Here is a 57,825-nt window from a genome sequence, read left to right as displayed (position 1 = left end):
TTCCCGATCCACACATACCTCCTCCAGCTGTTCTGGGGGACCCCGAGGCGACACCAGGCCAGCTCGGAGACATAGTACCACCAGCGTGCCCTGGGTCTTCCACGAGGCCTTGTCCCACGAGGACATGCCTGGAACACCTCCCGCGGGAGGCGACCAATATACCAAATAGACCAAATAGACAAATCAGTTACAAATAGCATTACTAGTTAGCTATATGTCAAACTTACTAATTTAATCCATTCGTGTCACGACGTTCTGGATCTTTTCTTTCAGTAGGAAATGTGATGAGTTTGTACGGCGGCTCGCCCATACAATGCTGTGAGGTTCCTTTATTGCCCTCGTCAATAGGATAAAACTCTTCCATAGACTGATTAAGCCCACGTGGACAGTTGCACTGCAATGGAGAATGAAAACGAACCTGCATATCGCCGTAAAACCACTTTAAGCGACGTAATAGTCACTAAATAGCCGGTTGTTCTACTATGATTGTATCGTTTTAATGGGCTTTGTTGACACCGTGGGTAGGTGTGAACTGCGTACTGACAATGCTGATTTGGCTTATTGTTAAATACTACACTGACAGAAAAGACAAAGTGAGAGAGGGGTATTGTACATTGTGCCACAACCCAATTACACAATAGAGATTTTATTTTCACTCAAACGTGGCTGTAAACACTGCTAAAGTGGCGCTAGCCCACAGTGAGCTTTGCCCATTAGCCTGTGATTCTTCGTGATTCTATTAGTGTGTATTGCGCCTCCGACCCAGTGCAAGGAAAGTTGCAAGGGTGTTTTTTTCTGGTCAGAGACACCAGGGGGAGAAGAGAGACCCCCCCCATGATCCCATCAACACTTGTAGTGCACTCAGAGGGACTACGAAAAGCAAAGCAAGTTACTTAGTTCTTTAAAACATGGTGGACGAGTCAAGGCAAAGAATTGGAAAGTTCAAGAATAAACTCTCATAATGATTAAAAATCCAGCCGCCCTGTTTCTTTTAGGCTTCACAAACAAACCGTATGCATTACAAAATGTACCATCCTTAAAGTTGATTCCATCTCGGGACTGGCACAAGGATCACACCCTGGAGAACATCTCATTCTTCAGCTAAATTATCATCCAGCTAATTTGGTCTCATTCAGTCTTGAGTGCAGCGCTGTGAAAACCTGCGATACAATTACAGCCTCAGTGATGGCGCTCTATTTGCAGGTTCAGTTTGGAATAATGAAGCCGAGATTTGAGAGAGCTGTCCGGTCCTTTATGAGACCAGCAAAGGCCAATCATTTCAATTTGCTGCTGGGAGAAATAAAAAATAAAATAAAAACACCTGTTCTTCAGAAGCCCAAGAACGGCCTTCAAACATCACACGTTTTGCCAATGACCATTATCTTTGCACTATGAATCTCATCAGTCTTAAATCCTATGCCAACTTCTACTTATATCGTGTGTGTCATTTCATTTATGGATTATTCTATTTTATATCAATCTATTTTATTATGTCTAATTTAGTAGATTTGAGAAAAAATGTTGTAGAATGTCAGACACCTGTCCACACTCCATTCATTACAGTGGATTGTTGACAGTTTGATTGATAAACTTGAAGACTGCACTGGGAATACTATTAAAACTCATTTTATGTGTTTTTATATATAAATGTCCTCAGTGGGAATTTCCTGGAAAGCCTATAAAAGAAATGTGCTTTTTCCTTTGGACACAACACAGCGGAAGAGACTGTTTAAATGGTTTGTCCAGATGACTTTTAACTTCTTAATAGATAACTGTTTGCACTCCTAAAACACCACATCACACATAGTTGGCTACGGTTTCATCACTCAGCTTGTTGACATGTACATTGCGGAAAACCAAATTACTGCCCTACACATGGGACTCCTATTTGGATCATTTTTAAGATGTTTCCAATCATAGCAGAGGTTCACATTTTAGTGTACCGCTAGATCAGACTATAGAGGCATCCATGGAAATATCAGAGAGCTAATTGGAGATGACTCAAACCTTTTAGATACAGTTTAGACCAGCCCAGACACAAATATAGTCCCTGAACCAGCACGGACTAGCCTGAGTTTGATTGTTTTGGTTTCATGTGTCCAAAAGTCAAAGCTTTTTCTAACTCTGCAAAATATTTATTGAAGTGAAGCTGTTTTTGTTTATGTGTCTGTATATGGTGTAATGTTATCCATCACATTTGGCCCTGATGCTTCCTGCTTTCAACAGTTGGACTTCACAGGCGAGACATTCACTTGAAGCTCACATAACACAATATATCCTGCCAGTGCCCACACATCGCTATGATGGCAAGAAATTATGGCATTTACTTCCCCTGTCGGCACGCTCCATCCAATTGTGTAAATCTTTAGTGTTTACATTTTGAGTCCGTCTGCGCACTAGAAACGGCTCAGAAAATCTTTTATTCTTTCAGAGCTCAACCCACTGACGCATTTAGAGATTTATATTATGGGCTTTAAAACTGGCGGAGCATGAAGAGTTTGCACTCAGAGGTTTATACAAAGGTTTTGGCACAATTCTTCAGCGTTGGATATGAGGCTAAGCCAAAGGCGGCGGCGATTTGGAGTTAGAGCTCCAGGCCTTAGACAACAAGAGGCCAAGGCTGAAGCAGTTATAATAGTGTTGTATGTACACTATATGTACACTGTAAATGTGTATAAATCAATGGAAACAATATGTAAAAGTGTGGTATTGTGATAGAAATGAACACTCCAAGATCATTTTAACTTTTGAACATTAACATTCATTTTCACACTTGTTCATACCGTCAGTCGTACAGGCGTTCTCCATCATACTGTTGTTTTCTATGATGAAGGTTCTCGAGCCGTCGTCGGGCGTTTTGCCTCTCATCCAAGAAGCTTCATCAGCAACACTAATGATCTTGCTCTTGGCAGCAGGCTTTAAGGGTTTAACTTGAACCACCATCTTTGGTCTTTGGTTGCTCTCCTCCCGCCTTAACAGAGTGCATATTCCCCTGTTCGGCTTTACCCAAATCTAAAAGCTTCTCGACTGGAGAGCAACAGTGTAACACCTCATTTGAACCCACGTTCTGCCACATTTTTGAAGCGTTTTTGATGTTTTTTTGTCGTCTTTTAGTTTTTGTGCTTGTTTTTCTGGTTTCGCCACGCTTTCGCCCTTTAGTCTCTTATTTGTTGTATTATTGTTGCTTTTCTAGCATGTTTTTGTCGCTCTTTTGTCGCATTTTTTTCTGACTCTCTTTCATCGTTGGTTTCGACTCTATGTTGACGCTTTTCTCAAGAAGCTTTTAGATTTGGGTAAAGTCAAACTGGAGAAAATGTGCCCGGTTCAGGTGTGGGTAAAGAGATTAACCCTGTTTACTCTGATCATCACTCGCTGCCTGTCTACAGTATAAGCAATGTACCTCTTTTTAAACTAAATGCAGCTGATGCACTTGTCCTCTGACCAGGCTTCAGTGGAAACTATGATGAAACTATTGTGCACTTTAAGATTTTGGTGAGCAATGTGTTATGCCATCAAATACAACAGCTGTCCAGGAGACGCCAACGCTAGACTTAAAAAATCCAGACTGTGTTACTGACCAGCTCTTGACACTTAAATAAACGGTTTATAGGGGAAAGAAGAAAAAAGTTAAACAGAGGAACACTTTGCAATGCGCTGTGAGGAGATGTGCGCAGTGTCACTTTGGAGTGAGATCCTTGCTTTAAAATAACAAATGATAAGAAACTGGAAAAGGAAACTGTAGCTCCGGTCACATTTTCCTTCCTTCTGTTTTTACTAAATTCAGACACCAGCAGTGGCTACAATAGAAACTTACCAGCACCGAGTTGTGAATTAATAGAAAGTTTTTTTTTTTTTTGAGAAGTTTGTCTCTGCCCTATAAAGCACATTAACATGGCTTACCGATCTGTTGACGCAGATCGCCAAAGCAATCTCACACTCATGAATGTGAAGGTATACAAATAACTAAGTATTTCTGGTTTATTTATGAAGAGACAAAGGGATATTATTTGAAATATGTGAAAAATGCAAGGCCAGAGGTTTTGTATTGACATAACCCATACTTAAGAGCAATTGGTATGGGATAACAAGCAGCTGAGATCCCAGCTTTCAACCATAACCTTTCGAGGAAGCTTTTAAAATAATTGCACGTGCAGCCAGTGGTTTGTGATCTTTTCAAAAGTAGCAAAATATGTTGGATTAAAACTTTTTGTCAACTGTCCTTAAAAAATTATGTATTTTTTAACTTATTGTTGACCTTTAGTTGAGCATCAATAACAACAAAACACATCTAAAAACTTAAAATACATCATTGCGAGGAAAAGGAACAGCGTCCTGGCAGAGGTCAACCATATTCAATTCTCCAAATCTCCCAGTGTCTTTTTTTTCTAGATTTCTTCACCGCTTGCACTGCTGTATTTGTCAAACATTTCTATTCGTTTTAGTCATTTGGGTCACATTGTTCAGGCTCGCACCATTATCCCATTTCCCACGTATCGCGTTACAAGCCTGAATCACCTGAAAAACATTGTTCTTGTGGTTGAAATTAAACAGTCTTCCAGGATGATAACGCCATTAAGTCCCTTTTAAGCCCAGAACACACCAGAGGCTCAACTCCTGCTCCTTATTACTCCATGAGACTTTGAACTCTGTGAGAGGCCAGACTCAAACAGATAAGTCACTTGAGACGGGACGGTGTGATCAGTGAGTGCCAGATGTCATAAGCTGAATGGAAAATCATAGACAAACCTATTAGCCTTGCATCCAGGACATTGGATCAAAATTATAGTTATGAATGGGCTTTAATCACTGGTCTCATCTATTTTATGGCCTAGTTGCTCATGCCAGTGTAACCTTTATGAGTATATTTGAAATGTGGACTGCTTGTGCAAAAAAAGTGGGTCCATTCCAGTGAAGCACTGGAATGGTTACATTCATACCTTATTGACCGAACGCAGTGTGTGAGAACAAATAATGCAATGTCCTCCTTTAAGCCTTGCACAACCGGGGTCCCACAAGGATCAATCCTGGAGCCCTTGCTGTTCAGCATTTATATAAATGGCCTCCCTGATGTGTGCAAAGACCTGGAAATAATTATGTATGCAGATGATGCCGTCATATTCACACATGGAAAGGATATGCAGACAGTGGCCTCAAAGTTGTCTTCAGCATTGGAAGAAATCCAAAATTGGCTCCAATCCTCATGTCTGACATTAAACACTCGTAAAACAGTTGGCATGTATTTTCACAAAACAAATAATACAAAAGAGTTGCCTAACATCTATGTGAATGGAGAGGCACTAAAAAATGTAACAGAAACAAAATACTTAGGGCTCTATTTAGACCAAACACTGACATTCAAAAAGCATATTAAAAAGATAACCAACACAATTAAATATAATATTTCCTCTCTAAAACATATGAGGAACAGCCTGACAGTCGCGGCGGCTTTCACTTATTTCAACGCCATGATAATTCCTCACTTTACGTACTGTTTATCCAGCTGGTCATAGGCAAAGGAGACCACACTCAAACCACTAAGATCCGTGTATAATCAGGCTTTAAAGGCACTCGATAAAAAAACACTTCATCATCATCATTGCAATATCCTGAGTAAGTACAAACTGCTCAGTTTTGACAATCTAATTTTATACAATAATCTAAGAACTATATTCAAAATCACCAATAACGCAGCTCCACCACCACCACCACTGAAGAGCTTTGTCAGACTTTGTTCTGAGCAAAATACAAGAACTACTCGTGTCATGCCAAAAAGATCGTCGGCCTTTGCACAATGTGCCTTCTCGTTTCGCTCCATTAAACAGTGGAACGAACTTCCAGACCGTCTGAAACTGTCCGTGGATTTTAATAGTTTTACTCGAAATTTGAAAATGTACATTTTAGATCATCAGTCGTGTCAGCATTAATGAATGTACTGTAAACTATAGCAATTGTTTAGTTCAGTTTTTTTGTGTGTACACTTTTAGGAAAAGCAAAGAACGTATTTTATACAGTGATTTTATTGTAGATTGGATTTATAGATAGTAATTGTAATGTTTTATGTTCACACCTGTCCAGGGACTGCGGATGGAAAATAGCTGCTGAGCTAAATCTGGTACAAACCATCTCCTCTTGTAAAGACTAATGGTTCTGTACATTGTCCCTGTTTCAATAAATAATGATAATAATAAAGGGCAAGTCAGTCAGATAAGCGAAAGCACTTGGGATGTGCCTTATAACACTAAGCATACTGCCAAACACAACAAAAGCTGAGAGAACGGGGTCCAGTGATCTTCCCAGAGTAGGTTATTGGAGCATCAACAAATCATCAAGTTTTCTCTGAGGCACAGGAGGAAGGAGCAGACCTATATTATGGACTGACTCCACATGCATACAAGCATATGACAGCTTAGAGAGAGAGGGAGAGAGAGAGAGACAGAGAGAGACAGAGACATTGTTCTTTTATTTTAATAAACCTCTTTTTGAAGCACATCACATGGCGTGGCCTCTGTTTTCGGTTCTTTTTTTTTACTGTTAAAACTTACCCCACTACTGGGGTAGGTAGACCAAAGGACCACCATGTATTTGACATCAACTCACGGGGTCTGTGATAATCTTGCAGAGGTTTTAATTGGTGCCATCTGTAACAAATGTGAGTACTATGTATAAAAGTTTGAGAACTCTGTGAGTTACAGGTGCTGAAGCAAAAGGTGCTACAACCACACCCGATCTCCCCCACTGTACTGCACATGAGTAGGCCTACACTAACTCATGTGCAATAACTTCTCTGCAAAACCACGTGCAATAATCGCTGCATCAGAACCTCTTTATCGACCACCCAGAAGTTTGATGCTTCTGCGTAGTATCTTATCTGGACTCTTAATAATGAAATTATTTACTACCTCCCTACCACAAAAAACAACAACATTTAAACTCATGTCCATGTCCGTTTACGTCAATGTGGCGCTTGAGAAGGAGGACAGGTGACGACACGTGGAGAGAGAGAGAGAGAGAGAGAGAGAGAGAGAGAGAGAGAGAGAGAGAGAGAGAGAGAGAGAGAGAGAGAGAGAGAGAGAGAGAGAGAGAGAGAGAGAGAGAGAGAGAGAGAGAGAGAGAGAGAGAGAGAGAGAGAGAGAGAGAGAGAGAGAGAAGCCTGGCGCTGTCACTTCAGCGGAGTCTTCAGTGAACGGAATGCAGAGACGAGCTGCGTAAAAGCGGTCAGGATGTTCCCAGATTTCTCGGTGCGACACACGCAGAAGATTGTGCTTCACCTCAGCTATCGAACAACTTCATTTCACTCCTGTCCACCTAGGATTTTTTGACTTGTTTTGTTCGTAAATTCGCATGGATGGACAAAATGCGTGCAGGGAAAGTTTCCACTTTTGGGATGGACCTACGCGTCTTGGTTCTCCTCCTCGTGCACTTGACGCACACTGGCACCAAAGGTAAGCGCCCTGAATACGAGGACTAACCGAAATTTGTGGATGAGTTTTTAGATATTTGTAGATGAAGCCTGTTTTAGCTTCATAATGCTGCTGATTACTTTTTTCCTGAAATTACTTTCCTAATATTGTCCGTGCAGATTGAGGACCCTGTGTCCTCATGTGACATAAAACTATAGTTTTTAAATCCCGTAAAGTGCGTCTTGTTGTGATGTTTTGTTTTGTATCTTTACTGTATTCCTTAGGCGACTGTCAGAGTGTCAACTTCATTGATTGCACCATAAAAAGTACAGTTGTCATCTGACTTGCAGCTACTAGCCTGATTCAATATTAGATAAGGGTTACGCATCTGGCAAGGCACGTTTATTGTAGAGTTTATACTCATTCACTTATTCAAAGTGTCTAACGCATCAAAAGTAAGGCAACATACAATTACAATCCATAAAAAAACAATGACTATCATTCATTTTAGTATGAAATTAGTGCAAGCAAGTAGACTAGTTTATTTCTGCTTTTAAGTGTAGCAGTGGTGGAGAGTAACAGGTTGATTAGTGCCTGCTCTGCATAGATTGTAGAGTAAATATATACATATACACACACACACATATATATATATATATGTATATGTGTGTGTGTGTGTGTGTGTGTGTGTGTGTGTGGCAGGGTAACAATAACAGACCAGACCCACCAAGGCTGGAAACTGAACAGTACTGGAAAGGCATATGGGAGAAGGAGGCAGCACACAACAGTGATGCACAGTGGCTGGTGGCTCTGAGAGAGGACCACAGCAACCTCCCTGAACAGAATCCAGTTACCATCACAGTGGCAGACGTCCAAGAAAGAGCCTCAGGTATGAAAAATTGGACAGCACCAGGCCCTGACATGATACACGCCTACTGGCTTAAGAAACTCACGGCTCTCCATGAGCGCTTGGCAGCACAAATGAACCAGCTGCTGAGGGATGGGAATCACCCTGAATGGTTAACCGAAGGGCGCACAATCCTGATCCTGAAGGATCCCTCAAAGGGTACAGTCCCATCCAACTATCGCCCAATAACCTGCCTCTCCACAACGTGGAAGCTCATGTCCGGCACCATAGCGGCTAAGATAAGTAAGCACATGGATCAATACATGAGCACAGCTCAGAAGGGAATCGGTAAAGATACCAGAGGTGCCAAACACCAGCTCCTGGTAGACAGAACAGTCGCTCGAGACTGCAGAACCCGCCACACCAACCTGAGCCTACGACTCAATGCCACATACTTGGATCATTGAATGCCTGGAGCTATACAACATCAACAGGACTCTAAGAGCCTTCATTGCAAACTCGATGAGGTTGTGGAAAACCACACTTGAAGCCAATGGCAAGCCACTTGCACAAGTCTCCATCAAATATGGCATATTCCAAGGAGACGCCCTGTGCCCACTGCTGTTCTGCATAGGTCTGAACCCCCTCAGCCAAATAATCAACAAGACTGGCTATGGATACCGACTCAGGAACGGGGCCACCATCAGTCACGTCCTGTACATGGATGACATCAAGCTGTACGCTAAGAATGAGCGAGACATCGACTCACTGATCCATACCACCCGGATATACAGTGCAGACATTGGGGGTTGTCATTCGGACTAGAGAAGTGTGGTAGGATGGTGACTAAGAGAGGGAAGGTAGTCCACACAGAAGGGGTCTCACTCCCAGAAGGAACAATAGCAGACATTGAGGACAGTTACAAGTACCTCGGAATCCCACAAGCAAATGGCAACCTCGAAGAGGTGACAAGGAAAGCGGCTACAGCCAAATACCTCCAACGAGTAAGGCAGGTCCTAAGAAGCAGCTCAATGGCAAGAACAAGTCCCGGGCAATAAACAGCTACACCCTACCAGTAATCAGATACCCTGCAGGAATAAAAAGCTGCCAAAGGATGAGATACAGACCACAGATGTTAAGACGCAAAAGCTCCTAACCATGCACGGAGGGTTCCACCCCAAATCCAGCACCCTGAGACTGTACGCTGGCCGTAAGGAAGGAGGCCGAGGACTAGTGAGCATGAGAGCCACTATCCAGGATGAAACATCCAAGATCCATAAGTCCATCAAGGACAAGGCTCCGACAGATGACGTGCTCAGTGAATGTCTCAGACAATGGGGAACAGAAGATGAGGTGCTGGAGGTCCCGTCATGGGAGGACAAGCCCCTACACGGCATGTACCACCGAAACATAACTGAAGTGGCTGATATACAGAAATCCTACCAATGGCTAGACAGAGCCGGACTAAAGGACAGTACAGAGGCTCATCATGGCTGAGCACCAGAGCAATAGAGGCCCAGATCTACCACACCAGACAAGACCCCAGGTGTAGACTGTGCAAAGAGGCCAATGAGACAATCCAGCTTTACATAACTGCAGGGTGTAAGATGCTGGCAGGGAAAGCTTACATGGAACGCCATAACCAAGTGGCTGGTATAGTGTACAGGAACATCTGTGCAGAGTATGGGCTGGAAACCCCAAGGTCAAAGTGGGAAACACCTCCAAAGGTGGTCGAGAATGACCGAGCCAAGATCCTGTGGGACTTTCAGATACAGACGGACAGAATGGTAATGGCGAACCAACCGGACATTGAGGTGGTAGAGAAACTAGAGAAATACCAGGGGCTCAGAGAAGAGCTGGAGAAAACCTGGAGGGTGAAGGCATCAGTGGTGCCCGTGGTCGTTGGGGCACTCGGGGCAGTGACCCCCAAACTGGAGGAGTGGCTCCAGCAGATCCCAGGAAATACATCAGACATCTCGGTCCAGAAAAGTGCAGTTCTAGGAACAGCAAAGATACTGCGCAGAACCCTCAAGCTCCCAGGAGGACCCGAGCTTGGAGGAAAAAGAGACCGCCTGCGGAGGGTGAGGAAGGGAAGTTTTTTACACTTTTTTTGTCCACTTGATGTGTAAATACGAGCCATCGCGATGTCGTCACATCCGGGGGACGTGGTCGGCATTTTGTGTTTCAAACAAACAATAAGAATCCTATGAACGGCAACAACAATGTTCATAAACAGGGCATTGCTTTTCTTGTGCTGTAGCATATCGATCATTTTATACAACCGTGTTAGAGGCCTGGATGCATCAGCTGTTGCCTAGCATTCACCAAGACATCCGGAGAAAATTGCGTAAGTAAACAATAACAGCGATCGCTCGTATTACTTGAGGTGTGAAAGCCCTGTTGTCTCACGTTATTAAATAATTTACACTGAAATAACAGAATCACTCGTCTTTGTGGTCACACTCCTGAACATGTTGTCCAAGTTGCACAGTTGATTTTAACAATCAGTGCATTGTTGTTTAGCCTTCGGGCATCAACCTCTCTAGGCACTTTGTGAACTGTGGACAATTGGGGACAACTGGCAGATAGTGGGTGGCACAGCTGTAAATCTATTATAGCTGATGTTCTATTCATTTATATCATGTCACTGCCTGAGTCATCCAAACGAGCCCCTTTACCACCTCCAAAGCCGTGGTCTCCGGTAGAGAGGGGGGTGTTAGGAGCTGAGAGAGATGAGAGAGAGAAAGGAAGAGAACAACCCCAACATTACATCACTATTACAGATGTTCTGCCATATCACACATTTAAAAAAATGTAGCTTTTATCTTTACTCAAGTAATGTTTTGTTTCAGAAATTCATGCTCCTAAAGGTTGCAATGTGCAGCATTTGTAGTTGCAGTGGTAATGTAGTTATACAACAGTAGTTGCTTCGTCTTTTCCCTTTTGTAACTACAGTGATTTGCATTTGTCAGAATTTGAACATGGCATAGGACTGGTACAATTTTGATTTTGATGATTGAACATTAAGATGGGTAGTTCAACTCACACACAAGGGAAACTATTCAAATGCAATGCTATTATTCAACATGCTATAAGATGCTTGTTGATTTCTCTTGGTGATGAGGTGCAGATCATATGCACAAATTTCACAAAGTGATCCGACTTGTCTATCCATGGACAACTCATGTATGGGGAACCCAGAGTCCTGCAAACTCCACAGGCAACACCCAACATAGGGATCAAACTCAGGACTTCCTTGCTGTTGGACAGGAATGCTAACCACTGTGCCACCATAATATTGCACCATGATGTTTATGGTCTAAGTTTGGTAGATCTTTTCTCTTCTGTCATCTTTGCATTATCAGTGAAATCAAACCTGTCCTCACTCGCCCCAATCTGGTAAACTTGATCAAAGCACTCATTTCCCCCTTCAATTATTGCAACTTTCCTTTCCGGTCTTGACGGAAAATCACTCTCACCTCCAACTTGTTCAAAACACAGCAGCTCGGCTTCTCACTGGTTTCATCAACCCAACCCATTGGCTCTCTGTGCGTGTGCTGTCATTTTACTTTTCACTTTTAAAGCTCATTTACAGCATTAAAAGTTTATATTTTAGAACTTTTTGATCCCTAACAAGCCCTTGAAGCCTCAGGCCCCTCAGGTCCCTGTTAGTTAGTTAAGTTAAATAATACTTTGTTGATCCCCGTAGAGAAATTCATTTTCTGAATTTGACCCATCATTCATTGCCACTGGGGCAGACTCTCGGAGCAGAGGGCACCTACAGTAGATGGGGACCCATCTCCAGATGTGGAGCCAGGCTAATAGTCAGAATCCCCTGGCTGGAGGATTGACCTATTGTACAATCACGCCTTTAGGTTTGTCAACTTTGGAACGACCTGCCTGAGAAGAAAAGAATGTAAGAGTGAGGTAATTGTACAACGAAATTGCATAGATCAGATGTTTGGGTTAGTCCTGAGCCTCTGCGACTCTGCGCGCCGCCATTGTGGGCCAACCTGAGCATGTTTTTGGGGGTCGAGGAAACCGGAGCACCCGGAGGAAACCTGGCTGGCTGCCTTCAGTGCTCCTCTGAAACGGTTCACCGCCTCCTGGGTTTGTCCCTGTTTCAGAGCGTGGTGTCCTGCACTGGTCAGCTCCTCCTTCCTCTTCCGCCCTCCGCTCCTGCGCTGCCTCCTCTTGCTCCTTCTCTCCTTCTCGCCTCTTGTGACGTCTTCTCTGTGCTGTAGGTGTGGGGGGCTTTGGTGGTGGATTTGTGGCTAGCTAGCTGTTTGCTGACTTTTCTAAAAAGCTTTTTCATTCATGGCGAGACTCTCCACAGCAAAAACATCATGCAAAACAATGTGGAACACAGAAACTATGCAGCTCACAGCAAAAGGCAAAAAAGCCGCTGCACCAGGGGAGAGGGAAGCTGCCACGCGTTTATGCGCCGACATGAAGACACCAAATAAGGCTGGCGGAATCAGTTTCTTCTTTTAAGTCACCTCTCAAAGCTCACTTTTATGGATGATTTATAATTGTTTTCATCTAAACTTTACCATTGCGAGACTTAATTTTGCTCATGTTTTTATTTTTGGAGACAGATTGGCTGAAACATGAGTTGCCTGTATGTAACTGAGTCACAAGAGCACAGACAGAATACGTTGGTTAAGTGATGTCATCACTCCACTCCCGGGTCCAACAGAGCTTTAGTCGTATTCACTATAATGGAATTTAGCTGATTATAACCTGCTGAAATATTACTTTTACTCCAGATGTATGTCTTTTCTGACATTAGTTATATATATGGTGAGATATATTATTCTCATTAGGTGTAAAAGCAGTTTTTCTGCTGTTAGTCCAGCAAGAGATTCAGATAAAGTTGCTTTTTCTCAACAGAAGTAGCTTGATTATTGTGTGTGATGTCACACTTAACAAACGTATGTGCTGCAGCCATTGTGAATACATGTTACATAAACCTCTAAATGCTGTTCGGAGTATACAATGAAAATCAACACATTATGTCTTCCCTATTGAAAGAGGAGAGAGAAATACAGTCATAAATAGTAGTTGTAAAACCGGTGGACTGAGACTTGTGAAAACAGGCACCAAATGATACGCAATCTGATATCAAGCAAGAGCAGAAAAAAAGATCCACATTAGTTTGAGCTACATTTTAAGGAGACTATATACAGACATAAACCAGTGAACAGAAATAAACCAATGAGTAAAAGTGTACACACCAAGGAACACACAGAGCTGTCCACTGTGTTGCAGTTAGCATACTATGAATAAACAATTATCATTTGGCCTCATTCTGCACTCCAGTTATGGTGGAAGTCGGAAAATCTGACCAGGATCAAACGTTTTCTCCAAGTTGTTGCGTTGTCCAGGTCGGAAACATCGGATATTGACGTGTCCGCAAAAGTTGCAACTTTGTTGCAATCAGTTTACAGTGATACTTCATGGTATAAAATATAGTAATATATATTCAGCAATAAGTCTGCATTTTCATATTTCAAGACTAGGTTGTTTGCCTCAACGCCCATTATAGGGATTTTGCTCTGAATCAGTTCACAGGTGCTTTTGCAGGGTTTGAAGTTTTTACAGCTTTATAGAAAGTACAGTATGATTAATTAGTTTTGGCAGTGAGTCTTTGGTATGTCATACTGTATCAAAGCTTTGTTTATTAATTCTAGGAAGATCAAAGCAGACTTTTTACGATAACTTTGCACAATACAGTGAATCAATGAATAACACGATTGTACAGTAATAGGGTTTGTTTAAGAGTGTTTTGAAATAGCGGTTGTTGCTATAACAAAATCATAAATCCATATGTGTTTTGATATAACCATGTGTGCTGCACTTAAAATGTGAAAGGCAGCCCCACCTTACAATAAGCTTAATTGTTACCAAACAGAACACCAGAGAGGGAATTGTAAATGTAAGACAATCCAGCTCATACATAGTGGATTTTTAAAGATCACATCAGAAAAGTATTAGTCTAAATATGCACCTTATTTTCAAAATCAAAGCTTCACTTCGCCTTTGTGCAGCAGGCATAGTGAGAGTTTAAAATGAGTTGGGTCTGCAGAGATTTGAATCCAGCTACTCAGGAAATATGTTTTTTTTTTTTTTTCTGTGCAACCATGTAGTAAATTAGATTGGTGTTGGATAATATTTGTAAGTATTTCACGCAGAGCTTCATAACATTTGGACAAGAATCAGCTTTTGATAATTTGCCTCCACTCAGAGCCAAGACTGAGTCCACAGCTAATAAAATTGACTCTTCGGGTCACTCTGACCTGACAAACAGGGAGGATATATTTATCTAAAGGTCCCATGAGGATCTGGACGCAGTAGTGGAACCTAACAAGGTAAACCAAATAAACATTTAGCAATAAGCATCATCCCTTGTGCAGATAAATAAAATCATATTATGCCCAGTTTGTTACTGGTGATAATGACACAACATAGCTTTATGCATACGCATGCATAATACATTGCAAGCTGCAGTTGTTACACGAGAATTAAAAAAAAAAACATAATTTAAAGTGTTGATTCCTGTGAACAAATGATTTGTTTGTGCATTTCAATGAAGCAAGCCATTTGGTCCCATCAATAATTAATGTGTTAGTGAGCTTTGACGCGTTTGCAAATGACCCTGAAACCAGACAAATGCCCTTTTAAACCAACAAGCATCACATCTGACATTAGAGACTGGCAGATTGAGCTAATAAACTACATATTTACAATATGAAATGCATGAGCAATTTTAATGTGGCCTGCCCTGAATCAATGTTCTTGTTAAATGTGAGACAGGAACATTTTTTTATGTTTTCAATTCAATTGAAAGTAATAAACGCTTACAAGCCATGATAAAATGGTTCAAATCCGGCCCATCAGTGTACACTGCGTTCCAAATTATTTTGCAAATTGTATTTCAGTGTCATAAAGGTTAAAAAAAAGTCATGGATGATATTGTGTCTCAGGGCTCTTTGAATCACTCACATCAATCTCAGACGTTTGTGATAATTAGTTTGTCAGGTAAGCCCAGTGAAGGGAAAACTACTGAAAAAGGACGTTCTACATTATTAAGCAGACCACCATTTTCAAGCTATAAGGGAAAGAAAAAGGATCTCTCTGCTGATGAAAAGCATGAAATAGTTGAATGCCTTGGACTAGGTATGAAAATCTTCGATATTTCATGAAAGATTAAGCGCAATCATCGTACTGACAAGAGATTTGTGGCTGATTCAGAGCACACATGGATTTGTGCAGATTAAGGCACAATGAGGCTTCTGCCAATTCATCAGATTAAGAGAACAGCTGCTACAACAGGTATTTGAAGCTGCTGGTGCCTCTGGAGGGTCCTGCACCTTGATGTTCGGGAGACTCCAGAGGCACCAGCAGCTTGCAGTTGTGCATAAACCATCTATCCAGCCTCCCCTAAACTGTTAATTGAAGCTCATGAACAGAAACAGCTGCAGTGGCCCAGAAATACATGAAGATTCCTTTTCAAACAGTCTTGGTCACTGATGAGGCCGTGTAACCCTGGGTGGTCAGATCAATGGAGTAGTGAATGGTTGGTGAATGGCCACCATGTCCCAACAAGGCTGTGACATCAGCAAGGAGGGGGCAGAGTCATGTTTTGGTCTGGAATCATGGGGAGAAAGTTTCTAACTGACCACTTTTTTCTATGGTACAAAAAGAAGAGCCGTGCTTTCCCAAACAAGATCATCTTTATGCATGACAACTCACCATGTCCTGCTGTAAAGAAAACCTCTGCATCACTGGCTGTTACGAAAGGAGAGAATCTCATGATGTGGACCTCATCCTCCCCTGACCTCAACCCTATAGAGAACCTTTGGAGCCTCAATCAAAACATTTATGAGGGTGGAGGGCAGTTTTCATCCAAACAGCAGCTCTGGGAGGTTATTCTGACATCCTGCAAAGAAATCCAAGGCAAAACTCTCGAAAAATTAACGGATGCAAGAATTTTGAAGCTGCTATCAAATAAGAGGTCCTCTGTTAAAATATAACTTGACCTGTTAATATTTGTTTGATTGAAATAGCTTTTGATTTCAGTAAATATGACCTCCTAATGCTACAAATTCAACAAATGACTATTTTCAGTTAATTACAAGCTTTAAAATGTATTGAAACGATGAGTTGCATAATAATTTGGAACAGTAGATTTTTAGTTGTTTACTATATTTATTTTTGAGTAAAATACTATTATCACCGGGAGTTTTTTTCAATCACATTCATATTATCCTCAGTTAAAGGCTTGAAAATTATACTGATTGTCCTTTGACTTGATGATTTAGAAAATCTTCATTTATTATTAAAATATCATTTGCATAATGATTTGGGGGATTTTGGGACTCATGATTACAGCAGTCAAATACATATTAACAGACTTCGAAATGAAATGAAGATACATATATATTTTATTTCTCTATAATATGATGCTAGAGTTTGGGGCCTGTGGGGAGTATCGGCCCTCCCTTCTTTTATCTGTGAAATGAACCACCAGGCAAAGCAGGGATCTGTCCCTGCTTTTTCGTCTCCTACTTTTCGTTCAGTTTCGCATTGCGATTACCTGTCCGGAGCGATGAGCGACCACACAGAGCCAGACCCATGTAGTAGCTTCTTGGTCTGTGGTACCTACGTGGAGGGAGCGATGGAATCCGATGCTTACGAATCCAGTCTCTTATTCAATCTAAATGTGAGCTCTTGCCCATCTGTCTGGCCCTGCTTTGCTGACTAATGCAGGGTTACTGATAAGAGTGGGATGCTTCAGCTTCTGTATTTTGTTTCATAGCTTTGAGAAAAGGACATTACTGTGTGAGACAGACAAACCAGAGAATGTCATATTGACCATTCGCTGCAACAGGACAAGTCATGCATGAATAATTCTCAGAATGCAAAAACATAATTTGGTCCAAGTCGGTAGCACTTGAGCAACAGGAGGGGGGTTCATGATTTGTACTTTGATTTTCTGCACAGTCGTTTTTTTGTTGCTGTAAATGACGACATTGTTTTCATGACAAAAAAAATAGTGGCTCTTTGGAAATCAGTGCTTTTTCCCCCCTTTTGAACAGTCTTTGTAATGTCAATCTGAACCATTGCTAGACTATTTCTATGTCTTTTGATAACTTGACATTTCTGTGATAGTTTTCCTTCGTATTATGTGAAAATCTACTATTTAGCTCTTTTAAGCATGTTACAATTGCTCCCTTATAACAAAACCGTTCATCGAGTTTTTGTTTGTGCACTCTTGGGAAATGTTCGAATTTCATGGTGCCTAATCTTAGCACCGTGATGGCAGCTTCCTCCGAGCTCCCCCTGTTTCCTCAATGCTCCTCCTGAGGCCATACGTGTCCAGGAAATGCTTTTCTTACCTCTCCATCTCTTGCAAAACTTGTCATTTCATTTTAGCGTTCCAGCGGGCATAAACATTATAGCTTTACTACAGCACAGTCTTTTTTCCCGTCTTTCTTGACAATCACTGTGCAGCAAAGGGGAGCGTGTGGAGGGGGTGAGGTTTGAGAATCAGAAAGAGAGAGTGCTGGAGATTTTGTGTGAGCAGTTTTAGATCAGTATTGCATTTTCTAACCAACAATTATCATGATGGGTTTGAGATTATTACCAAATACCCCTGCCCTTCCTCCTTTCCTTTTTTTGTTTTCCTAAACCTATTGGACTGTGCACATACAGTGACTACAGCTCATCTATCTCAGCAACTGGGCTTGAATACGGAATATCTTTGATTATGAGACTATCTCCGTCGTCTTTGAACTCTGTACAGACAGATGGCTACAGAGCTGGTGTCGTCCAAGATCTCAGTTTATAAAAAGAGCTAATATTTAGGCATTCGAGTGGAAAAGTGTTTTATTTGGATTATTCTCATAGTAGCTCATGTGTGTCTTGGCATTTGAAAAGTTTATTGTTTTTGGTAAAGTAAGAAAAAAAATCTAGAGACTGAATGCTTTATTGTCTCATTATTAATCAAACTAGATAAAGATATGAATCTTTTCTTTGATGTGTTGGCAGTACCAAGAATGTGAGGCTAATTGCTCAGAGCATTAATTTGATTTATGTTCAACCAAAGTGGAAACCCTTATTTATTGCACGACCGCATTGCACAAGTCTTTCTGCACCATTTTGCACTAATTGTTGTTTTTTTCCGTTTCTGTCTTATGTGCCGCTGCCCCTGCACTTTCTGAGCAGAACAAGTTTCCCCAAGCGGGACAATAAAGTTTTATTAATTAATTAATTCAGTCAATTCACTTGGCCGCAGCAGTCATGTTCAACAGATGTTCTACAGCCTGGAGCAGAGAACAGATAATATGATTCATTTTGTGCTATTTCACCGGCAGATACAGGTTACTGTCTCGAAGGTTTCATGTTCAATCAACATTTGAGATGTCCCTGGGCAAAGCACTGGGTCCTCCTGACTTATGCCACTGTTTATGATGAGGATGAAGATTGTTTTAAATGTAAGGCCTTACAATTTATTGAAGAAAATTAGATATTCGTTATTTCAAACATGAATATTTCAAATCACTTACTCTTCTGCTCCCTGTTCAACCGTTCCCTGGCGGAGCAGTCCATCCCCTCCACCTGGAAGTCCTGTATCATCTGTCAAGTGGCGAAGAAGAGTAACCCCATCGGCCTGTGGCTTTGACATCACTGGTCATGAAGAGCTTCGAAAGACTCGTCATGACCCAGCTGCAGGCTGATGTGGGTATGCCCTCTGACCCACTGCAATTCGCCTACCAGCCACGGAGAGGGGTGGATGATGATGTGCTCACTCTGGTACATGGTGACATCACCCACCTGGAAAAGCCCAAGTCCCATGTCAAACTGGTCTTTGTGGATTTCTCAAGTGTAGTTTAACACCGTAAGCTGCTCCAGATGAACGCCAACCCTCACCTCATCCTCTGGGTCCTTTCCTTCCTCACGGAGAGGGATCAGAGGGTCAGAGTGAACGACCACCTCCGTGCTGTCAGGACAATATCCACTGGTTCTCCTCAAGGTTCAGTCATCTCTCCACTTCTCTTCAGTCTGTACACAAGCGACTGCAGGAGCACCACCCCAGGTATAACCTACATCAAGTATTCAGACGACACAGTAATCATGGACACTACAAACACACACGGATTACTTCTAATTGAACTGGACTCATTCTCACGGTGGTGTAGGGAGAACTGTCTGGATTTAAATGTATCCAAGACCAAAGAGATGACCATCAACTTCCAACATGGCCACTCCAGCTCTCCCTCACTCAGTGTCAACAACGAAATATTTGAAAAGGTTCATTCATACAAATACCTGGGTTCCATAATCGACCATAAACTCACATTCAAACTCAATAAATAAATGTCAACAACGCCTCTTTTTTCTCTGTGAACTCCGCAAACTCCAAGTCCACCCATCCGTTCTCGCCTCTTTCTACAAATGTTTCATTGAATCCATCCTTACATTCAACATCACTGTCTGGTTTGGTTAACTCACTCTATAGCTCCAAACGAGGTGAAGATAGAAGCTACCAAGCTCTTCCACGTTTTCCCTATTTAAATACGGTTACGTGAAATGTTGCCCGATCCAAATATAGTTACACAAAATTACACAATGTGGATTTTCTAAGCGGATAATAAGAGGAACTATACGGAATTTCTCATGTATGGCTGGGTTTCCTACTGCAAGTACAGCAGAAGTAGACGGATCTGACACAGTAATCTCTGTATAAAGTTAGTCAAGCACTCAATTAATGCATTAGCGCCTTGGCTCACACAGGAATAATTTTTTCAGGAGCTGCAAGGCTTTTTATCTTCCAGCAGTGATATGTTCCTGTTATTCCATTGTGTGTGACATGAGCTTGTTATTGAGTCCTTGAGCATGTCTGCACTCTTGTCTGTCCTCCACCTGTCGAGTGAGTGTCAGTAGTGAGCGATTAACAGGTTCTGTTGGATTCACTGTTTTGAGCTTGAGTTCAAAATAAAACACACCTCTCAATAAATGTGTGAGGTGAGCAAAAAAGACAAGCCCTAACATGTCTCTCATGTTGTTGTTGTTCTTTGACACAACTTGCAAACAAACTTTGGGCTGTGCAGCTTGAAATTGTTGGACTACTATACACTGCATGCAGAATTATTAGGCGACTTTGTGTGATTATTTTTCATCACATTCTCCAACTCCAAACTGTGTCAAATTGAAAGCATCATTCTTGATCATCTATTGTATAATGCAGTGTTTATCAGCTTTGCAACCCCCCAAAGGAAACCATTTTCACTCAAACCACATAGAAAATAGGCCTTGCATATATCTGAAGACCACCTGAAATTATCTTATGACCCCCCTGTGAACTTGGACCCCAGGTAACAGTTTAAGAACCTGTAACTATGTCAGGTGTGCTGAACTATTCTGCAGCTTCTTTATTTTTTTCATCCAAAGTGAGCAAGAAAAGAGATCCTTAACGTATTACATGTAAAGACCTGCAACACTTTCAGGATAGTGCAAGGGGTTCAGTGCTCTTAACCTTTGCCAAGAAACAAAACGCTGGAACCTGTCCACCGATAAGTACTCTACACGTAAATGTCAAAAATATCTCAAGATTGACTCAATGACATGTGGGCTGATGACATCACAGTATCTGGTGAACCCGGAGGAGAGGCAGCATTGTGGAGGAGAAGTACTGGTGTGGGTATAAAATAATAATAATAATAATGCATTGGTTTTATATAGCGCTTGTCTGGACACTCAAAGACGCTTTACATTGCACTATTCGTTCACACCATGCTCGGTGGTGGTAAGCTACTATTGTAGCCACAGTTGCCCTGGGATAGACTGATGGAAGCGAGGCAACCAGTCTGCGCCATCGACCCCTCCGACCACCACCAACTACTCACCCACTCATGCACTACATTCGCTAGGCTTCCTGGTGTTCCCAAACGGTCTCCCATCCAAGTCCTGCCAGGCCCTTCCCTGCTTTGCTTCCAAGGTCTGACGGGATTGGGCAGAGCAAAGGCGGTATGGCCTGGTTTTAGTAGACTCACTTATCATCTAATGTTGCAATATTTCCTCTGATGGACAGGTCATTAATTCAAGATACCTTATGGTGAGTTAAAAGTGTGGGGTTGTATTTATTGGAGGCTTGTCGAACCAGTGTGTGTGTGTGTGTCTCTCGATTTAGCCCTGGTACATGTTCAGACCTAGACCAAGAATTCCTGAATTTTTAGACCAAACTTATTCTTACTGCAGAATGGTCCTCCAGCGGTGATGTGTTGAATGGTAAGCTTGTGCGAATGCTAGGCTGAATATATATGAGCCGAGTTGGACCAGAAACCAGCACATTTTAGCCATCACACGTGACGGGAGCGTAACTCTTTGGCATCCTCTTTCAAATGTGAACCTCGCCGAGTTGGCACTGCTAATAAGGGATTTTCATTTGGCCTGAGCCACTGTAATTTGAGTCTGTCAGTGTGGGGCTGTAAGGCTGAGAAACTCTCTGCTCATTCTGCACCTGGACTGTGCTTCGAACACAAACAAAGTCTTCGCTCGTAAACGCTTTGTGTCAAATGTTTGTGACAGGGCAGAACAAATTGCACTCAGTCTAATTTATGCACACCACCCTCAGTCTGTGCAAATATTTGGACTGAAATAGAAACAGCAGATTCTTGGGATGAATGATTTAAGTGCCACTGTCAGTTTGATCTAATTCACCCTCTCAAGTCTCATTTTGTAGTGTGAATCTTATAATCATTTGTAACTAGGCTAAATCTACTATCTACACTGGAAACTGCATAATGTTTATAGGTTTATAGCATGCGAATACTAGATTTTTTAGGATTTTGCAAAACTGAGGAATATCTATTAGTGAAACTCAGCTCAATGCATAACAATAATACAAAAAAAAGATGCAGCAGATAATGAGCATTTCATATATTTTTCCAAATAGTTGACTGCTCTTTGACTTTGTTCGCCAGTCTCAGGATTTGGTTGTCCCTCTGTCTGCATTCACAATTGTTTTTGATATGTTTGTTTGTAGATAAGCCTTTTAGAGGACCAAAAACAGAGAGAGATAATGGATTTTTCCAGTGTGCGAAAGTGTGCCAGGCATAATGATTATCATTTCTGTCCATCTCCTCACTTGTAAGTGCTGCACTATTATACATTATACCAGTATCATTTAAATCATCATATAAATCTGTGGTTATTTGTCCATCTCGCAGGTAAAACGTCATCCTACATCCAGATTTATTATTTACTGAAGTCTTGCTAATTCTCCTCACTCTTTTTCTTGTTTTCAGCTGCAGCGTTCGCGTTGGGGGAGCTGGAGGTCGAGTGTCCACTGGGTCAGTTCCCCTGCGGGAACACGAGCGAGTGTCTACCCCAGGCCCTCCAGTGCAACGGATACGCGGACTGTCCCAACGGCGCGGACGAAGACCAGTGTGGTAAGTCTGAGCACTGCAGCCCTGCTCTAACACAGGTTTGCTTTAATGGTCTTACTTCACATGCAACAAAAGGATCAGGTGTTCACAGGTCTATCAGTGTTTTACTATTAGCCCCTCAACACTTTGTACTAGTTTATAATGCAAGCTTTGTTAAATATATGTTTTTATCATTATGTTTTCCACCGTAAACAACATTGTACAGATATCACATCCAGCACTCTCTTGGAAACAAAGGTCTTTATATTAATGACATTGCAGTGCTCATATACCTTATTTATTATTATTTTTATTTGGTTTAATCTCAACATTAATGAATCTTTTCTACTTGTGGAATCAAACGTGTTAGTATATTGTAAACTTTGAGAGAGAGCAGCTGTTGTGGCGCTCCCCACACACTGCAGGCGCTCCCTGACTCTGTCCACCGGGCCATGATTCTAAAACCTGACATAAGCTGCAGATAGGAGGTAACGTGTCGCCCCAGGCCAGAATAACATGTGTGAATGTTTCACGATGAACGTCCCTGGTCATTTAGTGCATTTAAGAGCATATGCTACGAAGCAGAAAACTAAATCTTAATTGCAACAAACATGACATGTTCTCATCAGGAATATGTCCTTGATACTGATAAGTTGTTGACTTCGCTGCGGTCTGCTGCACAGCTGCCGTGTCAACACTCAGACACTGTTACTCTTTTTTCTGTCAAAAAGATGTGTGTTACTTTGAGAGTTTACGTCATACTTCGATCTTAGGCAGCTGTTGTTAGAGTTTAATGTCACTTGTCCTGATTATGTTTTGGAAAAAGTTTTGTACAATTTACTTAAGACCAGACATTGTTTGTTTTTATGTTACTTAAGGGCTGTTCCCATTGTGGACGCTTTCAATTTGCTCATAAAACCGGACTATGCTTCCCTTTTCTTCTGATGAATTGGTCTCTGTTGACGTGTATGTCCCTAAGTAAACATACGTAGACAATAATAAATCAGCAACCGAATGTAACTCACGAACGTAACACAAATATGGCTACAAAACTGCTTTTGTGAAAAGTAAACACGCTCGAGCGTTAATGTACAACATAAAGTCTGTCCTTTTCAAACAAACTTCATCTGGTTAGGGAGGGCATAGTTCTAAGAAGCTTTTGTGTTAAGAAAGAAGTTGAAGAGAGGGGATTGTGCATGGTGAGGTGTCATTAAAGCCGAACTAAGTAACTCATGCCCCCAGAGGCCATAAGCGCTTCTGCAGGTGTCGTAGCATGTTGCGGTTTTTTACTCATTAATTGTCCGTGAGAGTAAATACGACACTGACAGAAAAGACAACGAGAGAGAGGAATATTGTTCATCCAATTACACAATGCAGATCATTTTTATCACTTTTTTTTTGCCTGTTAGCTTCTTCTTCATGATTTTATTAGTGTGTATTGCGCCTCCGACCCAGTACAGGAACAACATTTAACACTTGTATTACCATCACATATTTCATAACTCAGTGTTAACTCTCAACTGGCTTCAATGCTGTGACATGATCTGCAAACCCTCTGTTGAGTGAGGGAACAATCAAATGTCTACTGTGTGTTTACTACTAAATAAATTAGACACCAAACAGAGTTGTCATAGGTTGTAACAACATGAAACTCATCTCTTCTTGCACAAGGAAGGACAAAACATGATCAGAAAATATAAAACATGAACTTTAGAGTGACTTGTCCAAACTAAACTTGAGCACTTTAGTTTCTAGTTTGTATTCAGCCATTGGAGAACATTGATAATTGGCTGGGAACGGCATAGATCTCTCACATCAAAGCATGTTTTCTGAGAGAGACTAGAGGCTCGAGGGGAAAGTAACACGTACGTCACACACAGGACTATAAAAGATGAAAGGTGGATGGATTAGTACTTCCTTTACAAGTTTGTTCCACACGAGCAAAACTTGTGGCAGCCATTGTCTCTGACTTAGCGATACTTGACCCTTAGAGGTGGATTCTACTCAGTTACATTTTGGCCGACACCATTTTTACTTGAGTAATCCTCTTTTGCTGTAATATTATTAAATTAAAAAACAAATGCTCACTGTGGGCCATGTCTATAAAAATCAAAAGCTTTGTGGTTCTTCAAATATCAACATTGTTTTCTGATTCCTTTTCCAACACTTGGACACACTTAGACTATGGCAGTACACATGTATTAATGAGATCTGTATCATGTGTTATTTTTGTGTTTATTCAAAATGCGCTCGCTTCACCTCTCCATTTTGATGATCGGATACTGAAGATGTTTAATCTTTTTAATCTCATATTTAAGGATGACAAAAGCTTCTCTGTAATCTAATATTTGTTGTGACAGGAGACAACGCAGGGTGGGGCACCTTATTGAATCAAGCTGCATCAGACACCAGTGTAATAGATCCCGTCTCCCGCGATGAATGCTGTGAGTGAAATTTACTGCTGCTCATTATTTACATTATGTGTGCGTAACATTACGACCAAACGCTCATTACGAAGTGATGACCCTTTTAATTTGTAATTGAATATTGACTAATGGTTCTTAATGATTACAGCTTATTGCACTGTATTAATTACCTGTTCTATACATAGAAAATAAGAGTTGCTCAGAGTTAGAGTTTTTTTTTTAGATTTTTATTACTGTGCTGTATAAGGGACACCAGTCAAAAAGCATCAGAAAGTGTCAAGCTTTTTAAGTCATAATTATAAGTAATATTGGATGGTTTGTATGTGTTTTGCGCACCTGGTCTAACGTTCACGTTAATGTGTGTGTCCCAGTGTTGCAGGAGTACCCAGAGAGCTGCAAGTGCTTTCTGAAGACTGAAGTCGCATGTGTGACGGCCAACTTACAGGATGTCCCGAAACTGTCTCCAAATGTCACCTGGCTGTAAGTGCCCTCTGTCTCCTCTCATACCCTGGCAGATTTACAAGATAATACACACACACACACACACAAAAATCACTCATAGTTAGTGGATGTGTGAAGCCATTTATGGTGAAACAACTGAGTTTGCCATTTTCAAATCATAATGAAAAAAAAAAAGTACCTAAAATCACCCTTATCAAAAGTTTCCATAACCCAGTTTTTAATACAGTGTATTGCCCCCTTCAACATCAATGACAGCTTGGAGTCTGTTGTGGTAGTTGTGGATGAGGTTCTTTATTTTTTCTGATGGTATAGCGGCCCATTCATCTTGGCAAAAAGCCTCCAATTCCTGGAAGTTCCTGGGCTGTCTTGCATGAATTATATTCCATGGGCAGTATACGCACAGTGCCCTGACGTGATTTCCGCCTGGACAGTAACATCGGTGCTGTCCTTCCTCTCCCCTATCTTTTACATTCACAATTAGCCGGGTCTCAGACAAATGAAGCGATAGCTCAAGATTTCGTAAAGATGATGTGACTGGAGCTGACATAGCCATTCATAATCCCGAGCTCAAAGTGATTATATATACACGCCTGTAGCAAATACTGTGCAGGGTGCAGGAATCTGCTTATAACCCGGCCATTACAAAACCATTCATTTGCTTCGGGCCATAAACTTCCACAAACACGAGAAATGAGGCAAACTAGCTTTTTTCTTCATTCATTGCTATTTTGATATAACAATTTATTTACATTTTGCAAGATTAATCACACTACATGGTTCATTTCATTTATATTTTGTTAATGATCACAGTTTTTGCATTCAATTGGACAAGCCAAAACCTCATTGCACAGTTTGCCAAATACAAATCTACCTTCTGCCCAAAACATGCTCAATGACTGCTCATCCAGCTACAGGTGCTCCTAACCATGAATCTGAAGATCATCCAATCACGGACCCCGCTCAAGCCGCGCCTTCACAACAGCCAATCACCGCAGCTGCTCATCCCCTCACCAGCCGTTCATCGCTCAGGATCCCCTTTTTAAGCTCCCTGGTCAATCACTCAGCCGTCTGCCAGCCGTGCTACGACCCTCCTCCACCCCTTTCTCCGCCCGGCTCCTCCTCGGCTCCGCTCATCAAGTGACCAACCCAGGTCTCTTCCACCACCACCAGGGTCCAGGCTCCAGGGAAGGTCATGGCTATCATCCGTCAAAGCCATGCATTCCATATCGTTCGTTCAGTCGTCCGACGGGGTCTGAGCCCCAATAATAATTCATGACACACCCCACTCATACCGTCATTCCGTTTCTGTGAGTCTTTTCAGGTTGAATTCTTTATGGAGATAATTAAGTCTCTTATAAACTGACTTTATTGTGTTAGAAAGATATTGGTTTTCAGACACTGGCACTTTTTATTCATAGTTTGTTGAAGTTTTGTGCTTACTCCTGCATTTATGGTTGAGCACCTTTTAACAGTATGCTCAATTTACTTTTGCTTCTTAGTGCTAACATCAACAAAAGTGTAAGAAACTCTATGTCTATGCAGAGTTGCAGACGACTGATGAACACTAACAGTATAAAGGCAGTTCGGCACCTTGGTAAGAGTTAGTTTAGTTCGTTGTCAGAATTGCTTTAAGATTAAACTCATGTATAAAAACTATTTTACTTACTTCTGTTAAAGTGCATTTGAAACCTGAATATAAATCGATCTAATTTGAGAGTAAATGCTTCATAGAGCCAGTTCAAGAGTTATCCATGTACCAAATCTGCACAGAATCTGCATTTCCCTCCTGCCTGTTAGACCAGTTAGATAATATTGGGTTGGTACTTTACTTTAAAGAAAGAGCCATCTGTGTCTGGATGGATTTCCTTCGGTGTCCCCCAGTTTTTAGATTATCAAACAAGTCGCTTGGAGTTTAAGTCGCACCAACCAAAAAATGCGCAATGAAGAAGAAAAAGACATATATAAGTCGCTCCGGAGTATAAGTCGGACCATTTGCAAACTCGTTCCTCTCGCTGTGGCCATCTAGCTTTTAGCCTGTGAGAGTTTTCTTCATTGCAGTAAGAGTAACCTCCGCTTTTCGCCAGTTCCTCACAAGTTTCTCGCTCACTCCAAACTTTCCTTCTGCTGCTCGATTACCGTTTTTTAAATTTTCAGTGGTACAAGATCATCAGATACTGATACACAAGCCTAGAGCGCCCTCTAGCAGCTGTCAGTGTGAAAATAGCAAACATTTGAAATTATATATTTTGATATATAAGTCGCACCTGAGTACAAGTCGCATCCCCAGCCAAACTATGAAAAAAATGTGCAACTTATAGTCCAGCAAAAATGGTAAACACGTTCCCTGGTAGTCTTCACACTGGGTTAGGGTTGAGGGTGGGATAAGAAAAATCATAGTAATAATAATAATCATATTACAGCTATGCTTTTTAATTCATATTACCGTAGTAACCATAGTATTGTGCTCTAAAATATTCAGTGCTCTTAGTATGGGTGTATTTTTTTCATATTTGGAAGTTAAAGCAAATGAAGAGGGAACTATTATGCAGTGAATCACAGAGATACATAAAACTGTGAGGTTTTGGGACGTCTAGGGGTCACACATGAGAGAGCTGCTCTAATTCTACTGCAACATTAGACCAATTTATAATGGGTCTAATATGATATTGAGTTTACTTTGGACTTTTAAAATATTCATCTTATGACCTTTGATGTCGTGACCTTTTAGCTTTTTGGCTTGGGACATGAACCAAAGAAATATGATGTAATGTAAATGGTAATCAATGATGTGGTCATAGTTTTGTGAGGGAGGGAAGGGAATTGTGTTTCTCAGACATTCCCAAAAGAAAACACTTTAATTCCACTCCCTGGAATAACATCAAAGCGCTTAAATAAAACCACAAGTCCCCAATGATCAGTAGCTGCGGAAAAGCAGAATATACAGGAAGAAGACCAAACAAAGCAATCAGTACAGCTTATGTTGTGTACGAGAACATGAAGGTAGAGAATTAGAAACAACATAATACAAAACTTTAAAAAAAAAAAAAAACTTTTTTTAACTTGAAAGTTAAAAAGAAAACTAAAACACAAAGGTTTTATGTCCCTGCTTGCTCACTTGGTTATTGTTTTTGAGATCTTTCTGACTATGGCCTCTTTGATGACATTTCACTATATAATAGAGTGTAATACAAAAAGCGCAAATCTGTCTTCACATAACACAAATGCTCTGTCACTATTGTCTCTCTGTTTGTTCGCGATGTACTGCCAAATAAATGAGCCCTTTTTAAAATACCAGCTATATTTGTTCTGCAATTAGATAGTAGCCCCAACCTCTAATATGTTTATCTAGGCATGATCGTATTATATCTAGCTGTACTGTATGCGCTTTTGCAGCTGACCATTCTGGGTATAATGCACTTTGCTTTATTAATAAACCTTTTGTTTGATTTCAGGTCTCTAAGAAGCAATAACATCAGGAGGTTGTCAGATTACACCTTCGCTGAGAATTCTGTGCTTGGGAGATTGTAAGTAGCAGATAGTTGCATTTAGTTTTTGGCTTTTGGACTATTTTTCAAAGAATATGAAAGATAACACAAAATGTTTTCTTTTTCACTCATAGTTAGTGGTTGTGTGAAGCCATTTATGGTGTAGTAGCTAAAATGTGCCGCCTGGCCTGTAGGCGTCGCTGCTGTGTTATGGGCGTGACCTCTGCCTATTTAAGGGGGGTTATCAGGGTGTGACGCTTGCACCTGTGAGGAGGTCTTTTGACCGTGTTACATGGCAAAATAAAGGACATTTTGAACCATACATTCTGAGTATTAGGCTCATTCAACAAGGAAACACGTGTCTGTAGTGGCTTACTGGCACAGGGCCACAGGCTTCTACATAAGACTTCTCTGATGGAAAGAAGTTGAGTCTGCCGTGTATCACCCTGTTGCTAAAGGAAAAGTGGCAGGCGGCTGCGGGGTAACTCTGGACAGCGAAAGAAGAGCGGAGCGGCCAGGCTTGTCTTACGGACAGCGCTTACAACTTCGGACTCCAATGGACACGCTCATCTCATTAAGACATGTATGATTTGTCAACTATTTTGAAAAAGGACTCTACAGAATATACTTTTTTGTGAAGTGGATGAGATGAGTTAGTGCTAAAAACAAGAGCACCATACCTACTGCGACATATGGAGGTGGTTCGCTGATGCCACTGGCTTCAGTGAAGTGAAGGTCCTGTTAGTGGCCACAGTCTCCTGACCTTTGAACCCCACAGTGGTTCGATATCATTGAGCCACTGTGGGGAGAGCTCAAACATGCAGTTCATGCAAGACAGCGCAGAAACTTACAGGAACTGGAGGCTTTTTGCCAAGAACAATGGGCCGCTTTACCATTAGAAAAAATAAAGAACCTCATTCACAACTAACACAAATGACTCCAAGCTGTCATTGATGTTAAAGGGGCCAATACACTGTATTAAAAACTGGGGTATATAAACTTTTGATCAGGGTCATTTTGGTACTTTGTTTTTTCATTATGATTTAAAGATATAAAACCATAAATGGCTTCACACAACCACTAACTGTGATCGGAAAACCTTTTGTGTTTCATAGTCTTTGAATAATAGCCCCAAAAAAATTCAAAATGTCTGCCAGGATATGTAAAATTTTGAGCGCAACTGTAAGTTCTGCTTTCTAGTTTTGATCTTGGAGGATCGATTAAAAACAGAACACAAACATTGCCAAAGTCAAATGTTCAAAGGCCTGTGCACTTTCAGTTTCACACCTTATCAATAAAGCCAATTTCAAATGAATATCCGAACCATCCTCTCAGCAGAGATGGATGGAGCAGTACATCTAGAATAATTGATTGATTTGATTTATTGTTTTAATTACAGTAAATGTTTTTGAGTCCTGCCTTTTTTGCCCCCTCTACTGAACCCGAATGTGTGATATCAAGCTGTATTGATTTGAAGTCACTCCCGTTTGGCTTCTAGGTGAAACCGCCGATATAAAACAGTGGAGGTAGTCGGCTGAGGCAGAACGCAGCCAAATATCATCCAAAAAAAAGTACAAATAGCCATGGGTGGAATGAAAATGGTTGAAACTTTTTTTTTTTTGGGCTTTGGTCTGAGCTGAAGTGTTTTGAGTGTAGCTGTAGCTGAGCACAGGGAGTAATGTTGGAGACCGAAGAATAAAATCCTGAAATGTTTTGACAATGTATGAGGGGGGAGGAATTTATAAGTTATCTTCCGCCTACTCCCTTTGGGAATATTGTTGCTGCGAATATAGTGACTCTATGTGTGACCTTGCAGACCTCCAAATAAACGAAACTAAACAATGGCATGAGTTATTACACGTTGTTACATAGAACATAACATTGTACTAAATTTGGCAGGTTCAATGTGTCAAGGGGAGTGTAAAATAAAATGTCGTCCTGCCTTTATTCTCCATAAGGCTCGGGGTCTTGTGACGGGTCTATCTCAAGTCCATAAAAGGGGTTTACGTCCCAACCATTGACGCTCCCACTCCCTTCATTGAGTCACTGGGGACAGAAGTGGAGACAACCCACAATCTTCCCAAACCCTCTTGAGTGGTACGGGCAATGACCCCACACATAAAAAAAATACTGATCCGCAAAACCAAATTTATTCCCACCAACAACAATGTCCGGGCATAGAGGGAGATCGTTCCAATCTTAAGATTCTAAAGGCAAAACTTATTTGTTTTTCTTATTATTGTTAACTCGCCATCTGCTTGACTGGCCTGTCTCTAAATAATCAAGTCTGGACCTGGCACCTGTCATTTTCATCTATTTTGTTTGTTTCTGTGTGGAACAAAAGGTTAACAGGGATAATTACCCGGTCATAATGAGTTGCAGCGCTGTCATTTGCATATAAAATAGTCTAGACTTACTGTTTGTTTCAAGGCGGACAATATTGCCCAAGTATGAAGGGACAATACAGGTCTGAAAAAAAGCCTCGTAGCGCTCCAACAAATCCGTCTTATTGACCAGTGTTGCTCCACAGTGACGCTTGTGTTTATGCATATTCGAACAGGCAATAAAAGTGTCTGTCTCTTTTACAGGTTCCTCCAGAACAACAGTCTGCAGATCATCTCCAAACATGCTTTCAGTGGCCTCTACAGTTTAAAAAGACTGTGAGTACGTACTACTTTACATTAGTAATAGAAAAGCTTTTAAATATTTTGATGCTTGACAATAAGGGCTGGGTACCGTTAACTTTTTTGATACCGGTACTTTAACGATACTTGGTTTTCAATATTGATACCTGAACTTTACTATTCTCAATACCTATGCTGAAATATTTGTCATAGAACCATAAAATAGATTAACAATGTTCATTTATTCCTTTTCCTTCCATTTCATTTCTTTTACATTTGTATCATTTGTTTGAGGTGAAACAACCAAGAAACTTCCTTCAACAGCAAAAGAGCAGAAAAACACTCTAGTATTTCAGTATTTCTAATTTTTACCCAAAGTTAACACATTTTCCAAATGTTTTCCCTAAATTTTTCCCATTTTTTTCAAGTTTTTCCTCCAATTTTTCTCCGTGTTTTTTCCTAATTTTTACCCAATTATTATTATTATTCGAGTTTTTTCTCCTATTTTTTTTCCCAATGTTTTTTTTTTACCCCAATTCTCCCCAAATTTACCTCAATTTTTTCAACTTGTCTTTCACTTTTTTTTCTTTTACATTTTGATGATCAACAGCATCAAATCTTAAATGAAAATCTTGTATTTATTTATTTAGTACCTGTTTTCTTTTCTTTTTTCAATACCAGCAGTACCTAAACTATTAACTCCAGGCTTGTCAATAATTATTCAAGAAAATCCAGTTGGTTTATTTAATGGACTGATCATTATCATTAGCACCAAGTGAAGTGGATATTTTAATTAAGGAGGGGCCGTATTGTTCGCTTATACCTTTTGAGGTGGTGGCAAAAACCTTTGAGCAGCCCTGCTATACAACACAAGCTTGGTTAGTATTAATAAAATGGTGTCTATCATATATTGAGGTATAGTATTAAAAATGATTCATAGATTTAGACCCTTTGCCGCACTTTTTATGATCAGGACGCACTAAGTTATCAGTATGCAGGGAACTGAGACTTCTTTTTGCACTTTCTCAAGGTGTCAGATTAAAACCAGTGTTTCTTCCTGTCTGCTGAAATTGCATTTTGCCCAGACTGTGAAGCTCTATGGTAGCCTAACAGGGACAATCAGTTTTCCAAGTGGACATGAGGGCTGCATAGACATTAGGGGGGAAAAAACAGCTACAGAAGTAGGAATTATTCGTTTTTTTGTTGATCTCTTGTGTCGTCAAACACAGGACTGCTTTTTCTTTCAACAACAACTGTCCTGCTTATTGACAGATTATTGTCCATACAATCTGTGAAGGAGGGGGACTGAACTCAAATGAAATATATCTCAAGTTTGGATTGAACCTACCGCTAAACATTAGGCATTTGTCTGTGGAGGCTCTCATTCATCCAGGGCGTATCCATAGTAGAAAAGCTAAATCATCGACTGGACTGGGTTTTGGTAAAGTTGAGGACGTTTCGCTTCTAGTCGCAGAAGCTTCTTCTTAACTCATACTGGAGCGGTCTATATAAGACTCAGGCTTTGTCCCGCTCTATAACGGCCGATCGAGATTAGGTGAACGACCCTTTGTTAAAGCAGTTCTAAGTAACTTGTGCCCCTAGAGGCCATAAGCGCCACTGCAGGTGTTGTAGCATGTTCCATTTTTTTTACTCATTAATTGTCCGTGAGAGTAAATACTACACTGGCAGAAAAGATAAAGGGAGAGAGGGATATTATACATTCAATTACACAATGGAGATAATTTTTCCATTGTGGAAGGTTTTTATAAAAGTGTAAACATCACTGTGGCTGGTGAACTGTAAGTTAACTTTCTCCTTGGCTTCAGTGAAGAATGTTACAAAGATAAATTCTACTGCATAAGAAAGGATTGACATTACAGGTTCAACACAGTCAGCCTTAAAAGTGCAATCCATTGTTTCTCCGCTCTGATCCCGAATGGAGTTTGACATTGCGGTCGTCTCTTATCTCATATTCACTTTCAATTGCTTCTTCTTTGTGGCAGGTTTTTGAGTGAAAACTTGATCGTGTCCCTGAGTCCTGGCGTGTTCAAGGACCTGCATCAGTTGGAGTGGCTGTGAGTAGCATCAACAAAACGCTGCCACTGTTTTTCTGTTGATGGTTTTTTTTATGGTAAAACTGGTGTTGTTAGGGAGTAATGACTGGTCTGTCAGAACAACAGCAGATGTTATTATAAAGCAAGTGATGACCCGAAATTACAATGGTAAACACATTGTCTAATTGACGACTGAATGCTTTGCTCTTAATCTTATCTGGGTGGAGCTCTTTTTTTCCGGCCAAAAACAAACTAACAAAAAATAAATAAACTAACTTTCAAACACTAAGAAGCACAACTTTGACCAATCGCGCACCAACATCTTACCAAAAACAACCCAAATTAGAGAATGGAGTTGTGTGTTTTTACATCAAGAACAGTCTCAAGCAAAGAGGGAGCATTTAATAGTGGATTTGAAACAAACTGGGTTTTTAAAGTCTTTAGTTTCCTGTGTGGAATCTCACTGCCTTGTGTTGTAAAATTTGTTCTTAAGTGTTATTGAAATGGGATGCGCTGCACAGTCTCCTTCAGCACGGAGTGGCTCTGACAGTTTTATTTGAGGTTTCTCGTAGTTCCTGAACACAAACCCCTCGTTGCACATAAAATCGGTTGTTTATGAGGGACGCCAAGAGAAAGATGCTTTTATTTGTCTCTGTAATCACCATGTTAAGTTGCAACATCACTTTTGAGTGCAAATCATGAAGGAAATGGTCAGAGATTAAATATTTGGCCTGAAGACTGTTGGACTCAAAGTGAACCAAACATCTGCAGTGGTTTCATTAAAAAATACTAATGAATAAAAAATATTTTTTGTGGGCTCTCAAAGTGAAATCATACACAGGAACCAAGGGAAGAACACATTATTGATGCAGCAATACATATATTTGAAGCTACAGTGTCATTTTACCATCAATAAAAGGGACTATACAGAGTTTAAAAATGTTAAAACTAAGTATTTTCCTCCCCCTACATGTTCCAGCCATGTCCTAATGTGTAGAATGAGCCCAGACCAGTTCACTACAACTGCCTCTAAAATCCTGCAATGTCACTCAAAAACGTGTTAATTCGGGTCCGAAGTGCCGTCATGCACGGGCAAACTTGCATTTTAAGTGTGTGGCAGACAGATGAATAAGTACATTGTGTGCCAAATTATTCTGAAAATGATATTCAACTCAAATGAGAGTCAGCATAATTTCTTTAATTAATAATCTTCTTCTTCAGTTTAATTGTTAGAGGATCATTTGAATGTGATTAAAAAAACCTCCCAGTGATAATAATATTAAGCGACTTTAGCACAGTTCAGAATGATTATGCACTGCAGCGTTTCAATACATTTTAAAAGTTGTAATTAACTGAAAATGGTAATTTGTTGAATTTGCAGCATTAGGAGGTCATATTTACTGAGATCAAAAGATATTTCTTTAAAAAACAAATTAACAGATCAAGTTACATTATTTGATTACAGCTTCAAAATGCTTGCATCCGTTAAACCGTGATTTTTTGGAGAGTTTCTGCTTGGATTTCTTTGCAGGATGTCAGAATAGCCTCGCAGAGCTACTGTTTGGATGAAAACTGCCCCCACCCTCAACCCAAAGGTTCTCAATAGGGTTGAGGTCAGAGGAGGAGGGGGTCCACATCATGAGTTTCTCTCCTTTTATGCCCATAGCAGCCAATGATGCAGAGGTATATTTTACAGCAGGACATGGTGCATTGTATGAAGATGATTTTGCTGGGGCTCTTCTCTTTGGACCATAGAAGAAAGTGGTCAGGCAGAAACTCCACATATTTTAGAGGTCATTTTTACACCTTCAGGGACCCTAAAGGGGCCGACCAGCTCTCTCCCCATATTTCCAGGCCAAACAGGACTCCGCCACCTCTTTGTTGACGTCACAGCCCTGTTGGGACATGGTGACCATTCACCAAACATCCACTACTCCATCCATCTGACCATCCAGGGTTCAGCACTCATCAGTGGACAAGACTGTTTGAAAAGGAGTCTTCATGCAGCCGTTTCTGTTCATGAGCATTCAATGAACAGTTTAGAGGAGGCCGGATAGAAGGTTTATGCACAACTGCAGCCTCTGGAGGGTCCTACACCTTGATGTTCGGGAGACTCCAGAGGCACCAACAGCTTTAAACACCTGTTTGCTGTTTTGTAGCAGCTGTTCTATTAATCTGTGTGTGCTCAGAATCATCCACAAATCTCTTAACAGTACGATGATTATGCTTAATCTTTCATGAAATATCAAAGGTTTTCATACCTAGTTCAAGGCATTCAACTGTTCCACGCTTTTCATCAGCAGAGAGATCCTTTTTCTTTCCCTTATTACTTGAAAATAATGATCTGCTTAATAAAGTGGAACATCCTTTTTCAGTAGTTTTTCCCTTAACTGGGCTTAACCTGAAAACTAATCATCACAGGCATCTGAGATTTATGTCAGTGATTCATAGAGCCCCGAGACACAATGTCATCCATGAGTTTGATTGAATTTTTTTATACCTTTATGTCACTGAAATACAATTTGCATAATCATTTGGAATTCCGTGTATGTTCCTTAAAGTTACAATGTTTTAGCAACAGTTTGATGTTGAAAGGAACAACCAGACTTGAAGCATCGCAAAAGCAAAGGTTTTTTGCCAGACCACAAGACCACACTGTCTATCAGACGCTTCAGGCCACATCATGAAAAATGACTCTGTCTATTATGCAGCCGATCCTAATACATTTTTAATAAAGTGGGTACAAATGATTCTTCTTCTTTTACAGGATGTTGGACCATAACCCATTAACCAGTCTGTCCCAGGACACATTCATTGGTCTCCAGTCTCTCATCTTTCTGTGAGTGCTGTGTTCAATGGAGTCTCTCATTTTGTTTACATTTTGTTTATTATTTTAATGAGGACCAGTGGAGCTGAGAGGAGAAACATTTGCTTCATTGTTTTCTATATAAATATGCTATATAAATTAAGTGGACCGGCTACAGCTCTATGATAGTTTTAAGTACATGATTAGACAATCAAGTATTCAATTTTTGAATGAAATGAGCTTTGCAATACTAAGCCAAGAGTACATAATTAAGCCATTTTAATATCTTTGTTCAAACATGGATATCAAACATGGCCGCCTCATTTCCATCAGATTAAATCCTTTCATTAGGTTTTATCTTTGAGTCCTCTTTGTTCTTCTGAACTTCCTGCTGTGTTGATTTAACACAATTCCATATTTGTTGATGGGGCATTCAAAATAGCAAAAGCAAAACTAACTTATTAGCTTATCATTTCAAACATTTTATAATTATACGCTGTGTTTTGCATTAATATATAGTCTGGTTCTGCTGAAGGTAATTTGATTTTCACTGAGCCCTAAATGTGTGGGTTAAATGAGGCTTTCTGTTTGAATATCCGCAGGTCGATGGTTGACGCGTCTCTGAAGCAGCTGCCTCACAGCTTCTGTGAGCACATGCCCTCACTCACCTGGCTGTGAGTATGAGTCATTCTGTCAGAAACACAGTAGTGTCATGGATGTCACTGTTCAGTACAGGCCCACTTGAGATAGATGGTATGCAGATGATAGCATGGAGCGAGTTTTTATTTATTTAAAGTCAAGAGTCAGCACAAAAGAAAGTTAGTTCCCATTCAAATCTTTAAACTTCTGGATGTCTTACTAAACACCAATAAATCGCTATATAGTCCTGGCACATTTTTAGATTGTTCCATAGCTCAGACGCTTTGGCGTGCTGCAAAGTGATGTGCTCTCATTGATGACGGTTTCCGGGCTCAGAAGAAGGCGATGGATCAAACAGAACAGGAACAGGGCTTTGTTCAGAGAGGCAGGCGATGAGACACAGACAACCTCTCTGTCTTTATGGCTTCAACGCAGTGTAACTCTGTCAAAATCCCACAGCAATCAGGACCCACAAAGGCCTTTTACGGCTGGTTTGTTTGACATCTTGTCTTTAAAGAAAGACAAACAGAATTTGGTCAAAATGCTCTGGAAAGTAGTCAGTTTTAACAGTTTGAAACGATATATTGCGGCAGCGTTTAGAGAGTGACATATCTCCTCCAGCTGTGGGCGGTGTCCAAACGCGATCACTGGGGTGGAAAGACTCGGATGCAGTATTGGGGTATAGACCAGTGGTGCTCAGCTAACTGGTAAGTCTGTCGATCCTCATCTAGTTCAGTTTAGTTTAGTTTATTAGTTTATTTAAGCAGTTAACATTTTTTTCCTAATTTACAAAAACACATTAAACAGAAAGGCGTAGGCTGAAGCAGGAAGCTTTTGAGCGCCTACCCCACATTCGACATAATAAACATTTGCATTTCACAGTGATACAATGTGAGGTCTGTATCCACAACAAATAAGAACTGAGCACAAAAATAATCAATATTCATTGAGTAGACAAGTGTCCTCAGAAAGGCATTTACATCAGGAGAAAATAAGATTATATGATTGGAAGTACTCAATTGCTTACATTTCCCTTAGGGAGGAAATATTTACGTTGATAACAGCATCTTAACACAGTGTGACTAAGTAACGCTATAATCATCATAACAAGGTGCTTGCGCCGTCAACAGCAGCATGCCTAACAAGAGAATGAGAAGTTCATGTGTTTCCCAGACCCAGGCACATACACTATGTGCATGCACCCGTTTATGAATTACATTTATGCTATTGCATACATCGAAATGACAATTATGAAACAATGCATTTATTATTATTATTATTACTGTTATTACTTTTATTATAATATGTTTTTGCATGAAGTGGAATCTTTTTTGCTTAATTCAGTGATCTTGAATTTAGCCGAAATCCTTGTACATTAATTGTTTGGATAGATAGCCTTGGAATCGATGCTTGAATCCACACAGCTTTTTGTTATTACACACTAACAAGGTCAAGCTGTAAAATGTTGAGCACCACTGGTACCACTAACATGTTTCCAGAAGAGGTTTGCTAAATGCTGTCAAATAGTTAAGACTGTTTATCAAACGCTTTTTCAAAAATAAAAAATACAAATAAAATACATTTCACTTGCATATCCCCCAGAGATCTTGGAGGAAACCAGATCCAGACTCTGAGCTACTCCATCCTGAAGACGTGCAGTAAACTGGAAGTGCTGTGAGTACTTTCCCTTTTGCCGTTCCACACTGTGAACCTGCTGCTGCTGCTGCTGCTGCTGAGGTTCTGGCGCTGCATTAAGGCTTCTCCCGAAAGAAAGAGTTTCTGATGTCCTTGAACCATATCTGAAATAACACACTCCGGGCTTTACTGTGCACCGAGTGGAGCCATTTGTCAGACGGTAAATCGCATTTTAGAGCGTGAGAACTGACGAGGCTGTAAAGTGATGTTGACTCCATGTTGTTCTTTTTTTAGACACTTTTATGAACCTCTTAACCCCAGCAATCCTTTTCTCCAGCTCAGCTTTACCCAAATCTTAAAGCTTCCCAACTGGAGCTGACAGCCTATTGGCCAGTGTAGAGCCTCATATTTTTTCCCACCGTTTTTTTGTTTTTGTTTTATTTTTGGGTAAAGCCAAACTGGAGAAAATGTGCTCGGTTCGGGGGGGTTAAGAGGTTAAACTGTGTGACTTTTCACAGTCTTTATATGTTGTCTGTACCATGGTTTATTATTTTATATACAAAGCTTTAATTGAATCGGTTTTGTCTTTTTTGTTAGTTTCAACATTTTCAACTTCTTCCATCTGGACAAAGGTTTTCGGTTCAAGTGCTTAAAAACTGCTCTATTTCGAGTGCATTTTAGTACTGACTAAGATGTGCCTTGTTTTTGTTTTGTACGTGATCAACGCTTCTGATTGGAACCTAAGGCACTCTCAAATTATGATGTTACAATCTAGTCTCATCAGTTAAAATGACTGTGTTTATTTTTCTGTGTAGGTATAATTTCCTTTTGTGAGCGTTCAGTTATGAACAAATCCAAAGGGGAATGAATTATAATCAAACTAAAACAACATAACGATGAGTCTAATTATTTGAGAGCAAAACAAAATAAAAATGACACATACTTCTTCCTCTTGTGTGCACAGTAGATTAAAATCTCCTCCTAAAATCTCCACCACCCACTTCTCCTCTTCATGCTGTGAATCCAGAGTAGAGGCTGAACAGACATTACTTGGAGGCAGTTATAGAAAAGTGTGGGATGTGTGAGATGTGTTTTTTTTCCAGGGCAAAAGTCAGTCTCAGAAAGAGTTTGGGTCTTAACGTTCGAATCAGAGATATCGTATAGTCATGAGTTTAAGTGTAGGCTTTCAAAACATGGACAACGCAGCTGAAATGACAGCGAAACTTGAGAATGATGGGATGTGATTGCTTGGTTTACCACGATGACCTCATAATCAGGAGAAAAACTTTCCCTTAATTATGGCTTCATGGAGTGTTTAAATTGTCACACAACTGTCTCACAAGTAGACTTTTTCTTTTTAGCGTCTGATGAGACATATTGGATTCAGTCATGGTCAATATATTGCTTTTTTCAGTAACTAAGGAATATAACATATTACTTACACAAAATACTGGAATATTAGTCATTGCAATTTAAGTAGCTCGAGTTACAAGTACATTTAAAAGTCTGAATGAAAAAAAGCCAAACTCCCCCCAAATAACGGACACTGGTGTATAGAATGTGCAGTCGTCAAAACAAAACAGAGAGAATGGGGGAAAGAGAAGGAAATCTTTGACTGCAGTTTTGCTCAGTGACATTATTTTCGGTTTATATTTTTACCAAAGTAACTCAAAAGTCATTTAAAAAAAAGTGGTGTAACTCAGCTACATTTTGAAACAGTATTGTGTAATACAAACATGTTATATTTGTATAGCCATACCCTTTGCTCTGCCCAATCCTGTCAGACCTTGGAAGCTAATCGGGGAAGGGCCTGGTCGGTACTTGGATGGGTGACTGTTTGGGAACACCAGGAAGCCTAGCACATGTAGTGAGTGAGTGAGTGAGTGAGTGAGTGAGTGAGTGAGTGAGTGAGTGGTTGGTGGTGGTCGGAGGGGCTGATGGCGCAGACTGGTTGCCTCGCTTCCGTCAGTCTACCCCAGGGCAGCTGTGGCTTCAATAGTAGCTTACCACCACCAAGTATGGAGTGAACGAATAATGCAATGTAAAGCGTCTTTGAGTGTCCAGAAAAGCGATATATAAAACCAATGCATTATTATTATTAATACAGAATATATTACAGTTTTAAAGTAACTTGCCCAACACTGTTTGAAAAGTTTGATCAGATCACACTGGCAGCCCTGACAACGTGTAGACTGGAAATAAACATTTAGTCCTCAACATTTGATTTGTGAGATGGAAATATTTTCTCAAGTACAACAATTTCACATGATTTCACTGTTTCACTTGGCATCCAAATTGAAACACCCTTTGGAAACAATTCACAAACTGTAGCCAGAATTCATGATCTCTGCATCTGCATTTGTTTTGTTTCTCTCCAGTTTTCCATCTGTGTCAATGATCTGTTTCTGAACACTGCTCACTGCAGTGAGACTCGTTTCATTGTTAGTTTTATATTCCTCAATCCTTGAGAACGCGGTCTTCTTTTTCCACCCCACTGCAACATGGGCACAAATACGGAAAAATTTTCTTATCTGGGTTCTGCAATATTGTTATGCATGGATTTCCACAAAGGTTTCTGACTAGCAATGTCACAAAGTAAGATTTTATTTTTGATACTACTGTACTACTACAATTACAACAAGCTACTACTTTTGTGGCTACTACTACGACTATTACTACAATTTGACCTGGCTACTTTTTAAAGATATGCTGTACTGTAGTTGTTTTCAGGCTGGTGCACTGCAGACAGTTCTATGAGTGTTTCACGTTCCTTCTTATGATAATATATAACTTCATGGACTTCACTGGCTTATAAGCACACCATGCCATATTTATTGGTTAAGGTGCTTTATTTGTCATTATACAACAACTGTACAATGAGTTTTGTCCTCTGCATTTGACCCGTAAGGAGCAGTGTGCAGTACGGGGGCTTATCTCCAGATGTGGAGCCAGGCTGATGGTCACTATCACCTGACTGCAGGATTCACCTATTGTACATGTTTTTGGTGTTGGGGAAACCGGAGTACCCGGAGGAAACCTAGACACGGGGAGAATATGCAAACTCCACACTGAAAGGCCCCGTCCAGGTGGGAATTGAACCCGGGAAGCTGTGAATCGCAAGTGCTAACCGCTGCGCCACCGTGCCATTTGCCGATTATCAAATGTTCTGTCTGTCTGCCTCATAGATTGCATACTGTCTGTTGCTGTGGAAAAGGTTGTCCACTGTGGAGATGCTATTAGTCTTGTTGCTTTTGACTGGCCCATCAAGGCACTGTCACCGCTGCTTTTAGATGCATTTCCTCTAAAAGAAACAAAAAAGGTCCCCAGTTTGACAAATCACTTTGTCTAACAGCGAGTGCAGCTTCAGACTCTAACAACATTGAGTTATGAGATGCTTAACTTGCTTCTTCTCTTGGACTATATTATATATATATTATATTTATTTTTCACAACTTAGTGGGCAAGGTCTAATTATTTCCATAACAATTCATTAATTTGCAGAAAATCATTTGAACGTCACACAACGGTGATGCACTAATTGTGGGATGCCTTCTTTCATTCTGGTTTAGTTTGACAACAAAATGTGCTTTTAGATTTCACTTTAAAAGTGTGACAATGCTGTATTCTTTTACTACAGAGAGTCGTAGTAGTCGTAGTCGTAATCATAGTCGTAGTCGTACAGGAGTTGTCTATGATGATGAAAGTTCACGAGTCATCGTCTGTATAGAATAATAACCATGCACTGTTACCTTGGTGACCGTAAAGAGAGATTGCCAGCGTGGTCTTCTTGGTCAAGTAAAGGATGAATGAAAAATGTCCCATATTGTTATTATCATGATTATAATTGAATTAAAACCTGAAAGTTGTGAGTGAGCCTTTTTAAAATTCAAAGTAAACCTGTTTCAAATATTACTACTATTTCTAGGCACAATATTTTAATAATAAATCCTAGTCATTTCTTCACATTCCCAATTTCTTTTTTTTTTTCCCCATGTGCAGACAGCTGATGGACAACGAAATCAACAATGTCCATGACAACACATTTCAGTCGCTGAAACTGGCTGAACTGTAAGTACACACTTTATTTTCATGGACCAAGAGGTTATGCGTGTGGTGTCATAGCATAGCAACAACATGGCAGTAGGGATTTTATCACGGCAACAGCAGCAAACTGAGAGGCATTTCATCAGATGAGTTAATACATAGACTCTATTTCCAAATGTAAATACAGCACATATTGTTTTCTGTAGGAATAGTTATATTGATGCCGCTCGTTTTAATTTATTTTTTCTCCCCAGAAACCTGTCCAGTAACAGGATCAGAGAGCTGCCAAAGAACACCTTCAAGAGTCTGTCCAAGTCCCTGCTCAAACTGTGAGTAACTCTATTGGTCTTCCTGAAGCTCTGTCTGTACTAAAACACTCTTTAGTGTAAGCATCATTGTCTGTGTTTAACCTGAGTCTTATTTCTATTATTTCATTATTAAAACTTCTTTTGAGTGTTTTTTCTTTAACCTTTAGTCAGAAATTATGGCTGAAGACAATATTGGTGCATGTGTGCTGATGCTTTTGGGAGAGGAAGTGCTCCGGGAAAGAGAGCGCTGTGTCTCTGGTCTTGGCAGTGAGCTTAACAGTGGCTTTTTCCTGCAGGTGTTAGAAAACACAGCTGCTGGTCGGTTCAATGGACTGGAGCTAAAATTGTTTGTCTACCACAGTTTAGTCATATTTTACAGAGCTCAACACAACTGAAAGTCCCAAATGCAGTTAATGTTGATCTTCTATTAGATCCGAGCGTGTTATTGTTGTTGTATATACTGTATGTCACTTTGTAGTTAACAAAAGGCTGACATATTAGTTACAGAAAGATATATATGTTTATATTTGTTTATATGCTCAATTTTCTCGCACTGTTGTTGTGATTAAAGAATTTCACCCATTCAGTTTATTACCTATGACTGTGCAAGATACAAAAAGAAAATTGACGCTTCTGCTTTTCTTTGGAGGCAAATCCAACTAAATGTACTATAGTAACTCCTATATTCTGTAAATGAAGTGTTTCATACAAGTTCAGTCTTGAATCTAAATGTGAATATGATGTACACGTACAGGCTCAGCTGCAACAACATTTTTCTTGTTTTGAGTTCTACATTGCACATTACTTGCGCTGCAGACTGGATTGTCCTAATATGATGTTTGTCACTCTACTTTATTCTGTATAATCTATGTACATGTGAGCACATTGCTGTGCTTAAATTCAAAGATAAGGACACTTTGATGGTGCAGTAGAGACACAGGTAGTTTAATAATGAATAATAATGATTGTAAAACTGAACTGAGTTTTTTCATTACGCTGTGTCAGATGACATCACACTCATGTCATGTCTTTGTTGTTGCAGAAATATGTCCAACAATCCACTGCTGCTTATTCACTCTGGGACCTTTAACCACCTGACGCATCTCCAGTCTCTGTAAGTACGAGCTCAGACCATCTGATGAACTGCTTCCACTGTTGTCACTGGTGAATTGTTATGTGTTTAGGGCCTTGGAAGGAATTGAAATCCAGGATATTCAGCCACAGATGTTTCTCCCGATGAAGAATCTCTCCTACATGTGAGTAAAGGATCAGGCAGGAAACGGGCAACACCCAAAGCGTTGTAGTTGCCGTTCCCAGGCCAACTGAGAGACAGGTCCTCCAGCAGGTCTCTCTCCTCTTGGAGGCCTTCTATATTTTGTGTTTTTAAATGCACATTGTACACAGTCTTTTTCTTCTTCTTTGGAATTTGTACTATGAATAGACGGGACCCACCTAGCTAAAGAATTTGGTTAAACAAAAGGGACAACAAACATTTGCTTGATTGACAAATGTTCATGACATTGATTTATGAGACAAGGCCATTGATCTATTGTTTCTGTTCAATCCAATAATCATTAGTATATACAGTATTATTTAATATTTAGTGAAATTGTATTTCTGTCTGTTGTAACAGTTACTTGAAGACATTCCAGTACTGCTCGTATGCGCCCCGCGTTCGCTCATGTAAGCCCAACACTGATGGGATCTCTTCTTTCGAAGACCTTCTGGCGAACATCGTGCTGCGTGTGTGTGTTTGGGTCATGGCCTTCATCACCTGCTTCGGAAACCTCCTCGTCATTGGCATGAGGTCCCTGATCCGCGCCGAGAACAACCTGCACGCCGCCTGTATCAAAGTGCTCTGCTGTGAGTGCTTAAAGACCCTGTCACCTCCACTGCCGATAAACCAATAATGAATGCTTAACTGGACTTTAGGAAGATGCTTTGTTGGAAGGCATGATTTATTTATTTGATTTGCTTAACTCATCACACATTCTAAATCATGTCTGTGGGATTAGCACAGAAATGATTACAGACTTTCGTTAAATTATTTAAAATAGCTGCCACAATTATGATCGCTATGATGATTCATTTCGGCTGTGATAGTTTGCGGCCCTTGTTTGTAGGAAAGAGAATCTATTCTGTTTAATGCCAGATGGTCTCATTATACTTCATTTACTTTTCTACATATAAATCTTTGAAGACGATATGGCAAAATGTTCTCTGAGTTCTACTTAAGAATAATTTCACAGACTGTAAATACTGTAGCAACATTTGTGCTTAACCCCCGGCATTCTTTAGATCAGACTACGTTTGTGTCTTCTGCTCTTTCCTTTTTTCGTGTTGCCATCTCCCAAAACCTGAAAGAAACTCACACATTTTAACTGTGTCATTGTTGCTTCGAAAAGTTTTAAAATAGACGCAGTGAGTCACCCTTTTCATATCCTCTTCCTCTGCTACTTTCTCTCTTGAGTTCGCCTCAACTGCTGTTTAAATAATGTCCTTTTTAATTTGATCCTCACCAGACACCTGCAATTTTCCTTTTCTCCAGGTGCAGATTGTCTCATGGGGGTATACTTGTTTTTTGTTGGGATCTATGACGTTAAATTTCGTGGGCAGTACAACCGTCATGCCCTGATGTGGATGGAGAGCATTGAGTGTCGGACCATTGGATTTCTGGCTATGCTGTCGTCAGAGGTAATGTCATCTCAAGGTTAATATGGAAACATTATGAGCAACCAACCTCACAATTAAGCAAACTGCAGTATATTTAGAGCGGGAACCGTATTTTGTTTACATACACTTAAAAATGAGAGATAGATTTTTTTTTTTTAATGTTTTTGTTGTTTGCTGTGAATATCACCCAAGAACAAATGCAAAAGACCTGGTGAAGATGCTGCTGAACCTGGTTAAAGTTTGTCATTATCCAGAGTGAAACAAGTCCTGTAAAGACATTGGCTGAGGCGGTACTCTCAGCCATTACTCCAAAAGAAACACAAATTTGCAAATAAAAAAAGGATGAAGACTTTATTTTTTGGAGACATATCACTATGCTCTATCTCAAGACATCAGCCAGGAGGTAAAAGCTTTGCAGGGGATGTGTTTTCCAAATGGACAATGACCCAAACCAAACTGCAAAAACTGGTTACAAAGTGGCTTAAGGACAAAGTCAATGTTTGAAGAGGTCATCACAAAGGCAATCACAAGGCAGCTACAAATATGGCTCAGTTACACCAGTTCTGTTTGCAGGAATGGACCAAAACTCCTGCCAACTATTGTGAGAAGCTTGTAGAAGGAAATCCAAAACATTTGGCCCAAACAGTACAGTTTAAAGGCAATGCTACTATCTAAACTTATGGTTTTGTAAAAAGTAACAAAAGCATTTTTCGAAAAAATTCTATCTGTCATTTTCCTGGAATTTGACAAATGATAAAAGTTCATTCTGGTTTCATGTCAGACAGTGAGAAAAAAAATGCCAATCTGTCTTTTTATGAAGTGTATGTAAACATATAGTTCCCACTGTAAATAACTTTTTATATAAGATAGAACAAGATAGCCTTTATCGATCTCACAATGGAGAAATTCACTTGTTGCATTCAGCTCTCAGACACTCAGGGTGTGCAGAATAGACAGGAGATGTGCAAACAATGAAATAGTAAATAGTAAGTAGAGGTATCCTCTGGTCGATCTGATTTCACCAAGTAATTAAGAGTCCAGGGCCAATGTAATGTAACATCAGCCTAACCCTCACCTGGTCCTGGGCAAACAACTTTGACATTGGCCCTGGACTCTTAATTACTTGGTGATATCAGATCCACCGTATCTTATATACAATAACTACCAAAAAATTTAATATATATAATATATCATCTGTCATGTTTCTGAAAAATAATCAATCAATAAAACCAATACATTGATAGGAATATATGCAGGATTTCAGTACTAATGTTTACTTGTTTGTCAAGATTTAATATGATCCTTCACTTCTATTATATATTCATGTAATATAAACTTAAAGATATGTAAATGTGTTTTTTTATGCAGATACTGATTTTTAAACTCGAGAGTATAGTCGATTGTTTGAGGCTGATACAGAACTAATTTATTTAAAGCCAAATAATATGACATTGAAATGTACCATTTCTAAAAACTGCATTGAAAAAGTGAAAATAACTCTGCACAGCCTGAGAGCTCCCACAATTTTGTATTGAGACTTAGACAATTTTGGATGTGCGCGTTACCCGGCTCTTGCTCAAAAAAATGTCACTGCAATGCTCTTCTGAATCAGAAAGGTATAAAGCAAGTATCCTTAGGCGTACCTGTACACTCAGAACATAAACCATTCCAACATATGTATCTCATTTATTCATATGGCAACATATTCATAAATATATATATGTATATATAAAATATCGACCCATTGTAAAGTCAGACTGATACATTTGTCTGTGTTTAGTTTTACCTGACGACGTGCAAACGTGTCTTGAAATGATTCAGAAATGCCTTTTGAAGGCTTGTATGTATTTGTCTCATGCAGGTTTCTGTCCTGCTCCTCACATACCTCACACTGGAGAAGTTCCTGGTCATTGTTTTTCCCTTCAGTAATCTGCGCCCAGGCAAACTGCAGACCGGGGTAAGAGCCGAGCCATGTGCTTAAAAAAAAAAGAAGTGGATACAAATTCACATTTGCGCAGAATAGTTCTTAAACCATGAAAGCTTCATGTTTAAAGTCCTTGAATTAGGGGCCTTGTGCAACAAACAGGAATATTTTTAGACCAATTCTGTGAAAAAGTAAAGTATGTATCAGTGTGTTGTGTTTGGATTATTCTTGTTCTGAAATAGTCATGGACAAAGCTGCTGCAGTTAAAATGACAAAGCTTTTCGCAGTGGAAGAAAGGTTCAAAGCATCTGCAGATCCTGAGCTTGATTTGTTCAAGTGCAGGTTATTTTGATGGTAGCACATTACGAAACAATAAAAGTTATGTGCGTGCTTGTCATAGCTTGATTTCAGTATTTTGGAGATTTGCATATTTCCTCTACACTGTAGTTACTGTATATTGAATATCCTCATTAACATGGAAACAGACTTGATCTTATCTCCTTTTATTCCAGGTCGTCATCTCGTCCATTTGGCTCACGGGCTTCATAATCGCAGCTGTGCCTTTGATGAATGAGGAGATTTTTGGGAATTACTACGGACGCAATGGGGTGTGCTTCCCCCTGCACTCCGACAGGCAAGAAAAACCAACAGCCAAAGGCTACTCCACTGGGATTTTTCTCGGTACGTCAAGAAACAATAGCTTGATCAATAATACAGTTAAACAGCTGTAGGACAAATGCTTAAATGATATAAACATTTGGTCGATAACCTTGGTATGTTAAAGCAAACTCATGCCCCTTAATTGTCCGTGAGAGTAAATACTACCCTGACAGAAAAGACAAAGGGAGAGAGGGATATTGCACATCCAATTACACTATAGAGTTAATTTTTGTCACTCAAACTTGGCTGTAAATACTGTTTAAGTGGCGCTAGCCCACAGTTAGCTTTGTCCATTAGCCAGTAAACTTCTCCTTCGTGATTCTATTAGTGTGTATTGGTGGCTCTGACCTGGTGCAGGAAAGCTGCAAATGTGGTTTTCTGGCCAGAGACACCAGGGGGAGATGAAAGACCCCCCAATCATCCCATTAACACTTGTCTTACCCCCAGAGGGACTACAGAAAGGATTTATTAAGGTAAACAGGCGAGGAAAAAAAGGGCAAATTTTGGCATTTTTCTGTGCACAAACCCTCCCCGATTTATATAAGAAAGGCTGCAAAATAGTTGTATTGATAATCATTTTTGATGTGGTCAACAGATGGATGTCTTTTTATTTGCCTTTAAATTGAATCTTTACTTGTGATTCGTCAGGTCTGAACGTGGCGGCCTTCCTGATGATCCTGATCTGTTACTCCAGCATGTTTTACTCCATCTATAAAACGGGCATCAACGCCACAGACCTGAGGAGCCGGCTGCATAAGGATGTGGCGGTGGCCAATAGATTTTTCTTCATCGTGTTCTCTGACGCCCTCTGCTGGATACCCATATTTTTGGTCAAAGTCCTGTCACTCCTGGAGGTGGAGATTCCTGGTAAGCAACACACACACGACCACATGACTGCATATTTTTGTCCTGCATGGGTTGAGATTATCTTCCATTCATTTTGATAAAAGAAAAGAAAAAATGTTTAAAAAAAAGAAAAGAAAAAGGACCTACCTAGGCCAGAGGGAAGATTGAGTAATGATCTGAGTATGAGCAGGATCAAACTGCTACATAACCCTGCCCTGTATCTTATCTTCTCCTCAGGTACTATTTCCAGTTGGGTCGTCATCTTCATCCTGCCCATCAACAGCGCATTGAACCCCATTCTTTACACACTGACCACCAGCTTCTTCAGAGAACAGGTGGAGGTGCTGCTGTGTCGATGGCAGCGAAGACACACTCTGAAAAAGGACAGAAAAAGCCTTACCTCCTCCACTGTGTTCATGGAGGCGCCGAGGGGTTGTTACCAGCCCCCGGCCTACCTACAACGGGTCTCACTGACTGGTGACCCACGTTATGCTTAAACTATCGGAGCTACTGCCGAGCAAGCTGAGACTCTTTCTTTTGTATGCATAAATAAGCTTTACGGATGCCACGGGCTCCACAGAATCTCACCATGCTTCAATCTGTCTCCAAGCAAGAAAAAATGGGCACGTCAAATGACAAAGTAATTTTGCCTGCATGTTGTTTACTGTTTTGGATATTGCTTCAAAGTTTCGAGGAAAGAAGAACAAGATTGAAGAAACACAAAATTGCACCCCACATGCCATTCCAAGGATATTCACTGAAAGTGTGCTGCATCCAAAGTGTTTGACAATGCTCTTCAAAGTCGCCCTGAAATTAGTTGGAAGCAGCCATAAGTGTCTCATCACATAAGCTTTGAAGCAAAGGCTGAAAATGAGTCTATGAACTTTGGACGGGATCAAGTTTACGCAAACAAACAAAAAGAAAGAAAAACATATTTTTTGTACCTAAAACTATAACTGTTTTTCATTGTATTGCTGGATTGAATATGTTTATATTTTGACTGGTGAGTTTTCCTTTCATTTCCAACATGGTACTTTTTTATCAGGTGCTGTATGTAAAAAAGCTCAATGTATCGGCTTTGTTCGGTTTGATCATTTGATTTGAATTTTAAACTATTTTCAGTTCCAGAAACATCTGAACGTCTTTGTTATTGAAAACCAAATTACAACCAAAAATGGACAAAATGTGGCAGCTACTGGAGATGCACACACGTCAAACATAAATAAAGACTTTAAAAACGCTTTTCGGTGGTCTATGAATGTCAAATGAATGGTCACCTTAAATCCCATTAGACTTCAAGTGTGGTGAGTGAAAGACCATGATTATGCTGTACTGTACCAGAATTGTGCATATTTATTTCTGCTGCTTTCCTTCAGGTACATGATGTTTTGCACAGTTTGACTCTTTTCAAACACTTTTGTTCGTTTTTTTTATTTAAAGGGACTATACGGAGTTTAAAAATGTTAAAATTTAGTATTTTCCTCCCCCTACATGTTCCAGCCATGTCCTAATGTGTAGAATGAGCCCAGACCTATTCACCACAACTGCCTCTAAAATCCTGCACTGTCACTCAAAAAGTTGTTACTTCGGGTCCGAATTGCCGTCATGCACGAGCTTAATATAGAAGGTGCAGCTACACGTATGACCTGAGGTGGCAGTAGTGAGTATAAAATGGCCAACTTGCATCTATTCCCTTTAAAGCCACTACTAATTATAATAACAGTAATAGCACATATAGTTGTTCAAGATCTAAAGGGTCAAGAGAGTCTATAAATATACATATTACTCTGTCAACATCCTTCTATATTAGTCTGACTATTGGAACTGAATTGTTTCGTGTTGTTGTGCAAGTTGGCAGTGAGTTTGAGAACGGATGATGGCAAAATGCATTGCACATATGGGAGTGATGCGATGAGTTTGTGGTTTTGTGCTAAAAATAATATATTTCTAAAAATACATTCGAAAGAGAAGAAAAGCTCTCTTCTGACTTCCTGTTCAGTTCTATTGAAAACAACCACAGAATGAGACGACTTGATCATAAAGATGAGTCTGCATTTAAGTAGTTGTTACATAAACATGAACAAACTGCACCAATGAAAAAGTTATGTTTAAATCTCACTGCTTTTCTTTATTAAGATACAAAGGTCTGTGGTCGATATTAAACAATATTTTTTGATTTAAAGGCACTGCCATAAATCAGCTGAACTGAACTCAAACTAACAAATGCTAATGGGCGACTCGGTGGCACAGCAGGTCCCTGGTTCAATCCTCGTGCCTGATGGATTTTCTGTGTGCACGTTGTCCCCATGTCTGTGTAGATTTCCTCTATGTGCACCGACTCACAGCATCACAGTAGTTTCTGAAATGTGTGGAAAAACTGTGAATGCAGGGCCCAGGATTGTGTTTCTTGGAGAGACATTGTGTTTCTGCACCGAGCCAAAACAATGGACAAACTTTTACCTTTGCATTTGTGATTAATATTCTGATTTGACTCAACTTGACAGATCCCAGACAAAAAAAAAATGATTGAAGATGTTGTCATTATGTTGTCACTATGGTTGTTTTTTTTTACTTATTTATTGATACTTTATTTAACAAGTTTAAAACCCGCTCTCACCTACAAACATGACCTGCAAGTAACTTAAAGATTTGAATTGTCTACAAATGAAACAACCACAAAAGATAATGAATGGACATAGGCTTTACATGTGCACAAAGAGATCCCTTTCAGCTGCCCATTGTGCCTTGTGTTTGAGCAGCTGCTCTCGATAACCACAGTCGCTGACGCTCTCCGGCTCCTGCTCCATGTCCAGGCCGCCCTTTCATCGCCTCTTTCGGGACTGAACTGTCCACACACCTGCGGCGCTCAGCATCGTCCCCTCGTTTAGCAGGTGCCTTTGCTCCGGTCCAAGGTGCTCCCTTAGCGACAGGATGACGGACAGCTTCCCCGGCCAATAGCGCGCTCCGCCTGCCTCAGTTTCCACAGCCTCGGCCGCCCATTGGTTTCCAGGGGCGGGGGCTGCGTTCAGGAGGCGACCCGGGCGCTGTCAGCCGCCGCCACCACGACTCCAGGAGAAGACGAGACGAGCTGATGAAAACAAGGCATTTTTTACACAACAAATCAAGAAATCGCTGGAGGAAATGATACTGTGATCACCGAGGTCGACGCAAAAGAGGTACCGTGCCATTTTGGTTTGCGTTACGCGTCGTACGGTGGGTGTTTTTTGGGGGGGCCGTGGTGATACAAAGGCGCAGACGAGCGGTGTCTGACTTGGTATACCGTGATAACTACCGCTTGTAGGCACTACTAGCTCATCGGCGGCTACCGAGTTAGCTGCAGGCGCGAACGGGTCGGCTTTACATTGGTCAATGGGAACGATTGCAGGACAGATATGGCTCGCACGGATGAGATTTCACGTTTCCTTGGATGCGCCAAACAAAAGCGCGGTGGTGTCGCCTTACGCCGGCTGATCAGGGGCATTAGCGTGAACAGCGGCGGGTATTGTTGAGAAACAGTGCCTTGGTGATGGCGCTGTGGATGTTGAATGGGCTACAGTGAATAGTAGCTTCCTTCCAGCTAAAGAAGATAGAAACCAATGGGAAAACAATACAGCGCATCATCAGATAGGTAAAGGCTTAGGCGACACAAAACACCATGAACTGAACTGGAGCAAACGTGGAGAGTTCCAGTCTTAATACAATAGATGATGAAGAATCTCTTCAGAAAAAGCAGCTAATGTAGTGTCCTGTGTCTGTATGACTCAACCATGATGAATATTTTGTGTGGTCAGTTCATCACCAGAAAATATGAAGACGATGAATGAAATCACTGCAAGATATATTGTCATTTCTTCTTGCAACAACAAAAGTGTTGGTTGCTAAGACTATAGGCCGAGCTTATCCGAGTGTAAAAGTTTCCCCATACATTCAGAGCTGCATTCTATTAATCACCTACCGTATTAATGGACCCAATATATTAAGCCCCTCTGTCTCCTCTTACCCATTCATACTGGCCTCTGCGCTCTACAGCTGTGTGCTCATGACCACTCGATAACCGCGACCCACTTAACTCCATTGTCTCTGGTTTGGACCTCAGCAACAATAAGAGACACACACACACACAGACCTCTGGCATATGGGCCATAGCATCTCTTCATTGATGCTGCCCATGTACTGAACCTCCAGACCCTCTCTATAATTAGCCTGGTCTATTATTGGAATCTGAGCTCAGTTTGTCAGGGTTCACACTGGACTTGACTTTCTGTTTTTTTGCTTCTTTTAGTTCTTTTACGTGGCTGTGTGCTGTACGTCTCCAAGATGAATAATCAATAAAAATACATAAATCAAGACAATTTGAAAAGTTGCAATTTGTAAATGGCAAAGGCTGTCCTTATTTAGGTTCTGCTAAATGATTTTCGTAATCCCACTGTGTCTGATTGTGAATAAAGCCTGTAACTATAGCCCGGGATCTCCAACTGGCGGGCCTGGGTCCAGATCAGGACCTCCAGAGGTTTTAGTCCTCACCCCAAAGCATTTTCATCCTCTCGATATACTTGATTTCTAAAGCTGAATTAAAAAGTATCAAAACAGTTTGAATAACATTGAAATAAAATGGCTAAATTATTGACCAATTGATCAGCTGTGCTATGTTTTCAAGAGCAGTGACCGCACATGTCCGGACACATGTTGAGAGTTTCTTTAGTTAAGAAAGGTTTGCGGACCGCGAGCTGATTTAGTTGGGAACCCCTGCTATAGACGTATAAAAACTGTTGTAACTGGTTAAAACTCCTTGCTGAATGGATGTTTTTGAAGTTATTCATTGTATTCACATTGTGCGTTTTCTTAATCCTTAATCCTTCAAGAGAAAATGTTAAAGACCCATGGCATGCTCATGCTCATGCTGGCATTTGTTCCAGCTTTAAAAGCGTGACTACTTCCCACACAAAACAAAACAAAAACTTACAGCGAAGACAGGGGGCAGATCATCATGATATACAGGCAGAACTAGATTCATTCTTAGTGAGAATCTCAGGTTGTCTATCAATACCATCCTTGATTGGTATTGACATGTTGCGTAAAAGAACGTAGACATCAATGCAAGTCACCATATTGAATTTGTTTTGTTTACCCCTTTACATCAATCTGAGTGCTTGTCCGTCTCTATATCCAAGACAGTGTTGGTCTTGCAAGGAATTTGTTCCTGCCCCATTTCATACCTATCATTGCTTATATATATTAAGCAAATAGTTTAATCAAGAGTAAATATTTTATAATATCTAAGAACACTTTGGTCTGTTTTTCTTACGGGCGTCTTGAGACTTAATCAACATGTGTCTGTTGTTTTGGTGTTTTAGTGACTTTTTAAGCTCCTCCAAGTGCTGTTTGACCCGAGCTAAACTTGAGTTGCCCGCGAACACTCGGCAGCGGTCGTTTCTATGGTGATGGCCGGGCACCTCACTCCTCTGTCTGTTACATAAGGCACTGTTTCCTTCTACCTCCACTCTATCTGTTCTGTATAATTTAAACATATTTTGTCCTTACACTACTGCAGGTACTGGGCTCTTCAATACATTACAGTGCACTGCAATTGTACTATGATTTAATATGAAAATGTTGATGCAATTTTAAGACATATTGCTGAATAAACTTCTCAAGTCCAAACCTATGCTTTGAGACATTGGTGTGTTTAGACCAAGCAAAACAAAAACAATGTGCTTGGAATCTAATAGTGTACATTTTGTTTGACGTTTATCTGGTTGATCCCACTGAGATTTCAGAACTTCTTTTTCATCAGAGACCTAAAGGGGCCTATGTTTTTAGTGGTGAAACTGGAGCCCCCAAAGGAACCATGCAAACAGGGCCCACCTGGCCTGGGTATCAGACCTGCAAGGAGTAGGGCTGCTCTACTAAATAAAAAAACTATTTTAGTATAATTTTAATCACAATTATTAAAATTATTATTCTGAGCGCTCGTGCTTCACAGCTAGAAGGTCCCAGGTCCTTTGTGGTTGTGGTATGTGGTTTTTGCCTGTTCTCCTCGTGTCTGCATAGATTTCCTCCAGGTACTCCAGTTTCCCCGACTCCTACCACTAAAAGTACAACAGTACAATAAGTTAATCCTCTGGCCAGGTGGTTCTGACCATTGACCTGGCTCCACATCTGCAGGTGGGTCCCCTAGCACTGGCCCGTGCTGGCAGCCCAATGCTCCTACTGGTCGCCCCAGCGGCACTGAGGATGGGTGAAATACAGAGAACGAATTCCCCTATGGGGATTAATAAAGTAAAACTTTACTTAACTTAACTTGACTTATAAAAAAAAAGAAAAAAAAGCATGTTCGCTTTTGAAAACAAATGAAGTCTCCTGAAATTGAACTGCCAGACAATAATGAACTGTCCTGTGACTCCATCCAATAAAGGGGAAAAAAAAGGCTTGCACGTGAAGGACATGGTATAATTTCAGTTTCATACAATGGAGGTCAAATATATAGTGTTTTGATGCATTGAAGTTGAAACTGCACTTTGAGGTTGTTTACACACAGACATAACATTAACTTCCATTGACTCTACTGTTGATATATTTTTTATAGATGTACTTTGTGTACCATGGATGTATGGACAGGCCTCAGGCTGTGTGTCATACAATTAAAGCTGTGTGCTGTATACAATAACGAAAGGATTTGACTCTGGCGTCAACATTTTTTTGTATGACCTTGAAAAAGGAAATCACCATAATTGAAGAGCTGTATGCAGTGTTGTTGTTGTTATTTCGGCCATTCAGTGTGTCTCAAGAGGTACGCTAATCTGTTAGCTGTAGACTGAACATAATAAATGTGTATGTGCGGAATAGGAGGACATAATCTGTGGTCAACTTAAAATGCCAAGAATCACATACCCTCAGGTTCAAGTCAATATTTTCAAAGCATCATCGAAGCCGAGAATTTAGATGAACTAATGAGAAACCCTAGTGTCTTTCTTCGCTGTCCTGAAGGAGGCGCCATTGTAGAGCTGGAGTCCTTCTGGAGCTGATACAGCACAAGGACATCTGCAGTGCTCTGTCATCTCTAATGAGCCGCTCACACAAACAAAGGCTGATGCTTTAGCTTCTCCCCTGAAATTCACGATCAATAAGAGACATACTGTCGCATTATTTTGATCATGTTTGAGTCTTATCAATAGCGTAAGAACTGTGATTTTATCTGTCTGTAATACAGGACTTGGATGTTGCTAAATGCAATAATAATAGTATCTAATAAAGGCCAAAAAAAGTTTAGAAACCTGCCCCTATTGTAGCCACTAGGACATGTGCACAGAACCATTGATTGTGCTGGAAGTGATTAATTGACCTTGTCTTGTTGAACCTTTGAACCAGGGTCGCCCTATAGACCACGATCCATGTGTAAACTAATGCTGACCCTTATGTGCAGGTCACAGGGCAGGACGGGCGCAACTTCATTGTCTTTACAAAACAAATAGAAAGTGATTAAGTAGATGCAGTGGAGAAGTAGGATCCAGGACATGTTAAATGGAGTTTGTAGGTTGGTTAGTTTGTAATTAGTTCTACACTTTGCTCAAGTCTAGATCCCCGTTGGCCTGAGATCAGTTGCTAGGAAGAAACTGAATTTGACTCATCACAGAGAATACAATAGTAGGATTTGCTAAATAAACTGGGTCAACTTGAAAGTCACAGTAATTATTGCTCATCTCTATGCAACGACTGCTCTCTATAATGCGCTAAGCAGGTTGACACATCTGCAACACAAGTAGAATGTTTGCAATTTCCCTCCACAAAACCCCCTCCAATATACTGTCCCAAAGAGTAAATAATGAATGGGTGTTTGAGAGACAAATTGGTGCCACGGTTAACAGTTTTAAATAAACTTCCCCCGTTTTTGCTCTTGAGAATGGGTCACAACAGGTGCGGTGCCTTTTAGAGTGGACTTTTTTTTGGACTAAGTAACTTGTTTACCTTAATAAATCCTTTTCGTGGTCCATCTGTGGGTAATACAAGTGTTAATGGGGTGATTTGGGGGGGTCTTTGATCTCCTCCTGGTGTCTCTGGCCAGAAAACCACAATTGCAGCTTTCCCTGCACCGGGTCAGAGGCGCAATACACACCAATAGAATCATGAAGAAGAAGCTAACAGGCTAACGGGAAAAGCTAACTGCGGGCTAGCGCCACTTAAACAGTATTTACAGCCAAGTTTGAGTGAAAAAAAATATCTCCATTGTGTAATTGGATGTACAATATCGCTATCTCCCTTTATCTTTTCTGTCAGCGTAGTATTTACTCTCACGGACAATTAATGAGTAAAAAAACGCAACATGCTACGACACCTGCAGTGGCGCTTATGGCCTCTAGGGGCATGAGTTACAGAGTTCTGCTTTAAAAAAAAAGACACTACATTTGCGCAGTTTTGAGTAATCTCGAATTTAGCTGTTTCTTCTTCTACGGTGTCAGCACTTCTTTCTGTACTTCCCGGTCACAATAGCATCATTGTTAAATCCCAAAATCGATCCTCCATATGTCAAACTCCGTTCTGCGCTCAAGGTGTGTTTATCAGC

General features: G+C 40.5%; 1 protein-coding gene across 1 annotated transcript; it reads left to right on the top strand.

Annotated features, from left to right (window-relative positions):
* The first annotated feature begins 7,178 nt into the window (after positions 1-7,178).
* On the top strand, positions 7,179-50,153 carry rxfp2a (relaxin family peptide receptor 2a). The gene is made up of 20 exons (XM_079566547.1): positions 7,179-7,442; positions 22,560-22,703; positions 25,040-25,123; positions 25,477-25,585; positions 29,020-29,091; positions 31,641-31,712; positions 33,680-33,751; positions 36,498-36,569; positions 37,139-37,210; positions 38,778-38,849; positions 42,810-42,878; positions 43,109-43,183; positions 44,205-44,276; positions 44,347-44,418; positions 44,796-45,025; positions 45,711-45,856; positions 47,697-47,792; positions 48,272-48,440; positions 49,068-49,286; positions 49,503-50,153. The coding sequence occupies exons 1-20, from the start codon at positions 7,346-7,348 to the stop codon at positions 49,760-49,762; spliced, it is 2,274 nt and encodes a 757-aa protein (XP_079422673.1). The 5' UTR covers positions 7,179-7,345; the 3' UTR covers positions 49,763-50,153.
* Positions 50,154-57,825: the final 7,672 nt, after the last annotated feature.

This window comes from Gobius niger, assembly GCF_951799975.1.
Source record: "Gobius niger genome assembly, chromosome: 11".
In the NCBI taxonomy this organism is placed as follows: Eukaryota; Metazoa; Chordata; class Actinopteri; order Gobiiformes; family Gobiidae; genus Gobius; species Gobius niger.
Note: the sequence above shows the minus strand (reverse complement) of the source record. Positions and strands in the feature narration are given on the sequence as shown.

Excerpts from the sequence above, each read along its gene's own strand:
- rxfp2a (XM_079566547.1), top strand. The coding sequence starts at position 7,346 with ATGGACAAAATGCGTGCAGGGAAAGTTTCCACTTTTGGGATGGACCTA. Across the intron at positions 25,586-29,019 it reads TCTCCAAATGTCACCTGGCT|GTCTCTAAGAAGCAATAACA; the intron begins GTAAGTGCCCTC and ends GTTTGATTTCAG. Across the intron at positions 44,419-44,795 it reads ATGAAGAATCTCTCCTACAT|TTACTTGAAGACATTCCAGT; the intron begins GTGAGTAAAGGA and ends CTGTTGTAACAG.